The 68,194-nt window shown below is 45.7% G+C and overlaps 1 protein-coding gene and 1 long non-coding RNA gene across 2 annotated transcripts; one reads left to right on the top strand and one right to left on the bottom strand.

Annotated features, from left to right (window-relative positions):
* Window positions 1–12,560: 12,560 nt before the first annotated feature.
* Window positions 12,561–37,500, bottom strand: Otulinl (OTU deubiquitinase with linear linkage specificity like). The gene is made up of 8 exons (XM_034523210.2): window positions 37,317–37,500; window positions 19,831–19,990; window positions 19,716–19,747; window positions 19,518–19,609; window positions 18,327–18,476; window positions 15,875–16,003; window positions 14,527–14,796; window positions 12,561–13,392 (listed from the first exon to the last, which is right to left on the bottom strand). The coding sequence occupies exons 1-8, from the start codon at window positions 37,375–37,377 to the stop codon at window positions 13,219–13,221; spliced, it is 1,068 nt and encodes a 355-aa protein (XP_034379101.1). The 5' UTR covers window positions 37,378–37,500; the 3' UTR covers window positions 12,561–13,218.
* Window positions 19,986–29,352, top strand: LOC143435132 (uncharacterized). Its single transcript, XR_013105137.1, has 3 exons — window positions 19,986–20,699; window positions 22,309–22,440; window positions 27,377–29,352. It is a non-coding gene; the product is annotated as an uncharacterized LOC143435132 (long non-coding RNA).
* Window positions 37,501–68,194: the final 30,694 nt, after the last annotated feature.

The raw sequence follows: 68,194 nt of genomic DNA, 5'->3' as shown, positions 1-68,194 counted from the left end.
TCACACTGCTCAAACTCTCTCTGTCTCTCTCTCTCTGTTTCTCTCTCTCTCTCTCTCTCTCTCTCTCTCTCTCTCTCTCTCTCTCTCTCCCCCCCCCCCCCCGGCAGACAACACTATTCATCTCTTGAATGTGCATATTGGGAATGATGGTTGAGCCTATTCTATTGGAACTGCCAGAGCCAGGACTTTGGCCCACCTTAAATGTGGGCTGAGCATCCAGACTAAACTGAAAGGCGAAAAGGAGCAGAAATGTCAGGTGGGCTCCATCATCCACCTTCTCTGCTCCCTGTTCTGCGCAGATGTGAGACCACAGCTGCACTCCTGCTGATAAGTAAGAAGTGTAGCTTTAATGTTCTCAAATCCTATTTCTAATGAAGGTTCTTCAACACTTTAACCTCCTGCTAGCCCATCACCCACCAGAGGTAGTGATAAAGAAAGGATACAGGGGAGGGTCGGGGGGCAGGGGAGTGGACCTGTTTAGAAAGGTTCTTTGGAGCAACTCCCATCTGTATTGTCTGGAAATCGGCAGATCAGTTCACAGGTCAGCAGCCGCAGCTCTATCCACTCGCAAACACTTCACAGCTACACCAGCAGTCCTGTTGGGTAGAGTCAGGATATCAAACAGGAATCAGCAGTAGTAGCACAACCTAGCAGAGACAGCCTGGCCTTAGCCTTGGCTTGAATCAGCAGGAGGGACCAGCAGGAACACCAGGAGTTCTGGCTGTGCCTTTCTCAGAGAAGTGAAGATTAGCAAAGACTCATAAGTGTTGCACAGCTAGCTGTACCAGCAAGGCAAACTCTGTCTCCATCACTCCATCAAATCCTATTTGTACCCTCCAAATATCACGTGTCCTCCATGTGCCTTGTTTCAGCTATGGGTCTTGCCTCAGCACATGTACCTCTCTCATCTGACATCACTCTGCCAACCAGTCCGGGTGAGTCCTCAGAAGTGCCAAAAAAAGCACATCACCAGAAGTTTTTTGGATTTTTTTCCTATGGAGTCTCGACAAATGCAGCTCAACTCCTCAGTGTAAGACGGACCAATACATGTGTGTTGTTAGCAAAGAATCCTTCATCATGTGTCCTTTCACATGCTTGCTTTAGCAGAACGTCTGCTCTCCTGTGTCTGCTTCAGTGAAATGTTCCTTCACCAGTCTGCCTTAGCCTTTCACCTGTGTCCACTTCAGTAAAACACTCCTTCGTGCGTCTGCCCCAGCAAAACACCATCCAACACAGCTGAATCTACAAAGAAGCCTTGAGTTTCCACTTCAAAGCAGTTCTGATAAAAGTGTGGTTGGTTGGTTGCAGCCTCGTTTCTAGTTTTCTAAATTGGTCTGAGAAGACCTCATGGCTTTCCTCACTTGAGAAGTTCAATCTTGTCCTCAGGAGAGGACTACTTCTGCTCCAGGGCACAGCCTTATGAGAATCATTGTTCATCATTGTAAGGCTCTGTCCTGTGGACTGTTACAGGTCCTGTAATCCACGGTCGATGCAGAGCAAGGGTTAGGGGCAATGACTTATCTCTGTGGGTTCAGCTGAAATAAAGAAGACAGATGTAGGGCTGGAGAGATGGCTCAGCAGTTAACAGCACTGACTACTGCTCTTCCAGAGGTCCTGAGTTCAATTTCCAGCAACCACATGGAGGCTCACATCCTTCTGTAATGAGATCTGATGCTCTCTCTTCCGGTGTGTCTGAAGACAGCTACAGTGTACACACATACAAAATAAGTAACTAACTAACTAAATAAATAGGGGCATAAAGTGACGTCAAAAGTGTCAGCATCCATCCTGCTTTAGTTCCCTGTTGGTCCAGCTGTGACTCTTCTTAGCAGAAGAGGCTCCTACATGCCACTCTGTCCCCTCACCAAGATAAAGTAAATGGCGAACCACTGACTACGGGGTTCTTCAGCAGTGCCGCTTTTTGTGAACATTTCATGCTATGGTGGGACTTGATCTTTTTTTTATTAATTTTTTTATTTTTTATTAGATATTTTATTTACACTTCAGATGCCATCCCCTTTCCCCATCCTCCCCCCTTAGAAAACCCCTATCCCATGCCCCCTTTTCCTTTTTGCATTTATACATTTTTTTAAAATAATGTTAATCATAAGCGTTATAAGTTTGGAATTGTTCAATCAGAGGTGTAACCCACTGACCGACCTAGATATAACAACTATCTTTGACTGGTGGAGATACATGAATATCTGCCTCCCTGTCTCCCCTCTTTCTCTCTTTCATCACCTAGCTTCTCCTCTCCTTCTTCTCCTCCACTTCTTACTCCTTTTCTTCCTCTCAGTACTCCTCCCACCTTAGCTCCTCCTACACATCACCCTTCCTGTTAAAATGAAACTTTTCTCTCAAAAGACAATTAGAGCACAATTATGCCAATTTGTACCAGTGAGGTACAAGATAGTCCTAATACCCCGTCCATCCTTTTGTTGACTAACCAGCACCTCTGTCATCTATCCTAACTAAAACATTTAGTTCTGAACCTGGCTTTAGGATGAATGTCAGCTGACGACCATCCACTCAAATCTTTTCTCTTACGGTAAATAGCTATAAGTTTTCAACCCCGTCAGAAATCCAGAATGACTGAGTTAACTATAATTGTGGGAAGCACAAAGCATAGCTTCTAAAACTTAGCCAATTTATAGAGACGTCTGAACACCTGAAAAGCCCCTATACTACCGAACGTTGGAGCATCAAATCTTCAGCCTTCTGGCCCAGAATCATCTGACAGACCTTGGTGATGCAGGATTATTAAGGACTGATTACTCTGTCTAGGCAGATATAATCAGTCGACTATTCTGCATGTGTGTCCTTTTCTGGACAGTAATTTGTCTGTAGATGGAGAGAGGCAATTCTTGCCTAGTGGCTGTTACCACACAACTGGAGTAACTCCAAGAATGCTCAATTTCTTCTTAGAATCCACAACAGGAAGCTGTCAGGAGCAGACAGGTCTCTAATCAATATGAACATTAATATATAAATATTTGTAGTGTCAGTTCTATGGACTTCTGATGTTTTGAAAACCAACTATCCATGTAAGGTAACCTGGACTATTGTCTGTTCACTCCTCTCAGCTATTTCTAAATAAAATATGGAAAACACCCTAACAATAAACTCAAAAATATGAATTTGCTATAGTCCCTTAATTCATAGGTTAACCTGTGGGACTTCATCTTATGTCAGTGACACATCAACACTGAAGCAAAGGTCTAGACCAGTAGCTATATTTAACACTTGCCTGAAATTTTGTACTTCAAATGCTTCTTTAATACACTGTCCCGTTGTTCAGACCTGAACGTCTCTGACTCTTCTGGCAGTAGGCCTACTTACCCTTCCACTCCACAGGGTTATCCAGTTTTACAGAATGCAGTGGGCTTAAAGAAACCTTCGACTTCACTAGCTCAGGGCAATTCCCTTGAATAAATTATTTTTTTAGAGTACATATGGCCTATTTGTGAGTAATTCAAGTAATGGACACTAGGTGGCACCATAAGACCTCTGGGCTGAGTCCTAAAAACTCGATTCAACACCCTGAACTTTTTTTTTTTCTTGCCAAAGACCAGACCACAAACAAAACTTCTCTTTCAGTATAGAAAGAGCCTAGAAGAAGTTAGTTTATCTAGTTTCCTACCATGAAACAATTGGTAGAGGAACAAACAAACCTTTACAAAAAAACCCTCCAGTGCTGATCAAGAGGCTCCATGTGAAACCCAGGGCTACTGTCTTGTTTTCTCAGAGCACTTCTGTCTCCTGCCCTGTGCACACCTCACCAGATTCCTGGAATGACCAAGTGAAGTACTTGGGAGGACTCTCAAGTGTAAAACTAAAACCCAAAATTGGCTGGTAATAAAAATACCCTGACCAAGCCACTTGAGGAAGGGTTTATGTTAGCTCATGGTTTCCAGAAAGTCATGGCAGCAGGAGGCAGCTGGTTACTGGTTACATGGTATCCACAATCAAGAAGCAGACAGTAATGGGTACATTCACTATGCTACTTCCTTCCCCCATTTATACAGTTAAAGATCCCATCCCAGAGATGGTGCCACCCACAATGGGTGTGTCTTCCTACCTCAGTTAACCTAGTCAAGGTAATTCCCCACTGGCTTGTCCAGAGGCACAACCCCCCAGGCAATTCTAGGTCTCTTCAAGTTTCCAATCAAGATTAACCACTAAGCTCTGTGGTTTCCAGCCCCTCTGGGTAATTCTATCTCCCGTGTTTCCATCTGTCATTCTTCAAAAGTCTAATGGCCAAGTCTTTGGTTTCCACTGATGAGACTTTCTGTGCTCTTCACACTTGGCCCCATTTAAAGTGACACTCTCTACCGCTCTCCATTGCCTGTGAAAAAATAATTTCTATATATTTATTGAAAACACAGAACAATAAAAACTGCTTTGTCTGTGCTGGGTTTTCATTAGACTTGGCTAACATGCAGTCCCCTGAGAAGGACTGTATAGTTCAGTTCCCAGACCTAGCCTTGTTCCCATAGTAACAATATCCATTTCTTCATTCGAAATCAATTAAAGTTACTGAGATTTCTCTTTGTATCTTCCTTTTAGCAGCAGTGGATTCTGGCAGAGTATCTCACGACTGTTACTGTATCTGACATTCAGAAGCACTAGGGTCATAGCCCTCGGATGTCATAATTGTCACCTTTTTCCAAAGCTTTGGAGAGTCCGAGTGGACATGTTTCTGTGCCTGGGCAGATGAAGGCTGTTCTTAGTAAGAGGGAGAACAGTTCCATGGCTTTAAACTCATGGTGGGAACTGCAATTTGGAAAACACATTCTTAGCAAAGGACTACAAGAGTTAAAAGATACTTTCTCCACTTGATATGAGTGCTGGATAAACACACTTGGAACTTCCCAGGGAAGAACCCTGATCTTGGTTCACTCATTAGATCCGTTTACCTTTCCCACCATGCACTAAGGGGAACACAACTCTGTTTCTATTCTTCTCCCACACAATACATCCCAACTGCAGCTTCCCTTCCTCCACTCCTCCCAGCCCCCCTCCACTTCCCCAGATACATTTTACCCCTCCCAGTCTCCCTACCCCCCCCCCCCAAAAAAAAGAGCTGGCCTCCCAGAGACATCAACAGGATACAGCACAGCAAGATACAAAACGACCAGGCACAGATCCTGACATCAAGGCTGGGAGAGGGAACCCAGAAGGAAGAAAAGGGTCCCCGAGAAGCGGCAAAAGAGTCAGAGACATCTGACTCCCACTGTCAGGAATCCCGCAGAAACACCAAGCCAACAACCATCACGTATATCCAGAGGATGTACCACAGACCTGTGCAGGCTCTGCAGCTGCTGCTTCAGTCTGTGTGAGACCCCATGAATCCTGCTTAGTTGCTTCCAAGGACCAGTTCTCCTGGTATACTAGGACCATCTGGCTCCCACAATTTCTCCTCCCCCACTCCTACAGGTTCCCTGAGTTCCAAGGAGAGGGACCTGGTGGAGACCTCCAACTTAGGCCTTCTCTCTGCCTAATGTTTGGCTGTGGGTCTCTGCATCTGCTGCCATGATCTTCGGATGAAGAAGATGTCAGGGGAAGGCACTGAGCTATGAATATAGCAGAAGATCACTAGGAATCATTTCATTGTTTGGTTGTTGTTTGGCTGTTTGTTTGGTTTTGTTCTTATTGTTTGGTTTTGTTTTGCCGTCATGTTTGGTTCTACCCTAGGTTTCTGGGTGTTCCAGCTTTGGGTTCCTGGTAATCCAGGCAGCATAGGGCATGGGATCCCTCTGTGGCATGGGCCTCATATTAGACTAGGAGTTGGTTGGCTGCTCCTATTAGTTCTGCACCCCCATTGTCCCGGCACATCTTGCTGGCATGACAGACTGTAGGTTGAAGGTTTTGTGGCAGGATTGGTGTCCCACCCCCCCTCCCCCACAACCCTGGAAGCCTTGTCTGGTTTCTGAAGATGAATGGTTCAGGCTCCAAGGCCTCCATTACTATGGGTCCTCACTAGGGTCACCCCCATAGATTCCTGGGAGTTTCCATTGCACTAGGTTTCCACATGGCCCCCCAAATGCCCTCCAATTCCTGTCACCTCTCACCCTGTACTCTCTCTCTCTCTCTTCATCGTCCCTTATCTAATCCCTCATATTCCCACCCCCACCCACCCTCAGCCCACCTGCTGAATGTGTTCTACTTCCCCCTCCCTGGGAGAATCATGTGTCCTTCCCAGAGCCCTCCTTGTTACTTAGCCTCTTTGGGTCAGTGGACCGTAGCGTGATTATCCTTCACTTAAGAGCTAATATTCATTTATACGTGAGTACATACCATGCTTGTCTTTCCGAGTCTACGTTACCTCACTGAGAAGGATATTTTCTAGTTCCATCCATTTGCCTGCAAATTTCATGATGTCATTTTTTTTTAAACAGCCGAGTAAATTGTGCATAGATGTGCCACATTTTCTTTAACCATTCTTCTGTTGAGAGACACCTATGCTGTTTCCAGTTTCTGGCTATTTCAAATGAAGGTGCCATGATCATAGTTACAATTGTCCTTGTGGTGGGATAGAGTGTCCTTTAGGTACAGTCCCAAGAGTGGTATAGCTGGGTCCTGAGGAAGATTGATTCCCAGCTTTCTGAGGAACTGCCATGTTGATTTCCATGGTGCCTGTGTTCCTTTGTACTCCCAGCAGCAAGGGAGGAGTGTTCCCTTGTCCCACGTCTTCACCAGCATGACCCGTCACTTGTGGTTTTGATCTTAGACATTCTGACAGGTAGAAGACAGAATCTCAAAGTACCTTTGATTTGCATTTCCCTGCTGGGAAGAATGTTGAAAGTTCTTTAAGTGTTTGACAGACATTTGAGATTCCTTAATTGAGAATTCTGTTTAGATCTGTCACCCATTTTTAAGTTAGATGATTTGTTTTGTTGTGATGTCTAGTTTCTTGAGTTCTTTATATATTTTGGATATCAGCCCTCTGTCTGATGTGGGGTTAGTAAACACCCTCTGTCTGATGTGGGATTAGTAAAAACCCTTTCCTATTTGAGGCTGCCATTTTGTCCTTCTGATGGCATCCTTTGCCTTACAGAAGTCTTTCAGTGTCATGAGGTCCTATTTATTGATCTTAGTGCCTGTGCTAATGGTGAGCCGTTCAGGAAGTTGTCACCTATGCCTAGTTCAAGGCTACTTCCTCCTTTCTCTTCTATCAGGTTCAGTGTAATTTGGTTTTATGTTGAGGTCTTTGACCCAATTGGACATGAGCTTTGTGCATGGTGATAAATATGGATCTATTTGCATTTTTTTACATGAAGCCATCCAGTTATACCAGGACAACCCTTACAGAAGGCAGTATCTTCTTGCTCATTAAAAAGGTATGTGTGCATAAGTAGCAGATGTGCAGCTTGGTCTTCATGTGGGTTCCAAACAACTGAAGTGGGGGGTTATCCCAAAAACTGTTTTCTGTCCATGGGATATTTTCTTCTAATTGGGCTGCGTTGTGTGGCCTCAGTGGGAGAACATGAGCCTAGTCCCACAGAGACTTGATGTGCCAGGTTGGGGGATACCCATGGGGGGCCCCACCTGCTCAGAGGATAAGGAGAGGGGGATGGGAGGAAGGATTGTGAGAGAGGGTGGCCAGGAATTGGATAGTGAGTGACATATAAAGTGAATAAGTAAAAAATTATAAATAAATAAATAAATAAATAAATAAATAAATAAATAAAAGAAAAGGTGGGTATATGGAAAAATGAATACATTTTCTTGGCAAAGAATAGATTGTGAAAATACAAACTTAAATTTTGGAATATAAAACAGCCTCGAGCTTCTATCTTGGTTGGTTCCTCACTTTCATTTTAAATAAGACTTTTTGTATAGAGAGGCAAGCAGGCTCAGTCAAAAATAAAAAAAGGCTTTGTCAAAAGGCAAAGCACAGACGCGTTCCTCTTCTGTACGGTACAGTTCATCTTAGCCTCAAATATACATATTTACCATCAATTAAGAATTTTCTTTCATTTGGTATTCACTAATTATGTTATGAAATGAGTTCACTGCTTTGGAACAACCTATTCAAAGCAATGTTACTGGTAGTGTTATGTGTATACATGCTTATGTGTGTTTATACATTTTCATGTGTGTACATGTACAAGTGGAGGCCGGAGGTCTATGTCAGGTATCTTTCTAAAGAGTACTCCCTCTTGTCTCTCCAGAAAGGATCTCACTGATTCAGCTAACCTGGATGCCCAACACGACCCAGGGATTTCCTTTCCTCTGCACCCAGTGCTAAGATTACCCATGTGCACAGCCGTGTGAGGCTCTGTTTTAATGTAAGTGCTAAGGGTTGTCGTCAGGCCTTCAGAGTGAGCACTGTACTGATGGCACCACCTTCTGAGCCCTAAAACGACTCCTGCATTCTGTTAATGAGCTCTTGAACAGTTACTGAGGGAGTGGGCATTTGGAAAACTTCAAGAAGGATGCTAAAAATGATCTTTCACACCATGAAAAAGTAGAAAGACAACCTATCAAATGATAGGAAAATCTACATCTGACAAGGAAGGTGTATCCAGCCTATGTTAATAACTTTTCCAATTTAACAATGAAAAAAACAAGTATTTTAAAAATGAGTAAAGGGGTTGAATGGACATTTCATTACAAAAATAGGAAATGCCCAATAAATACAAGAAACGGTGCTCAAAACCATAGTCATTAGAGAAATGCAACTAAATCAAAACCAAGATGAGACATAGCTTTACCCTTGCTAGGTCGGAGGCACAGATTGTTTCACGGCCTCCTTTAATCAGGGTTCAACCTCCCCTCTAGCCCACCACCCACCAGAGGTAATAGGAAAGTTATTAAGATATGAGGGAAGTGGACCTGTTTAGAAATAATTCTTTGGGGCGATTCCAATCTTCATTATTCTCCATCCAGTCCACCAGCAGACACCACACACACAGCAGCAAGGGCAGCTCAATCCAGAAGAAACCGTCAAGCTCGCCAATTGTCCCAAGTCAGAAGAAGCAGCAAGAAGCTGCAGGAACCTCACGAGAAGTTCTTTGGCAAGTTTCTCTCTATGAAGTCACCACAGACGGAGCTCAGCAATGCAATGTAAGGTGAACCAGTACACGCACACGTCATCAGCGAAGACTAGCGAGGTGGAGCGATGTGAACCAATGCTTGAGCTGCCACTATCTGTGGGGTCATATTTATATTCCTTCTAAACATCATGTGTCCTTTCACATGTTAGCTATAGCAAAACACCCATTCACCTGTGTCTGCTTCAGCAAAACACCCTTTCACCTGTCTGCTCTAGCAGAACATCATTATAACCTGAGTCTCCAAAGAAACTAGAAATTTCTTCTTTATATCCCCCTTTCTGTTTAAAAATTGTCCTTTCCTCTAATATTAACGATCTACACACAATATTAGGTTGTCTAACTTAAGGAAGTTGGTCACAGATACTGATGTGTGTTCTCGTTTCTTTTCTGTTGCTGTGGGGAAAAAAACCCAAAATACCTAAATCAAAAGCAGCACAGGGGAGGACAGGGTTTATCTGGGTAATAATTTCCAGGTGATAATCTATCATTGCAGAAAGTCCAGAGGTAGGAGCTTGAGAGAGCTAGTCACATCACATCCAGGCAATAGTGGAAAAGAAACAAACATACCTGCCACCTGCTGTATCTGATCACTGGCTTTGTTCTCACTTGCACATGTATTTCAGGGCCTGACCAAAGAAAAATGCAGCCCACACTGGACTGGGGCTTCAGACACCAACTGGCAGTCAAGAAAATTCCCCCACCCCCACCCCCACCCCACAGACATGTCTGCAGGCCAACTGTTCTGAATGATTCACCAACTGTCTCTTTTCAGGTGGTTATAGATTGTGCCACACTGAGAGTTGAAACTAACCAGCACAGTGAGGACGTGGTGGACAAATTGAAGCCCACATCCTCTGATGGAAAACTAAAAGGGTGTGGCTATTTTGGGAAGGTACGTGGAAGCTCCTCTAGCTGTTAAAAGCATCATTTAACCCAACAATTCTACTTCCGGACACAGGCTTTGAAATGTTGAAAGTAATATACAGGGGAAGTTACACAAGGATATTCATGAAAGCACTTAAAATAACAACTAAACAGTGGAAACAACCCAACTGCCCACCAGCTGCTGAACAGAAGAGCAAAATGCGCTATGCTCACACAACAGCATTGTCAGTAGTGAAGCCCTGGTTCATATCAATCCAAATAAAATCCCTGAAATATGATTTGTGAAAGAACCCAATCATGACAAGCCACACTGAATGATTCGACCTACATGAAACACCCCAAAATAGACAAATCTACATAGATAGAAGATAGTTCTATGTTTGTCAGAGGATAAGGAATTACCACTCATAGATATAAGATTATTTTTCTACTTGTAAAATATGACCTAAAATTAGATAGAAATGACAGTCAAAAGCTTTATCAGTTCACTAAAGACTACTGAGCTATACATTTCACAAAAATTAATTTATTGGTAATGCAAGCTACCACTAAAGCTGTTATTCTTAAGTCCCAATTCTTAAGAAAGAAGCAATATCTAGAAAATCCTAATTTTTATTTGTAGCTCTGTCGCTGGAAACAGAAATCTAGAAGAAAAACATGGGTCACAGTTTGAGGGCATCCTTGAACATCTGTGGCGTCGCCTTTTCAGCACCACGGACAGATCCCAACACCTGCTGTCCTCTCAGAACAAGCATGTGAATGGCTAACCAAAACCTGTTAAAGTTTTCCAAAAGTGATAATTCTATTATAGTCTGTTCTTCTTAGAACTTCCGTATGTCATGGAAGTCCTGACTGACTTACTATGTACATTTCGTGAGCTCCTTCCTAAGAAACACAATATCTGCTACACTAGCTCAATCATGTTATTTAACAGCTATGTGCCAGGTGATCACTTAAACAACTGTCTTGTTGTATCTATTAAGATCATTTTTTTCTTCCAAAGCTTTGTGAACATGATAAAATGCGACAACTTGTGAAACAACGTATCACTTACCATTGGTGAGGTGATTTGTTGCTGAACTCTTGAACAAGTCAATAGAAAATTTATTTCTTTCTGGGAATATTCTATGAGATTAGAAATCTAAACACGTATCCTATATTCAAGGCTTAAGATAAATTCAGCTGAAACACTTCATAGCCAGAATGAGATTCTTGAGCATGCTTCAGATTTCTGCAAATTCCCACGAAATGGACCAGTTTATAAAGGACATGAAAAGGATTACCAGCTGGGCAATCCAGTCTTTTATCTTCTGAGGTTTGGTTCTATAGTGAACTTGAGAACCAAATGGCAGATTCAACTCCTTTACATATAATTCTATATGACCATTCCTGTCAGCAAATGTAAGAGATACGCTGATTCTACTGCCATATAACATTGCATATAATTCTGTAAGATTTGCCATTTCAAAATGAGAAATTGTATATAAGAGGAATCGAGAGATACCCCAGCTCTTAAGAGTGTTCTCTGAGCTTGATGCTCTCATATAGGACTTGAGTTGGTTTCACATCACTGACAGCTCTTAACCCTCCTGGGTATCCATGTCCTCTGCTGGTTGCCATGACACCTTGTATGCATATATACACACGCCCAACAACACACGCACACACACACACACACACACACACACTTACAAAGTACATCTTAAAAAGGAAGAAAGTATATACAAAAGTTCTAGAAATAGTTAAAGAGAAAACAAATGTGTGGAGTTATGTAATGTCCCTGATCTTCAGTCTCATCTAGGCAATTGAGCAGAAGAGTGGGCAAGATGCACGTATTATTGACCGTTTCATTACTGCCAGCTAGCCAGTGTCTACTCTTCCTGCTCATAAGCCAAGCAACCTGACCAACTCATTTCTCACATTGGGTGGCAGCTCCTTCATGGTGGCATGCAGTAATAGCCAAAAGCAAGATCCCAGTGAAGCCATGTTCCTTCTGGGTTTCTGGACAAGGTCTGTCTCTGCTCTTTCCTAGCTCCTGGAGATCCCGGCACCATTGGCTCTGCCTTTTCCTCACCTGCCAGGCTAGTGATGCCTCCATAGTTCAAGGACTCCTCTGATGCAGGGACTCTTCTGTTTCCTCTTCTACCTTTATGGGCTTTCCATCGCACCAGGGCCACCCGGAGACCAAGCGGATGGACCTGGTCCTGCAGTGGTAACTCCCAACCATAAAATTATTCCCTTGCTACTTTATAACTCTCTTAATTTTGCTAATCTTAGGAGTTGTAATAAACATCTGATATGCAGGATATCTGGTAAGGGGCTTCCAAGGGGGTCTAGACCCACAGGTTGAGAACCACTGCTCTAGGCCAATGGGTTTGAATTTAAGCCTGTATTTGTCATGTTTTGTTTGGAGGGGGATGAGGAAGTGAGGAGGTTAAAATTCTCTTTAACCAAAGTCTTCTGGGATTCTGGGGTGATGATGCAAACACATCTGTATCTGGAATTTTACTTAGCCAATCACAAGATTCTGTTCATTAAATGGATGCGTAAATACAGATTAAATAAACCATAACTTAATATTTTTATGACAGCTCAAAAATTATACAGTTGCCCAAATCCATACAATTTATCTTTTTTTATTTAAATAAATTGATTTAAGCCTGCCAGATTCAAAAATGCCAAAAAAAAAAAAAAGTAGAGATGTAAAGAAACTGTACAATATTACAAACCAGGGTTTGTTTGCAGTGTATGTGCATATATAAATACATACATTTGTGTGTCTACATAAACACACATGTACATAAACATACACAGCATTTTAACATTAATCAGGCTGTTCTGGAAAAATTAGTAAACAACAAAGACTCCCAGGAGGGTAATGCTTGTGAAACTTGGCCTTTGTTTCTTTATGACTGTTTCAAATCCACAGAGAGATTCTTACCAAAGAACATGAAGATCAGAAATAAAAAAAAAAAAATCCTGCTGCTCAGGTTAGCTGTTTCCCTTCCAATTTTTGTCCATATTAAGTTTCTCTTAAAGACCCAACCCAGCGGATCCCTCAATGGACAAAGTCAACCCACCAAACCACAGACGTGTGCTTGTGGAGGACATCCCTGAAACAAGGACATCACTGAGACAGAACTCGAACCACCTGGCTCTCTCCACCCATCCGGAGCCCTCCTTGGCTGAAGCACTACCGTGGGTTTTCAGAAGCGCTTTTCTGCAAGTGTGCCCACTGTCATTGAGAAGAGCTGATGTTCAGTCCACGGCAGACTTAAAAGACAGGAATGTGGTATTGGTGGTCATTCTCGGTCAGCAGAGAGATCTCTGGCCACTCCCTGAGAGGCTCCTCAGGGTAGCAGACTGCAAAGTCTCTGGAGTTAAACTTGCACAGTCGGAACACTTTTATCTTTACTTGAAGAGAATACCCGAGTATAAACATGTCAATCTGGGGAAGAGATGAAAGCAACGTCACAGACGTATATTTATACATTCCCACCGTGATGGCCCTTGCTGCACTTTATAAGATGACCCACTCTGTGACAGGCTCACCCAGACAACAAGTGAGCACGACTTAGGGACAAGTACCCACGGTGTGGAAGGAGGGTGGGACCATGACTGCCGAGAAGTCAAGAGAAAACTGCAGAAACAAAGGGATGCTCAAGCCAGGGGCGGTGGCTCACAGCTGCAATCTCAGCTGAAGCAGGAGGACCTCCACGGGTTGGAGGCTAGCCTGGGCTACAGAGTGAGTTCCAGACCAGCCTGGGCTACAGAGTGAGTTCCAGACCAGCCTAGGCTACAGAGTGTGACCTTATGTCAGAGGGGGGAAAAAAAAAGGAAAGGAGGGAAAAAGGTGGGGAGGGGGAGGGAAAGGGAAGTGAAGACAGAAAAAAAAGAGAAAGGAAAAGAAAAAAGAGATGAAAAGATAGGGGGAGAACAGAGAGAAGGGGAGGGGAGGAGGGGAGGGGAGGAGGGGAGAAGGGAAGCAAAGGAGGGAGGAGGGAAAGGGTAGAGGGAAGGGGACAGAAGGAGAAGGAACGGAAGAAGGAAAGAAGGGAGAGGAGGAGAGGGGAGGGGAAGGGAGAGAAAGAGGGGAAGAGAGGAGAAGGGAGGGGAGGAAAGAGAAAGAGAGGGGAAGAGGGGGAGGGAAGGGGAGGAGAGAGTGCTCCCGATTAAGAACTGCATTTCTTTCTAACCGATTTGATCTCTTAGTAAAGATGTCATCTGATTTACCACTTCTTTAGGACAGAAAAGAGAAGTAAACAGAAGACTTCTGTCATTCTCTGATCTTAAAGTTGCTACTTTTTTTCCGTGACTGGTAAGCAAATGCCTTCCCTCAATGATCTGGCTTTCTGAGTGGCCTATGAAGCAGCACTCTCTGGTCCAAGGGTCCCTGGACTCACAAGGATGTAGCACCCAGAAAGGAGGCTTGTTATTTCTCTTTCACACATGTGGGGCCCGCAATTTTAGATAGCTGCCTCTGTGCAGGTGTTTTCATCAATGGTAAACATGTACCCTAAAGGCCATGGGTTCAAGTACTCCCGAGTCACCATTAGATAACCCACCATGAGTCCTTACTCACCTGATCCAGACCACACGTGTCGCCTATGGAATTCAGGTGATTCATCATGAAGCTCAAAGGATCCGATGATGACTCCCGGGAAAACAAGAGTCTGAAAAGGCTGGGGATAACCTTGTTGGTCTTCATTTGCTCATACACTTCCGTGACCTGGTAGAGCATGAGGAACTTCAAGGCTTCGTACAGTTTACACTCCAGGATGGCGTCGGAGAAGAGGCTGTTACACATGCTCCCTCTCTTGTGGTAGTCTCTCATCCCACTAAACTCAGTCCACTACAAACAAGGGGAGAAGTGTGAACTGGGAAGTGTGAACTGGGAAGTGTGAACTGGGAAGTGTGAACTGGGAAGTGTGAATTGAGAATGGCACACAGCAACATATAAACCACTTGTAAAGAACTAATCAAATAAGCCAAAGAGGAAGGCAGGATTTTACACAGTTACATTTTCATGCCTACATTTTGGGACTATTCGATTCTTTTAACCGTAAGTATACAGAAGTGGGCTGAATGTTCACCTGCCTCGCCAAACTTGTATGTGCAATGTCTTAGTCCAGGGAGACAGCATTAGGAGGTGGGGCCTGTAGATGGTCATTGGCTTCTGTAGCTAAAGTTCTTATGAGTGAGACTGGTGGGCCTATAGGATGAAGCCCGAGCTACCAGCCTAATGCACAAATGCCTTACTTTTAGATAAGAAATAAAATAAAGTCACTGTTCTCAAAACACAGCACTACTGCATAAACTATCAAACATGTCAGTTCTCTAAAACTGCTTGGGGCCATTGGGTCATCTATGCCAGTGAAGAACCGTGCAGGAGAGAGTGTGGCTGGCAGTCTGCAGAGCATTTCCGTGGGTTAACTCACATTCTCGTGGTAACCATCCAAGGTATATGCTACCCACAGTTCTTCAGCAAGAGAGCCGTGGCTCAGAAAGGCATTTCCCCCAGATAAGCCAGACAGAAAGAGACAAGCAAAGCATGCGTTCTATCACTCCAAGTCTGATCATTATTAAAAGTCAGGCAGAGCTGTTAGTCTACTTATTACACCGGCGCCATCCCTGCATGCGCAGGGGGCATTGCTTTCAGGAGGGCATTTCTGAGGCCTGGACATTGTACTGTATTGGAAACAAAAGTTCTCTCACGTGTCAGATTTCCAACACAGCCACTGAAGCTTCTACCCCACAACAGGCAAAGAGTTAGCACACTGACTCTGGCTTGCTACTTGGAGGTGAAAGAGCAAGCTACCACCAGCAGGGGGCACTCTGCACTCAGTTTCCTTTCCCTAACACACCGGATATGCCCCACCAGCTGAGGTTGAGAGGGATGCTTGTTGTTTGGTGTTTCCCTAAACACTCACCTGCAGTTTCAGTAACTCCACACATTTCCGTAACTTTCCAAACACATTGGAACCTGTGTACTTCTCAGGCCCGAAACTGTACTGCTGGATCCAGTTACAGCCTTGAGAAAAGAGTAGTTTTTCAGGAAGCTTGAAAAAGGAAGTAGATGCCGACAAATGATTAGTGTCTCAGCGCTTAGCACGCACGTACGATTTGGGATGCACGGCACCCGGTCTTATCGCGTGGAGCAACCCTCGGAGAGACAACAGTGTCAGTTAAGTAAAAAGCACGTGGCCATCTTTGCCTTAGATTTGTGGATGGATTGTGTGTGAGTGTGAGTGTGTGTGTGTGTAAGATTATAGTATAGAAAAGATCAAAACCTAGGATTATGTCCAAAGAAGCAATCTTTTTGTATAAAATGCTGTATGCTCTTGACGTCTTGCTTTAGAAACTGTATGTTACCATGTGGTGTTAGAAAAACAGGGCACACCAAGCAGCTGCTGCCTTACGACGCAGTGGTGCCGTTGCCTTCCAGACCCGGCTGTCCCTCGCAGGCTGAGAAAGGACTTAGCCAGCACTTCCTACTCCTTTGCCCTTTAACGTCATTTCCACTATAAACGAACAACTTTACCACTCACAGAGCTCCAGATTAAATTCTGGACGGTGCAAAGATTAGACTTCGGTGTCCATAAGAACCTAATCTACTGTGGGTACCTTACTGCACGAACTCAGCAGCTGTGACATTCTTTATTCCAGCTATAAAAGTAGGGTTAGCATACTGCGTATATTTCACAAGTATCTGCTATCAAACAGAATGACGGGGAACAAGTTTAAACAAAAGACATCAAGGAGACAGACCGTGAGGCTGGATGTATGTATGTATACTTCCTGTTCGCTGCTCTGCCATCTCAAATCGGGCATGCTGCAGTCAAAACAATCATTTAAGTTGTTACTCAAGAATATATGACGGGCTGGAAAGCTGTCTCAGCTGTTAAGGGTACGTGCTGCTGTTCCTGAGGATCTAGGCTCAGTTCCCTGGACCCACACAGTGGCTCTCAACTGTCTGTAACTCCAGTTCCAGGGGACACACTGCTCGTTCCTTGCCTCCCGGAGCACGTCATATACATGGTGCCTGGACATCCACGCCAGCAAAACACCCGTATATATAAGATGAGAAAAGACAACACGCTGCCATAAACGACTAAGAAAATGATAAAAAGAAGCCGTAGACCAGGAGAAAACATCTGCAAACTACATATCCAATAAAGTACCCACACTCAAGACATATGCAGGGTTTCCAGAACAGTAACTGGGGAACAATCCAACAAAGATGGACAAAAGATTTAAACAGGTAATTTTCCAAGATGGTGACGCGGATGGCAAACGGGTGCACAAAAGGCACTCAGCATCTATCTCTTCATTAAAACCAAGGGAGGGCAGGCAAGATGGCTCAGTGAGTAATGGCGCTTGCTGTGCAAATCTGATGACCCAAGTTCAATCCCGGGAGCCCATGTAGAGGTGGAAGGAAAGAACCAGCTCCACAGAGCGGTCCCCTGGCTTCCACACCCACACAAATAAATGATAAGAAACAAAATATACCATTGTTTTCAGCCATTTAGAATGGCTGAAAACAAACAAACCCAACAATCCTAACTGCTGGTGACCATGTGGGGCAACTATAACCCTTACACTATATTGGTTGGAAGGCAAAAGGGCCAAGCAGGTCTGGAGATCAATGTGGCAGTTTCTCTGAAAGTTGAGCACATATCTCTCACACAACCAGGAAATCTAACTCGTGGGCATTTGCCTAGAAGAAACAGACAATATCCCTATAAAATCCTGTATAAGACGATCCTTAACAGCCCGATACATTGTTGCCAAGCACGGGAAACAATCTAGATGCCCTGGGACTGAGAGTAAACTGTGCTCTGCTGGTGTAAAGGACTATCATGTCAGAGCAAAGAGATGACTTCTGACCTGGTCCAGCAGCATGGGGAAGCACGAACGCACCCTGCTATGGGAAGGAAACCATATTCAACAGGCTGGGGAGAGAAGCCCACTCATCTGACAATGGAGGCAGCAAAGCGTGAGCACAGAAACCGGATCAGGAGTTGTGGGACCAGAGGTCTTAGGAGGACTGACCACAGAGGCACATGGGAGAACCTTTGGTGTGGCAATTGTACGCTCTTCTCTGCATCTGTTAATAAACATTTATGTTATAGTAAGAAGGCTCATGTTGTCAAACCACCTTACTTATGAAGGAAGGACTGACACTTCCCGAGGAAATCTGAGAACATTGAAAATGAGCAAAACTGGGAATGCCGGCATGCTGAGACGGCTTATCTGCGGTGACATGGGAGAGGGAACCAGCTAAATGACCTCTCAAAGCTCCTCAACATGGGAACCCCCTGAACACAGGCTACCCAGACAGGACTACCCTGCTCCGACCACGTTCCCAGGGTGGAGCTGTACCTTAACGATGTCTTTTTCCTTCATCCATGACGGGAAAGAGAGGCCTTGGCTGAAGATCTGGAACAACACAGACCTGAGGGCGTCGTAGTTATCTCTCTTCACTGGTCGAACACATTTAACATGGTGCCTCCAGAAGAGTTCCTCATAGGCCTGTCAGCGAGAAGGATGCTTTGAACGAACTCCACAGCGTCACACGCTAGGGACAGTGAGCTCAGTGAGCCCTGGCTTTCAGTGTTCACACTGAAATTGAGGTTTCAGGTTTCACACTGGAGACATGGATCTCCAGCGGGGTGTGGTTTCCAAAACACTCAAGTGGAGCAATGGAATTACCGTATGTAATTTTATTTTTTTAAAAGCTTTTTGTTTTCAAATCTTTTTCAAGACTTATTTTTAAATGACGTGTGTGTGTGTGTGTGTGTGTGTGTGTGTGTGTGTAAGAGGAAGGTTTTCATATGCACTGTTTGTGATATTTCCCAAGATCAGTCCAATAGAACATTCTAAAACCCCTCAAATATTAATGCCAGGGTGCCCTCCAGTGAATGGTCTCCACAGCACATATGGAAGCTAAACAGAGAGCTAAACACTGTGTGGTACGCATGTTTTCTCAAGTTACAGGCCTGACTGACTTCTATCCTCAGAAGAACAGAGACCAGGATGAGGTCTGTCCTAGAGTGCTCACCCCTCAGCTTGATTCAACAGCCTAGAGTCACCTGGGAAGGGAAACCTCACTTGAGGGACTGACCACATTAGACTGTCTTGTGGCATTGTCTCTGAGATGGTATTTGTTAAGGATTGATATGGAAGGGCCTAAGCCCACTGTGGGCGGCACCATCCCTAGGCAGGAAAGCTTGGGCTAGATCCTGAGAGCAAAGCCAGTAAGTAGTTTTCCTCCATCAGTGGTTTCTGCTTCAGACCCTGCTCTGACTTCCCTCAGTGACAGGCTGTGATCTGGAAGTGTAAGCCAATTTGTGCCTCTCCTCCCCAGAGGTGCTTTGGGTCGGGCTGTTTTATCACGACAGAAAAGCAAACTAGATCAAGCCCTAAAGCCAACATCCAACAGTTAGGCTTCTGGTTTAGCTGCCGCTTTAACTTACACCCGGTTTGGTGTGGGTTGACCTTTGGGTTTGGGAAAGCAGAACTGAATGCAGCCTGCTCTGACCACCCCTGTCTGCCTTCCTTAAGCACACATACCTTCCTCATCAGCCTGGCACGCGGGCTTTCTCCCTTCCACTCTCTTGCACAATAACTGAGTAAATCTACTTCTGCCTCCACACTGAGGTTTCCTGCGTAAAATAAAATTTTAAAAGGCAGTCAGTTTTCCCATCCTCCCTCCCTTCTAGACCCTTCCCTGCCCTTAAAAATAAGAAAACATATGCTTTACGTATTTACTTTTGAACTTTCTCTGTAGATAGCCAATCTGCCTGAAAGACAAAGGAAACAATTATATGAAAACTTTCTGTATGGCAAGGGTGTCTTTAAAAAGGCAGATGACAGGGTTACCCACCATTTCAGCTGATGCCCTAAATATAAATACAGGCTTCTGAAGTAGCTGAGGGTAGCTGAGAGAAGAGAGAGCGCCATCATTGCAGAGACCCTTGCTATTCTCCAGGCAGCACTAATGACTTGGCTTGAAACTAGTATCCAAGAATGAACTTGATCACTTCCTACAAAACAAACAGACACACATATCATAGTTATATGTCTGCCTTAAGGGACGTGGGACAGAGCGGATAACTTTGCCGCTGAGTATCTATCGTGGATTTATACACTTTTTTGTGTGTATGCATGTATGTATATGTGCATGTTTGTATGTTCACAGATGCATGTTTAAATGGGATGCGAAGTTGTGTGTGTGTGTGTGTGTAAGTCAGAGGACAGTCCTCATTCCTCAGGTAGCAGAGATGTAGTCTCTAACTGGTCTTAAACTTGCTCTGTAAGTTAGACTGGCTGTCAACAAGCCCTAGAAGTCCACATGTCCTCTTTAAAGCTGGGATTATAAACACACCATTACACCCATGCTTAGGAGGCAAGCGCTAGCAACTGAGATATCCCACCCACCAGGCCTACATATATGTTTTTTTAAACTTATTCAAACATAAATCCAAAATTAAAGAATCATATAATTTCTACCACCATCAGTGCCACATACACCTTTTCCTACAAGATTCATGATTTGGAATGTATATCAGAAGTACGGGCTTCAGAATCCTGATTTCTCATCCTGTTTCCAGGATGGAGCCTGTTAGAATGGCACCTGACTATCCTGATCTGCGCTTTCTCGACTGTGAACTGAAGGGGACCCAGCAGGGAAGGGGCTAGTGGAGTTTGGATCACCAGCACAAGACACACACTCGTTTCTTGGATCCATGCCAGGTGGGCTCTGGTGACCCTTGACCTATTGCTGCTTTGAAACACAATAGGTCGCAGCACCGATTACATCACAGGCAAGGAAGTCAATCAGCAGAAGCATGGGTACCACTTTCCACACCTGCTGCTTCAGATGCCCACCATGATACCTGGTCCACCCTGGCAAAAGCCCAAGGGACCGGGCAGGATCCATGGACGGGCTTGCAGTATTCTGCCGTACAGGAGATTCCCGGTCACAGCCTGCGCATGTGACATGCTGAAGTACAAATGAGGAAGAGGACTTCTGAACGGTGGCCAAACCTCCTGGGGGTTGTTTTGAAATAATTTCTTCCACAGCAGATCACCGAGTAAAATTCCAGTGACCAACTGCAATAAAATTCTCACCGGCATGGAACCTATGATTTCAGCATGTTTGGTCATCTGGATAGTTCATGTGTATTTATATTTCCAATAAAGAAAAAAAAATTATTAACAGATAAGGGGAAAAATACTACTAGCAAAATTTTAAAAAACAATTCCCATAACTTAAAAAGAACATTTTAGAACTGCTTATCTATCTAGAGCACTTATTTGGCTACTTAAATCGTTATACAATTTCCCAGAAGTTTAGCCAAACTGTTTGTTTAAAAACACAAAGCTGGGCCTGGAGACAGAGACGATGGCTCAGTAGTTAAACATGCACTGCTTCCAGAGGACTCCGGTTCCAAGCACCCCTGAAACTCCTGTCCCAGAGGGTCTGCCACCCTCTTCTGGTCTCTACTGAAATGTGTGCATACAAGGCACACACTTAAAAATACACATAAATAAAAACAATGGGGGTGGAGAGATGACCCAGGAGTTAAGAACACTCGCTACTGTTGGAAAGGACCTGTGCTCGGGTCTCAATGCACACACTGGGTGGCTCACAACCACCTGAACGTTAGCTCCAAAGAATCTGACACCTTCTTCTGGCCTCTGTGGACACCTGTACACACATGGCATTTCACACACACACACACACACACACACACACACACCTAAATAAAACGATAAAAATAAATCTTAAAAATTTAAAAATTCTAAGAATGTTATTTTAAAAGAAAACTATCTGTGTTTAATATCTATGATTTTAGGTTTTTGCTAGTTTAGATGTTGTTTTTCTCGACTGATAATTCTGACGCACACAGTCATTTTTAAAAATCTTAAAATCACAGACTAGGATTGCCTACGAATACATAACTTTTATGAGAGCTGTAAAGATAATTTTTAGAAAAATGGAACATTGCCCATTTGTATGTACATACAGACTGACTCCCCCCACTTTTTTCCCCAATATTAGAGTTGAAGCCAGTGAATGTCCTGAGGACACTTCCTAGCTTTGCTGACACTCTTTGCAACAAATGCCCAGTTCTTCAGCAAAGCTGATCCCGGGTGCATTGCCTTCTGAACATCTGGATGGTTCTGCACTCTTCCTTTACAACAATGCATTGGCAAGCATTCAGCATTCATTACCAATGTCCCTTCAGGAGTCCTGGCAGCTTGTCTGTCAAAAAAAAAAAAAAAAAAAGAAAGAAAAAGAAAAAGAAAGAAGAAAAAAGAAACAAAATGCTCAATCAAAGGATTTACACACCGACAGGTGCTGGCTTCCAAAACATGTCAGCGAGCACTCCTCAAGCTGCTCCGGGAGGACTCAACTCTGGGGAGGACTGCTAGCTTCAGGGTGCATGACTCAACTAATCCAGAGAATGAGCTTCTTCAGTGTGCACAGGTCAGTCACATTTCTCCTCAGTGACAGAGGAGTCTCATTTCTCCTCCTTTTCACAGCATCTGATGTAATTCACAAGCTGGTGCTTCTGTGTTTGTGTCAGGGGCCAACACAAAGCCACTGTGGTGGGGACCAGAAAAAGTGGAGTCCAGGTACGGCCCTGACACCCCTCATTTTAGATGCAGTCTGGTGTGCATGCCTCATTTATCTAAGGTACCAGCAGTTCCTTGGAGCATTTCTCCTCAGAATGACGCCTTTCCTGACAGCCTGCTGAAGATAACAGTTCTCTCTGTACCCTTTTCTCATACCCTTTCTGTCTGTTCCCCATCCCCTCTCTTCCTTCCTAGTCTGTTCCTCTGCCCTGCACTTTCTCTCCCTTACCCTGTCCCCCCAGCCTTTTGCCCTTATCCTCAAAATGAACCCACCCAGAAAGCAGGTGTGGGAGCACCTTAGCCGGAAACAACCCGGACCACAGGCCCACCCCTGAGTCTGGTCTCCCTTGACTCAGCCCACCCACTGTTCAAATTAGCAAGCTTGCTGTGACAGTTCTACACACGCACATATGATACTCTGACAGTAAATACCTTCTCCCGTCCTTCCTCTCTCCTCCTGCCCCCTCCCCCTCCCCTAGCAGCTCACTCTTTCAGATCATCTTTTTCTTTTTAAAAACTTTTTACATATGAGAGACAACACACAATACTTTTCTGCTTCTGGCTAACTTCACATAGCACAATGCTGGTTTCATCATTTTTCCCTGCAGTTCTGTTTTTTACGGCTGACATGTGTATATATATGCAAATACACGCGCGCGCGCACACATACACACACACACACACACACACACACACACACAAACACACAAAAGTCAGCTGCCAGCTGAGAGACAATTAGCTGACTCCACACCTCACATGCCCATATCTTTCGGTTAAGTACCTTGAGCTAAGAAGGATAAAGGATCCTAACAAGAGAGTTCTGGTGTGGGTATGAGGGTGTCTTCAGAGGTAGGTTAGATGGAACTCTGAAAGACAACATGTGACCGTGCATGAGGCAGACATGGCTGCATCTACAAGACAACATGTGACCGTGCATGAGGCAGACATGGCTGCATAGCCGTGTGAGGATCTGCACAAGCTGCTCTCTGATAACGTCAGCGGGAGCAGGGCTCCTAAGTCAGAAGAGTAGGAAAGCCTGGTAGAAGAATAAACAGTGTCTACGTTGCAACAAAGTAGCTAGGAGTATCCTGCGTGGATTACATCATTCTTGCCTATGAACCTCCTGGTATCACAGAGGAGCCCCGAGCCCTCACAGGAGAGCCTGCATCTGCCTTCATCTCTAAAGCTAGCAGAGATGTCAATAGCTCATGGGCCCTGGTACACAACAAGTGCTTAATGTATGCTTGTGTGTGTGTGTGTGTTGGGGGTTTTCATGGTGGGGCTTTAAATGTCAGAGAAGTGCTGGCCACCGTGTTTTTCTCACTAAGCATACGGCAAACACTAGCTGCTGTTTTCATTGTGGTTACTATAATCACCTTTGCTTTGTAGATTAGAGACTTGTTAGAGAGGAAAGATTAAGCAGCCGCCTAATGGGGGTTGCCCAATAAATGGTAAAGCCAATATTCAAAGGCGACGGCCATGCAGTTCTGGAAGCCGCCTGCCTGAGTGCTTGGCCCTCCTATCTGTGAATAAGGAAGTTCGGTGGGTTTTCAGATCAGTGCCGGCAGTAACTAGAATTACCACTAAAAGAAAAAAAAAAAAAAATTAAAAACCTTCTCTCAGCTGGAGAGAGCAATGGCTGGGCAGACATGAAAACTTGAGCTTGAATTCCCAGAACCCACGTAAAAGCTGGGCAGGGTCATAGGTGCCTGTAACCGGCACTGGCAGCGCCCGGCAGATACCAGCAGCTTACTTACCAGCCAGCCTAGCCAAAAAAGTGAGCTTCGGAAAATAAATGATCAACAGAGGTAGAACCTGACATCCTGTTTTGACCTATACATGTGTGTGCAAAAGCTTGCACACACAGACATGCACACTCACACCCATCTACACACATGCACACGCACACACTACTTTTTCTAGTTCTAGGCCCAATAAATAGATTAGACTCAAAAAAGACAAAACAAGAAAACACCATAACAAGACCCTGCAAGTAAATCTGAGGATCATTTTGATGAACCATTACTTAGTCAAATATTGTTTCTTCAAACACAACTGAAAGAGGGTAATATTTTGGACAGTGCTGGGTTTTTTTTTCAGCAGGTGCTGGGCAGTGGTGATACATGCCTTTAATCCTAGCACTGGGGAGTCAGAGGCAGGTGGATTTCTGAGTTCAAGGCCACCCTGGTCTATAGATCGAATTCTAGAACAGGCAGGGCTACACAGAGAAAGCCTATCTTAATATGTCCACGCCAAAAAAAAAACAAAAAAACAAAAACAAAAAAAAAAACCCCTCTAAAAAACAAAAAAACCAAACTAAACCAAACAACAACAAAAAGTAAAAGAAGATGTTGTTGTTGTTGTTGTTGTTGTTCCAGAGGGTCTCTTCTCACCAGAGACAATCCTGCAATCACCAACTTCCATTCCTTGACCCAGAATGGGGTCCTGCTGGGTCACATTGAGACTCAGGAAAGCAGGAGAAAGAGAGAGACAATTCTCTGCCTCCACAGACACAGTCTTCCCACATACCGTGAGGACAAAGGGAGGGTGGGCAGGTCGAGCTCGGTAGAGAAAGTTCTGGAGTGTGGGAAGCCAGAGGAGGCTGGAAAGAAAGAAGGTGCCAAGAACTGGAGATTTGGTCCTCTTTCATGCCTGTCAAGACACAGAAAAAGCAAAATTCCCTTCTCCTACTTGTGCCCTGAACTCTTGGGCTGCATAATGCATTTTTTCCTTTTTCCTTTTTTTTTTTTTTTTTTTTTTTTAATATGCAACTATGTCTCCGACCTGGTCCTTGATTACCAGGATTAAAGTGTACCCCAAACAAACTGAAGAAAGAAGCACTAGGCCCCTCGAGTACTTACAGCAGTTGTGATGTCTTGTCATCTGTGGTCACATGACAAGCGAGACCACCAGCGGCAACAACATTTGGGTGGGGTGTGTGTGTGTGTATAAAATTCTTAGATTTTTTTTTCCATTCTCTATAACATATCAAAGCTGAAGTAATTCAAACATTCAAACAGGAAACCCAAAAGGGGACAGAAAACACTGTCTCCTGAAAGCAAAACTAAAAGACACGGACAAGCTAGAAGCCAAGTGAAGATGCAGACAGCAGATGCAGCAGCCCAGCAGTCTGGGGCAGGTGGTAACCTGACTGTCATGATCTCCCACGGGAGGTCATCAGTGACCCTGGCCCATCACATTTCTAGAGCTGTTCCAGAAAATTCTTTGCTTCTACAACCACACTCTTCAGTCTCAACTACTTCCTCTCCCGGGGTGTTTTCCAGTGCTAGGGACGGAAGCCATGCTCCATGCATGCTAGCCAGACACCCTCCACCAATGAGCTATGTCTTCAGTCCTCTCCCCATCTTGCCAAACTTTTTAACAGGCCAGTATCAGTACCATGGCTTGCTCTTAACTGCACACCAACGCCTCATCGACATGCAGCCCCATGACCTCCTGAGCAGCGGTGGCACACCAGGGACTGTCTAGCAGGAAGAAGACATACAGTCTGAGCTAGAAGGCAATGTAATTTTATCGTTTGATGTAGCAGAGGAGTCACTGAAGTAGATCAGGGTCAAAAATCTTCCCGTTAAAAAAGTGTGGTGTGTTGTAACGCCACACTTAAATCCAGAAGCAGTGTTCTCAACAGGGCTGTGTTGTGGTTGGGACAGAGCGGTCCTCGTCACTCATCGACATGGTAAGGTCGTCCTCGAGAGTTTCTACTTCACATTACAGGTGTTAATTCTGCTCAATTAAGGACGGCCAGCCCTTCCCCTTAGAGAAGCAATAAATCGAACAACTGCAGGACCATTTCATTATCTCCAAGGAGAAGAACCACTAAGTGGAAGGTTTTTATCTAGAAAGTCACGAGCAGTAAAACATGAAACCTACTCAAGCTGGTACGCAGTCTCTTCTCACCTTGGACTCCCCTTGAACTGAAAGTACCCATAATACACCTGGGTACTGCTTCCTGCCTGAGACAGGGAGGATCATGTATATGCTTTAAGAACACCCCCAAGTCAGAACTGTCTCGTTTTTACCTGGCAAATCTTAAAAGCGACCTGACATCTTAAAGATAGGCTTAATTTTTCTAATTGTGGCAGGGTTCCGGCCGCCCACCAGTGACAAGACCACAAAAGACGTAGGTACAGACAGGCTAACTTCAAAAAGCAAGCAGTCACTGCTTTTCTGTGAAACTGCAGAAGTCTAGGACCGCTTTATCCAGCTGAGCAGCGGGGTCTTTGGAAAGACAACTGATTATATAGAGAATGAGGGGGAAATCGCACAGCCTGGATGGCCCTAAACCAGTGGTTCTCAGGCCATGGATTGAGATCCCTTTAGGAGTCAAATGACCTTTTCGATAGGATCCCACATCAGATATACTGCCTATCGGATATTTACATTACCGGCCATAACAATAGCAAAATTACAGTTACTAGGTAACAACAAAAATAAGCTTATGGTTAGGGGTCACCACAACATGAGGAACTGTACTAAAGGGTGGCAGCATTGTGAAGGTTCAGAACCACTGCCCTAAACCATGAGGTTCTGAACCAATGGTTAACACGGGATGATGAAGCACGGGTATATTAAAATTAAATGAAGCAGCAGTGTCCCACCATGAACCGCTCACTCGGCTAAGTCTCTGCTACAGTCTCCCCAGCACCCGCATGTAACCAGGGCTAGGCTACCTGCCAGCTGCGAACACGCCTCCCGTTTGTAGGCGTCTACTTCCCCCTTCTAATCATCTCCCTATTGATCAGTCTGCCCTTGTTCTATCATTACAGGTTAGGCTGCTCCTGCAGATAAACCACTGTCCCAACAACTAGGCTGCACTGGCAGAGGCTCCCAGGTGGACCTCAGACAGATGGAGCCCACTGAGGCAACCTCTGGAAGATCGGGCTGGAGAAGGCTTCCCTGGGCTGTGAGTGTGACCTAAGGTCGTGCGTGCGGGAAGGAGGAGCTAGGCAAGGCAGGGAAACCACACCCCACAGAGGCCGTGTCTCTGCCTGGCTTCCACCACCTTCTCTCTGGCTTCACTCTTTCCTGATGCTAAGGGATCTAGGGGAGTCTTCTGGGTTGCTCAGCTCGGGCCCTCTTCTACAGAACTGAACAACCTATAGAGAGTCTAGGCCTACTCTCTAAGAGGGACGCCTGGCGTTTAGGAAGTGATTTCAGCTAAGAAATAGTGAGAAGATCCATCCAGGCACGCAACCCAGATACATGGATTCTACCCGCCCCTGAGCTGAATCAATGCTCTCCTCAACTTTCCAACGTCGGTGTCTAACTTCCCAGTCAGTACACGGGATGGGCCCTCTGTATCATGTGTGCAAGTTCTCTGACCTTAGAGCTAAGCAGGTCCCGCTGATTATCCCTGTTAGGTATCACGTGACTCACTTGCCTGTGCAGGTCCACTCTCAGGCTTTACTATTAGACTGCTATGTTCTAATTGCACTCATTTGTGAGAATGGCTACTGAAGTTACTCTCTCATGGTGGCAATCCCCCCCCCATCAGAATCCCTGGGGACTGTTGCTAATGGCAACTAATCCTTCTGATTGGCTGTTCTTCCCCTAGTCTCCTTTTTATTCTGGAGCTAGTGTAGGCTGACATTTTAAAAAAAATTGATAGACATATCATCTATTTTGAAACGCCTTTCATGGCTTGTCTTATTGGTAGGGAGTATCTGGGAGAAATCCAGGCCCATAGTCGGGGAGTGGAACAGGAAAAGAAGGGCGTATCCTCTATGGAAAAGAAGGGGCGTGTCCTCTATAGAACATTCCTATGCAAAGAAACAGGTTTAATAACCAAGAATACATGTGCCAGTCAATGTAACAGCTAAGTATCTCCCTGGAACACCCAACCTCACCCTAGGACTTGACTGAGAAGTCAAGACCTGTCCCACGTGGGGGTCGATGTGATCCTACAAGCAGAAGACCCACTGGCAGAAGACCTGGCAGTCATCTCTTCCACCTTTACCTTTCCTTCACCTGGACTCATCCACTTTATAGACACCCAGGTTCCTGCTCTCCAGAAAGAAGCCGAAGGTGTCAAAGGCCATTCTGTCTACAAGGCAGCACATCAGCACCACCTCAGGACTTTTTAGAAACAGACTCTTGAGTCCCTCTGAAGTCAAATCTGTGTCGTAGCAGGATGACTGGGGACTTGCGTGCACAATGATGTCTCAGGCCACTGTTAGGGAACAGTGTCAGGCTGGCTTCCCCTGGGGCTGATTTACTGACCTGTGCCCATCCTTCCCTTGACATTCCCAGGCAATTTTAATGTACTGGCAGTGTTGGGAAACAGAGCACAACTGTTGGGGGCCGACTTTTAGCAGAAATCGGCTATCAGCTCTGCAGCCATCTTGAGCCATATACCCTGACATGAGACTTGGATTACAATAGCCTACAACAGCTGAGCACACTCCGATAATCTTGGTTTAGATACCTTGGGTGTGTGAGATTAAAGGTGTGTGAGATTAAAGGTGTGTGACTTAAGAGTGACCTAGAGATCAGATTTAGAGACAAGACCTAAGGGCATGATTATAGGTGTGAACAAAAGGCATGGCTTAGAAGTGAGACATATAAAAGGCAGAGACAGACAGAGATCAGAGAATCAGACAGAGGAGACAGAGAAGCAGGCGCTTGGGAGAGAACTTGGAAGAAGTAACTTGGAGCTTGGAGGCACTAGGAACTAGGAACTCAAGACTTGAGAATCAGACACTCAGAGGAAGAGAGACTGAAGAATAAACGGGATTGAAACACACTCTGTCTGGTCTCCATTCTTCGAGTCTGCCCTCACTCTCTCTCTCTTGCTGAACCCCGACCCGTGGACCGGAGCTGCAGCTTGGGCCAGGATACAGTGGCCGCCAAACGCGGGGCAGCCCGGGCCTCAACATTTTGCTCAGGCCTCGACATTTTTGGCACCCGAACGTGGGGCTAGTGCGGCTCCCAACACACAAGGGCTTCCTTCGTCCCTGGCTACTTTGGTCCCCTCAAACATACCAGACACTGGTTAAATGCCAAAGTCACTATGAGGAGAAATAAACCCAGACTAAGAGGAATGCCACTGCCCAAGAGCACCAACTACAGCTGAATGTTCTTCTGTCTTGTGCTCCTTCCCTTTGGCCAAGCGAGGGTCTCGCTTCGCTTACAAGTAGCCTGTCCCTTTTGGCAGGAGCTAGTCCTAACTGAAAAGGAACCTCCCCAAGATAGCACGGAGGGAAGATGTACCATTGTTTTGAGTCCTCCAGGCAGGAGACAACTCACCCCAATATTCTTGAAACTCTCCCAGAATAAGTCCTGAGACTAATATCTGAGACATACCTAAGTTCCAAGCATGTCAGGATGGCTGGTCCCCAAGGGCCCCTTCAGTCCACCCTAGCTCTCTTCTGCACAACCCCCGCCCCCACCCCCAGTACATCCCGACTCCTACTTTGCTCATGTTCTTCCCTCAGTCTGGAACATTCCTCCATGGCCTAGGTCACACTTTCTTCCAGCTCTCAACTGAAATGTCATTTGTCTGGCCCATTCCCAACCCCAGGCGCAGTAAGCCCACTCTGTTCTGCAGGGCACATGATGTCCTTTCCCGGTTCTTGTCAGTTTGTGTTTGTGTTTGATGGCCTGCCTCCCTCCACTGGGAACACCTTAAGGACTAGGAGTGTGTCTGTTCTCTTCACACCAAAGGCCCGGAAGAGATGGTTAATACATGCTGGCTGAAAGAACCCATGCATCTATCTGTTAGCTTCGGATCTGGGACTTTCATCTCCATGGCACAGACTGCCAGCTTGCCCTCAGTCTGTTCTCCCTCCCTTCAGAGAGAGAACACGGAAACTCAACTGGGACCATGGCTTCTCTCTCAGAGAAAAGGCTCATTGCGTCCTCTCCAGATGCCGGTGCAGCTGAACTCAGTGGACTCTGTGAGGGGTAGAATGTTCAGCTTTCGGACAGAGTCATCCAGCCAGACATAGTGGAGAGCACTTGTAATCTCAGCACTTGAGGGGTGCAGGCAGGAGGGTCGGGAGTTCAAGGCCATCTTCGGCCACATAAAGAGATAGACATTAGCCTGAATTAAACAAAGTCCCATCTCAAGATACACAGAGAGAGATGAGAGAGGGAGAGGGGGAGGGGGGAGGGGGAGGGGGGAGGGGGGAGGGGGAGGGGGAGGGGGAGGGGGAGGGGGAGGGGGAGGGGGAGAGAGAGAGAGAGAGAGAGAGAGAGAGAGAGAGAGAGAGAGAGACAGACAGACAGACAGACAGACAGACAGAGCGTGCACGCAGGAAGGGCTCCTTAAGAGTGGCCGGTTCCTCTCTCATAAGTGGACTGAGGCTCCACAAAGCGACCACAGGCATGGAAACCATGTTCAGTGTAGACACACAGCAGAAAGAACAGAGGAAAACCAGAAACAAACCGAAAAGAAAAGTCCCGGGACTCCAGACACCATGGAGCCCAGCTCAGCCCTGGGAGCTTCCTCTGTGCTCCAACATAGATAACAAACATACTCCTTCATCTGATACTATCCTGTCACTCCAGGATAGCAGAACTTGGCCTGGTGGCCCCTTCTAGTTCTGAGTGTGCATGGCAGGAGCGTGAGGCACCGGTGTGTCTCTCTTCCCTTAATTATATGCCTCGCTTAAATCCAGAGCAGAAGTGAGAGCGTGAAGTGGTCACCTGGCAGGAAGGTTTTGACACAGTGGGATGAAGAGGGAACTTGGAGTCTGGCCTGAGGGAGTGCCCTGGGCCTCAGCTTCCTCCCTATGAAGAGGTGTCTGGAGGCCAGTCTGTCACCTACCACCTCCCCTCTCCAAAGGTCTTTTCCTTTCAGTAGGTTTCTGTGTTGCGCAACAGAAATAAACATAATGGCACACAAGGCATGGGGTTTTAAATTGCTGTGAACCGACTGACCTTCGGCTGAGCTCAAAACATCATTCAAAGATAGCCCCTCAATATGGATGCCCTGGGCATGGACACAAGACCCATCCAATCAGGACAAATGTCAGCACAGCCTTGACCCTTGGGGGGTGGGCAGGCTTGGTTCTGCAGATCTGACCATCCGTTGTCCTGAATGCATTAGTTCTGGTAAAGAGCCTCGTGCACGTAGAGAGGAAAAGAGGGAAAGAAGAACTAAGCGAGGGGATGGGGTGGGGGCAGAGAAGAGGAATTGCCCTCAGTGAAGTCTGTCTGGGAGGGGACACTGGGGTGTGAAAACACAAAGAGCAAGAGAAGGGAGGCAACCGTCCGCTATCGCAGATGTCAGCCAAGTGCCCACACGTGACGATGAACAAATATGTAAAACACAAAGGAGATGAATGGTCCATGGATAAATGATGCAGACTCTTTCCGTTGAAGTGACAATTACCTTCACACATAGCAGAAGGGATTCCAGTGCCTGAGCCCCACACAGACTCAGATACAAGACAAAGGGACTACAGTATCTGCATTGTTAAGTCCACTCATTTTATTTCCATTTCAAGGAGAGGAGCCCATCCAACCCTCATCTACATTTGCAAGCAAAAGGGCACTGGCCGGAGCTGACAGTGGCACCAGCACCGGCACCCAGTTAACACCACTGCCTGCACTGTCTGCACTTCACTGTACTTCATTTGGAGCTGATGGCTGACTGCAGTCAGCACTGGCTCCACTCTCTTCCACTTCCTCCTCCCTCACTGCACTCCGGCTCACTGCAGAAGTGAACCCATCCCAGTGGCTGCTCCAGGGGCACCGGTTTTGTTTTTTTGTTTGTTTGTTTGTTTTTTTTTTTCCTGTAACTTCACATAGCCCGAAGGCAAGCCAAGGTCTTCCTGTCACAGACCATAAAACATATTCTCTCAATGCAGCAAGACATTCCTCTACTGTCCTACTGGATTCTCTCAGCGCCAGGCAGGAAAGGACTTAGTTCACTTCTGTTAAACTTGGGAGACTAGGTACTAAGAGAGACAGCAAGCCTGGTGAGTTTCCACCGCCAGCCCTATGGTCACCCACTGTCCCATGCTATTCAGAAACTGGCTTGTATACAGTAAGATTGTCCAATCTCCACAGGGGGCATCGAGCTCATCTCATATGTCCCATAGTGATGGGACAGGGGAGGTTAGTACCTTTCTTCCCCACTCTGACTGAGAGAGCATGCCCAGCAGGCCCCAGGGATCCTCCCACTGTGCCTCCTCAGCCTCTAGAGTACAAACAGCACAGCACAGCTTCTGGCTTTTTAATGTAGGTGCTGGGAACTCAAAGTCAGGTCCTCCTGTTTGCATGGCAGCACTCATCTCCTGAGATCTCTCCCAGCTCCCTCAGCCCTTGACTTTCAGTGATACTCCTCTTCTGTCCAAGCTTGGGTGGGGGGAGGGGTGCTTTCCAGAGAAAATGTGGTGGTCACACGGTTAAGACAACAACAGAAAATCTACTCTGAAATTCATCATTTAGAAACATGTCAGCCATAATATTTTATGTCCTGCACTTCCTGGGATTTTTATTTCCTAGGAATCCTGGCAACAGTAACGACAGATGGTGTTCCTCCATCTCTTACAGATAAACGTAAACTTTTTACCATCTTTTTAATTTAAACACAATGCCACCTGTCTGCTGTTCCACCGATTAAACCAGAAAGTTGTTTGTTGGTTTTTTTTTTTAAATAGACTATATCTAGGTAGGACAAAGGGGTACTAGAAGAACAACACACACAAAGACTCTCCTGCTGATGTGTTAGAAAGAAACATCACTCGTTCATGAAATCAACTGCAATCAAATAAATGGACACAAGAACTCACCATGTAGACCAGGCTAGCCTTGAACTCATAGAGATCCAACTGCCTCTGACTCCTGATGCTGGGATTAAAGGTGTGTGCCTCCACAGCAGGCATAACTTCAATATTTGAAAACAGAGTATCTAAGTAACCATCCATTCCTTAGATGGCTCAAAGGGACAGAGGAGAGCCTCCAGGTAGACACATTTGTCCGATATCTCCTGAATGCTGGTGCTTTCAGGAGCTACATAGAAAGAACCGTAGAGCCACGAGAAGCTTGCATGAAAAAAAATTAGTTCTATAGTCTCTCCTTTCTTGTACACCCAGCCTGAAAGTCATCTCAGTCAACACAATTGTATAACTATGGCAGCCCAGGCTCTCCCCTGAGAATGGATCCAGTGAGCTGAAGAGACCCTTGCTAGGAACTGCAGGGCCTGCTTACATAGATGCCAGGACTGTTTCAGATGATGACCAGGCACATGGATGGCTAAGAATCTACACTAAGTAAAGACCTGGGCTGGTGTTTGCCTCCTGGAGCTACTAGGAACTGGAAACCCTCCACACATCTACAATGGCTCTATGCGCCACAGAACGAGAGCTGGGAGAATCACACAGAACTCTTGCCTCTGTTGCCAGCGTCTCCCCAGGTAGCACCTAGAGAACACAGTAAGTACCCAGCACTACTGGGAAGAGACAAGCACATTCTGGACAAGCCAATCAGGGTGCTCAACTCCCGTGAGAGCCAGAGAAGTTTGCACTGCTGAACCAAAGTCTATCGGGTAACCCAAAAAGACATTTTTCCATTAACAACTAAACCGGTAAAGAATCCCTACCTAGATAAAAACATAAGCTTAAAAAATAAATAAATGTCATGGGCTAGTCATCCCCTAGAAGTAAGAGAAGTCTAAAAATGGAACAAACAAACAGCATAACATATTAACTATAGATCCCTGGTTCTAAAACGTGTGTGCGTGTGTGTGTGTGTGTGTGTGTGTGTGTGTGTGTGTGTAATGCAGTCATGTTCCCTCCTTAAGTTCTTTTTTTTTTTTTTTTTGGTTTTTCGAGACAGGGTTTCTCTGTGTAGTCCTGGTTGTGTCCTGGAACTCGCTCTGTAGACCAGGCTGGCCTCGAACTCAGAAATCCGCCTGCCTCTGCCTCCCAAGTGCTGGGATTAACCTCCTTAAGTTCTTAAACCATCTTTTTTCAAAGAAGAAAATTATTTCCCTTTCCATTAGAACCAGGGCTTGGGCCACCCCCAGCTACTTACTCCTCAGGACAGTAATTAACGGCCTGAGCACCCTCCTTACCCAGCATCTCCCTGAGGCTAGAGGCTTTGCAGGCACTAGTTCCAGTATAAACACCCACCCACCCCCCATAGTCCCATGGACATCAGGTCCGTGCACACCATGGGCATCACTCCTTTCTTGGTTGACAACTGTCCCAGTCCGCCTCTCTCCATAAGCACAGACATGCTCACCTTCCGAATTCACCTACCTGCCTAGAGACTACTGTGCTCACTCATGAGGACAGGGTGCCTAGGGTGGGAGTGACACATCTGCTCCACACACAAGGTCAGTGACTGGTGAAGGGTTTGGGCATAAGGGAACCTGGGACATTTGGAATGCAGCTTTTAATTGGCAGAATAGTCTAAGGTTGGGATCTCGGCTGGACACGTTCTCATTTAAAGTAGTTTTGTATCCTAGGGATAAGCACTAAGCAGCTTCATAACAGAATACAAGGGTGAGAGTGATAACAACAGCACTAGCGTTACAGGTACTACGGCCGTGAACAACCAGAACAACTTTATATATAATAAGTGCTCTAAGCCACAAAGGAGACTCATTGTTTGCTAAATTTTGGTTTAGCTTCAGAACACATTCCCTAGACAAAAACCTTATCCCCAACGGCAACATAGTAACAGAGAGCAAAGCTGCTTCAGAAGTGGCTGGAACGCCAGGCCTGGCTCATGCTATTCCACCATTACACACTGAGCATTCTGTCTCAAACACCTAGGGCCCATCAAGGAGCGGAGCAGCTCCTCAGAACACAGCTGAGGATGTGCACGTTGCCATCAAACTTAGGGACAGTGGCAGATGACAGCACAGCCATGCCTCAAGCCCTCGAACAGTTAAGGGCCACGGAGTAAGAGAGTTGGAGGTGCCACGTAAGGAAAACACGTACCATCCTCAAACACAAAGGACTGCCAAAGACGCCAAACAGCCAGTTGATTTTACAGCACCATCATATCCCCCTTGTAGGTAGGTGATAGTGCCTTCTCTGAAGTTTGGAGCACTGGATGAAATGACCTTCAAGAAGCCTGCCTCATCCTTATCCAATATTCTGACAGGGTCTTTCTAGTACTACTGTCTACAGATGTGTGCCCTGTGATTTTTCAATACAGAAACACGTTTAAAAATAGTTTAAAAGACTACCCCCAAACCCTTCTCCACCCTCATCAGTTCTGTGGGGTTTCTTCTGTTGCCTTTTTGGTTTCTGTCAAGGCTTACTTATTATCTTCAAAGCAAATCTATGCCTCTGTTTTAGCAAATAGTTAAGAGGCAGACCAAAAGGCTGTCTCCATTGCAGCTTGAGCATGTGACTTTAAGACCACTGGGTCTTATTTTTTTTTTTTTTTTTTTTAATGTCTGTTTTGGCAAACGGAACCAGCAAAGATGTTCTTCTATGTTCCTAAGTCCTCAGCAGTTATATTTGGAAGAGAAACGTTTTCTACAATCTGATTCTTGGATCTCACTTTGTCCTGCAAACCTACAGCAGACCCCACAGTTGAAACAAGCCAAAGGGCTCTCTCTCTCTCCCTGGACTCAGAGTACTGACACGCCTTGGAGTTTGTGCAGAGAAAGGTTGGTGGTTGTGTTAAACCAAAGTAGGCATTCTGAAGTCTCCCAAACCAGCTCTTTCCAGCCGTGTCATTACCTCTGTTTCCAACTTTCTTTTCTCTGCCAAACTAAGGGAAGAAAGGAACAAAATAAAAACGTTCGACTGGGTACACCCACAGGAAATATTTGGCTAATTCTATAATAACCTGAGGTGCATAAACGTTAAACAAATGAGTTCATTCTCTAAACGTCTGAGACTAGGGTAATTTAGTCAGACTGCTAGGCTGGGAGAGGCCTTCGGTATTAACTTGTCCAGCACTCATTTCACGAATGGCTGAGTGTCTTGAATAGCTGCTAACTCCAACCCAGACACCCTAGGGTGGACTGACGTCCAGACCTCGTGTCCTGACTCCTAGAACAGTGTTGCTTCCACTACACAACACAGTGCTGTGTCAGAAGCTCCTACTAGGACGGAGAACAGCAATTAAGACACATTCCGGGTGTCCAGCAGCCCCATTTGTTCACCCAAATCGAGAACACACACAGCTTCTAGATTCACTACGAGGCTCACATTCCTTGTGTGGTAGACAGAGAAACACAGGATCCAGCATGTGGCCCAACAAAACTTAGAGAAACTGAATCACAGACACAGTTGAGGGCCAGAAAAGAAAAAAAAAAAAAAACACTTTTCATCTCCAAGGTCTTTGGGGAGGGCGGACCACTGCTACCCAGTGGCGCAGGGGCCAGAAATGCAAGAGGGATCTACTGTCACCCCGTCCCCTTGATGAGTTTTTTTTTTTTTTTTTTTTTTTTTTTTTTTTTTTTTTTTTTTTTTTTTTTTTTTTTTGTCAAGAGTGTGTTCTCTGCGGTTTACAACTCTGGTTGCTGAAAAGGTGTGGGCCACATCCTCTGCAAGGGGCGAACCCCAGTAGCTTAGTTTACAACCAAGTTGGTTCTCCCCAGAGGACACCAACCAGCAGGTCCACGCGCCCGGGTGTTCCTGGACAGACTCGCCTCTCTCCGATTGCCGGAGGCTCGGATGCAACCCACACACAGCCACGCGCGACGTGTAGCCGTCCCCGAACCACAAGCACCCCTCGCCCTCCCTCGCCGCCACGACACCCTCCGGAGATTGTGCCCATCCCGGCGCCCACCTGAGGTGGTCCGAGCGCGCTCCCGCTCCCGCTCCCGCGGCGCGCTCCTCGGCGCCTCCATGCGGGCTGCGCGCCTCCACCCGCGCGCACCCTTCGCTACAGCCCGGCGCCCCGCTCGCTTCCCTGCAGCCGCAGTCGGAGCTCAGCTACCGTGACAGCCGTCCGTGCTCCCGCCCCGAGCGCAGACTGACGCGCGGCACCGCCACTCAGAAGCTGGGGCGGGGTCTAGGGGCGGAGCCTCAGCGCGAGTTTGGCTTGGAAGGCGCGGGCGTTGGGGAATGGAGAGCTCGGAAGCCCAGCGGAGCGCTGCATAGGAGGCGGCTCTGCCCCGGGGGCTGCTTCTCCATGCTCACCCGGGGGCGTTCTACCTGCTCGGATCCGGAGTCGCCTCCGGAACTCTGCACCAGAGCCAGCGAACTTGTAGAAGAGGCTGATGGGCCGAGGGACGATGACCGTCACCGGCCCGGGACAGCTTGGTGCCTCGATTCCAGATTCACCACCGGACAGAGAGCGAGAGACTGGGATCCAGGAGCAGCTGCGCCTGGGGACTTGTTCCACTACGTGGGGCAGGGCTTCCTCGTCTTTGTCCGTGGGTCAGCACAACCAGCAGTGCGTGCTTGGAACTGTTTAGAGACAGAACATGACCATTCTTGACAAAGTGGCTCTATAAAGTAATTTCTTAATTGTTAAAAAAAAAAATACAAACAGCTAACAAGAAAAGTAAATGACCTAACAAGAAAAAGGCTCCTGATTTCCTAATTTGATGGATCCCTCCTTTTTTTTTCAAGAGGAAGAGGAGGAGGAGGAGGAGGAGGAGGAGGAGGAGGAGGAGGAGGAGGAGGAGGAGAAAAGAACTATTTAAAATCTCGATGAGTACTTCCTTTTTCTCCGGTGCAGACAGATTGCAGATAAAAAAAAAATAAAAAATAAAAATTTAAAAAAAAAAAAAAAACCTAACATGTGGAATATCCTGGCAGCCTCCGGAAAAAAAATAAGCGCCATAACTGAAGAAAGATGTGGAAACAGCCTGGAATTTCAATTGAGTTCAATAGCCTTGGGCAATGTGAACAAGGCATTGAAACATTGCTAGCCTCTCTGGATCTCAGAACAAAGGATCAAAGGATTGTAGATCTATCCCGCATTTGCTCGTGAGATTGGTAGTGTAACCCGGGTCTACTGAGGCCCATCTGGTGCTAGTGCAGAATTCAAACTAAGGTCTGACCTCAGTCGCTCAAATGTTCCCAAGCTTGGCTGTGTTTAAAAATCTCTTATCCAACTAAGATATTTAACATTGAGGGGGCCGGTTTTCTACAGGCGTAAACCATCCCTTGCGTGTTTAGGGGACAGCACTCCCACAAAATTAACGACTGAAGACTTGGGCCTGTTTAACATAAACAAGGTTATGAGCAAATTGCCAGAACAAATTGCCTGTTCTTGAAACTGAAAGAACCGAGTCGAATTTCTTGTGGTATGATAAAATTTACTGGAGTCCCTCAACTACAAAACAAATTAGCCACCCAGTCTCCCGCCCCACCTCACACAAAATAATATTTATGAACACTGCTGTTTAGACTGGCCTAAAATCCCCTCAGTTAATCCACATTTAAGATTTCATGGTTATCTCTTAAAGTTCTGTACTGTTCCCCAAGCTGAGTGGGAAGCCTCTTAGGGCAATATTTGAAGACCTGAACCTTGAGCCAGACCACCATGATTGCCCGGACACTAGCCATGTGGTTTTCATAAATTAACACGTTTTGTGCCTTACTCTCCTCACCTGTAAAATGGGACCATAAGACTTTTTTTTTTTCTCTTTTTCATGGGAATTGAATGTGTACAACCCTCTTGGGATGATAGCTTTGCATATAAGCATCATCACATTAACATTAGTTAAAACTTACACATAGAGATGCCTGATTAGCTTTCTGGTCTACCATTGTGTGATTTACCACATCTTAACAACAATGAGGTTGGATGCTTTGTTTGTTTTTAAGAAGAGATGGTGCACCCTTTGTAGGACGAACACTGGCCAAGAATCCTTAGTGCTGAGCTCAGAACTTGAGGATTTAGGAATGTGCATGCTGAGGCTAAAGGCTAAGCTCAACCAAAGCTTCACATCAACTGCCTCCCCCTCAGATCTTCTCACAAATCCAGTCACCAAAATATCCACCTGAGAACGTCCACAAGCAGAGATGTGCCAAGAACCGTTACCCTGGAGCGGTCAGAGTAAATAGCTAGGGCAAAGGTTATGCAGGTTGGGGGAGGGGGAAGAGGAGAAGGATGGAGAGAGGAAAGGAGGGAGGGAGGGAAGGAGGGAGGGAGGGAGGGAGGGAAGGAGGGAGGGAGTGGAGGGGAGGGAATGAACAAGGGAATCTGGACAGTAGTTCCTAACAACTAGCTCTATGAAGAGTTTGTTTTCATGACCATTTGAACTCCAAAAATGGAATCTGAGAGTCCAGGACCATTGAAGATGTGGCCTAATGTACTTTGCCTTGCTGTCAAACCATGCATTTTATTCAGGGTTACTTATTCATATACAAGCCAGCCCCAGGCTAGAACAGTGTGATTTTTTTTTTTTTTTCATGAGAGCAGTAAAACCTGTTGTACTTTGTTCCTGTAATCATTACAAACCATTTCTACTCAAAGTTTCCTTGGTAGACTTGTTAACCAGTAAGTGAGACAGGTACCTTTAAGGACCAACTCCTATATGAACACCCCTTCCGAGGGTCTGTCCTTTCTTTTATTTTTAGATTAAACTTTATAAGGTAAGCTGTATATACACAACGGCATGCCCGTTCATTCTAGCCTGTCAATCATGTGTTCTTTGCCCTTCAATCAAGCGTGCCCCTGAATGTGTCTATTAGGATTTCTTCTTAAATTATGATCTTAAACGGAGCGTGCTCACATAGGTATCCCTAACTGAGCACGCTTGGGAATGCGCCCACTGCCAAGGGCTTTCGTTTCTGAATATGGAAAGGCTCCTGAAATAAAAACCCCCACACTCACTACCTTTGTTGGAGAAAGGCATTGCTTTGGAAATAGCTTCCCCGTGCCCCTGGCTTGCTCCAGGACTAGGTAGTCATTCTCCGCTCTCCTTGGCTGTTTCATCCTTGACGTCACTAACACGTGAACTCATTGCATTTGGTTACAGACCGGCTTCTACTTAAACATCTTCCTTGGATAGGAAATTTGCAAAGGGAGATGCAGGGTCCATTGTTACGATTTGCATTACTGAGAACCCAACGTACAATGGACTTCTTCAGTATTCAGGGAATGAATTCCTGAGTGAATGAGTGAGCAAAAGCAATATCAGGCTCCCAGCCAAGAACCAGTGAAAAGTTCCAGCTCACCCTCACTTCCCACTGTCTCAGCCCTAATCACTGTCTTCGTGGCAAGACATGCAGACATAGAATGTATTATTTTAATGGGCCGCCAAGATGGCTCAGCAGGCAAAGACATCTGCTACCGTGCCTAAGAGCTGAGCTCAGTTCCTTGGACCCAAGTGGTAGGAGAGACCCTACTGCTGCAAGCTGTCCTCTGTCTTCCACACAGGGGTCTATGACACACCTGTGCACACATATGCATGTGCGTGAGAACACACCAAATAATCAAATAAATGGAATTAGAAACCTTTGAGAAGTATCCATTTGACTGCCAGTAGGTACGTGGTGCACTGGCATTCAAAACAATCACAGTGCCCAAGTATGGTGCAAGCACTAGGAGAGGTAGGCAGATTTCTATGAGTTCAAGGACAGCCTGGTCTACAAAGCAAATTCCAGGCCAACCAAGGCTACAGGGTGAGACCCTGTCTCAGAAAATGACATTCACACTGAGATGTCCCCGTCACCAACCATCTACTTCTAGAATTTTTCTTTCATCTTCTCACAAGGAAAGCTGACACCCACTCAACACTGACTTCCCGTTGTCCCCTCCTTCCAGTCCTGGTAATCACCGTTGTATTTCCTGTCTTGATGAGTTTGACATTGTAGATCCTTCATGTAAGTGGAAACTTACAGTATCTGTCCTTTTGTGAGTGGATTCGCCTTTCTTTCTTTCGCTCTTTCTTTCTTTCTTTCTTTCTTTCTTTCTTCTTCTTCTTCTTCTTCTTCTTCTTCTTCTTCTCCCTTCTTCTTCTTCTTCTCCCTTCTTCTTCTTCTTCTCCCTTCTTTTTCTTCTTCTTCCTCTTCCTCTTTCTCTTCTTTCTTCTTCTTCTTCTTCTTCTTCTTCTTCTTCTTCTTCTTCTTCTTCTTCTTCTTCTTCTTCTTCTTCTTCTTCTAATTTTGTAATTATATTTATTTGCAGACTTAGGACCCAGGACGTTACCTCCCCAGTGGTGGCGGATCTCGTCATATCTGCCATTATAATTGGTCCTAATAGCTTCCACCAGTTTAGAGCACCCTTGTCTTCTGAGTTAACCTGTGTGAAGGCAACAGTGTTGAATGTCTTCCTGTGGACCAGGCGCCCCAGCCTGGCCTTTCCCTTAATGCAGTAAGGCATCCCCATCTTTCGGCACAGGGCAGGCAGGAAAACCACCAGCTCAATGGGGTCTACATCATGGGCAATCACCACCAGCTGAGCCTTCTTGTTCCCCACCAAGGTGGTGACTGTATTGACTCCTCTTAAGAGGACAGGTGGTCTCTTAGTTGGGACGTCCCCTTTCTTCTCAGCACAGGCTAGTAACCTTTGCTTCTTCTGTTGCTTTGTCTCTGGCCTGTACTTGTGGGCAAGCTTAAGCAGCTGAGTAGCTGTTTGTCTGTCCAGGGCCTGGGTGAACTGGTTAATGGCAGGAGGTACTTTGAGCTGCTTATACAGGATGGCTCTTTGCTGCTGCAGCCTGATGTATCAAGGCCATTTGACGAAGCGCGTTAGATCTCTTTTGGGCCAGATGTCCTACCCAATTCCGAAGTTCTTGGGCCTTTTCTCAAACAAAGGATTGACCACCTTTTTGGCCTCCTGTTTCTTGACGAAGGTAGGGCTCAGGGCCACCTTCTTCCCCTTGGCCGTCTTTCCTCTGGGCACCTTGCTCGGCTGGAGGAGCTGGATTCGTCTTTCTAGAATATCTCCTAACTTCATCGGCTGTGTGTCTAAGAGCCTCCTCCTTTGGGATGGATAAGATTTCATCCTATGCAATTCTTATTCATTCATTATCCATTGATATCATTCTATGCAAATGCTGCAACTTATTATCCATCAATAGACACTCTTTGGCAATTGTAGAAAATACACTGTGAGCAGTGGTGGACACGCACCTCTCTGAATCTGTGTTTTCACTGTCCCAGAATGGTGTTATCAGAAAATATGACATTTCTATGCAGAAATTCTTGAGAAATCACCATATGGTACTCCGCAGTGGAACTGGGACTGTGTGCTGGCCTGGAGATTCAGAGGAACCAAGGACCCAGAAGCTCTACTGAGAGAAGCTGCTGTGAGCCGGAAGCACAAGTGGTCTCCCTCCTGTGGTCTCTTCCTAGTCCCTGGGAGGAGCCTGTCAAGGGAGGAGCCTGTCATGGGAGGAGCCTGTCAGGGGAGGAGCCTGTCATGGGAGGAGCCTGTCATGGGAGGAGCCTGTCATGGGAGGAGCCTGTCATGGGAGGAGCCTGTCATGGGAGGAGCCTATCAGGGGAGGAGCCTGTCGGGGGAGGAGCCTTTTAGGGGAGGAGCCTGTGGAGCTTAGGCTCCAACAGTGGATGAAGGGTCTCATTGCTATTTATCTTTTCCTACACTCATCATCATCACTGTTGTCCTAATCATTGTCATCGTCATCTTCATTATAGTCGTCATTATCACCTCAGTATTGAACTATCCCCAGGGCCTTGAGCTTAACAGGCAAATGCTGTGTCTCTGAGCATTGGTTTCCTTAATGTCAGTCAACCTATCAAATGCTAGATGATACTTCCTTATGTTTGGGACTGTGGTTTCTCTAAGGATGTGTTGAACATGGCTCTGTCTCTATGTATTTATCTATCTATCTATTCCTCCAGAGACTGTCAGGGCAGGTCTTTGGACCATTCACCGACTTATGAAATGTCGATATTTCTGCATTTGAGAAGCTGAGACATTCTTTTGGCTTTTCTCCTTGCATTCTGTGTTGTGTCTCATCTCGTTATCTCTTATTTACATAAAGTTCCGGAATCACTGAAAAGTCTCCTGGACCAAAGTCAGTTCGGGTCGCCGTGTTTGTACTAGAGAGCAGTGTGTGAGTCAAGAGGTAAAGCTGGAACCCGGCTCTTGTATGGGCGGCCTGTGCAGGTGTCTCCCCTTTAATCCCACAACCTCCATTTAGATACACACAGTCACTATCCCAGAAAGAAACAGACAGAAAGCAGAAGCACAAACACTTTACTGTATCGTACCGTAGGTCATCCCGATAGCACGAACAGTCTAGGACTTGAACCTTGCTTCCAAGGCCACATGGAAAACATTCTCAAAAAATGTAAATTCCTTCCCAGGAACTCAACAAGCACCAAAAGCCACACACACACACACACACACACACACACACACACACACACACACACGATCGTTTTTTCCAAGATGATCAGTAATTAGAACAGTGGAACACCTAGGAAGCCACCCAATCACAGGATTGGTGATGTGCAGGATCACAGCTTAAAGATGGACAGATGCTGGGAGTCGGGTGAAGCCAAGATCCAGCAGGAAGAAGCAGAAACATGGAAGCCAAGGCCTGGCCTACGGAGGCTGGGAAAGCAGGGGCTCCCTGGAACATCAGCAAGGCAAGGCTGCCCAGCGGATGCTTAGCTGCCGTGATGGGGACCTTTCACCTGTGCTAGCGGGGATCTGGGGGCACCGTTCAAATTGTGTTTTTTAATTTAAAATGAAGAGTAATTATTAACGACACGACAATTGTAAAATGTGTTCCGAATGCTGAAAATCACGAGCAGTCACGTAAGTGACAACACTGCTGTTGTCACCTTTGCATTTACACCTTAGCACCCATAAGCCTTGGCTCTTAGAACAGCTGCTGCTAGGAGGGAAAGCTAAAGAGCTGGCTGGGGTGTTGGGGTGTCTGCTGGGATCCCCAAGAGGAAATGGGAGATGTGGGGGTGGCGGGTGGAACACTTTGTGACTTTATGGTGCTCCAGAACAGAACATAGGGTTTCAAAAAAAAAAAAAACTAGCTATTTTTTATGAAATTGGATTTCTTTGTTCTTCCTCAAATTCCTGACAACTGCGCTGACTTGGTGTCTCTGAACTTTGATTCTGGTGTGGGCGGCCCCTGGCTCTGGATCTTCTTAGTTGACTCCTCCAGTCCCACCAGTCTCAGATATCCCTAAGAGAAGCATTTGGAACCACCGAAGATGAGTACTCCCTCTGGCCTCCCCACCCCACCCCATCCCCTACCTGTTACCTGGTTGCACTTAGCACTTTACTACGTACTTGTCCAAGTCCTGCTCCAGAGAGCAGGAACAGAGGCTGTTGCCTTGGGCCCCTCTGTAAGCGCTTCTCGTGAGGCTGTCTACACACTGTCTTCTTCACCACACTCGAAGGGCTGCAGTTGTGTTCCTTCCCGCCCTCTGCCAACAGGCTCAATTCTCAGATGTTCTTGTCAACAGTGTCACCTCCCAATGGATAACGCTTCCTCTTTCATGCCTGGCAGGGACAGCAGGCGTCTGCCCACAAGAAACATGCCAAGGAAAAGAGAGCATTGCTAAATGCTCCGACAAATGAAGCAATTTGGAGAGAGACAAGATCTAAGGTCTTGAAGAAACTGTGTTGGGCTCAAGCACTAATGAAACAAAAAGCATATTTTTTTTTTTTTTTTAATATTTAGCCAAAGAGGAACAAGAGAGCACAGCTGTTGTGGTTGTCTGCTCCACCCCACCCCAGTCTTCAAGTACATCTCGGAGTCAGAAAGAGACCAGATTATACTTCTTCTCTGGCCTGCTTGCTTACTTGGGGAGAGCCCTCGGGCTGACAAACTCCATTCATTGTCCTGCTTTGCTGACAGGACAAATTCTGATTCGGGGTTGACGATTAAGAGAGAGAGGGTGCAATGAAGTGGTAGAAGACTGCAGCCTGGAATCTTGTAGCTTGCTTCCCTACAACACGCTACTTGAATGATAATGGAAAATCTTCATCCTTCATGGGCCTTAGTTTTTTTTGACAGATTAGATAGATAGATAGATAGATAGATAGATAGATAGATATAGATAGATAGGTAGATAGATGATAGATAGATAGATTGATAGATGATAGATAGATGATAGATAGATAGATAGATAGATGGGAAGCATAAATATGGTAGATGATATATGATAGATTAGATGGATAGATAGATATGTAGATATAGATGATAAATAGATTAGATAGATTATAGATGAGACAGAGAGAGAGAGAGAGAGAGAGAGAGAGAGAGAGAGAGAGAGAGAGAGAACGTATGACAGGATAAAATTTCTTGGGCCCTATTTGATCCAACAACTATAATTCTGAAATGAAAACTTCCTCAGACACCTGGTTTAAATGCTTACATATTTAAAAGATAAAGCACCAGGCGGAATAGGAAAGTCTGTATCAAAATGAACGACAGAGCGCCACAGGCTGAACACAGGCCCAGTTCCTAAATTGACACGTCATCTGCAGTGCGATTGTATTAAGGGGTGGGGCCTTCAGGAGGTGACTCCATCGTGAGGGATCTGCACTCATGAATGAGCTGTGACCTCATAAAGAGATAGAAAGGAATGTTCTACCCCTTGGCCCAGTCTGTCATGTGAGCACGTGGCAGAAGGGGACCACCTGTGAATCGAAGGGTAAGACTTTACCAGACATCAAATTGGCTGGCCGTTTGACCGTTGACTTGCCTCCAGATGGGTGGACAACACATTTATACTGTTTGTAAATGCACTGGCTACTTGCTTCATTATAGCCTCTATAGACTAAGACACACTGGAAAGACTCATTTTCTTTCCTTTGAGGAAGAGGCTTCTCTTTCTAGGGTTGTTCTGTGTTGGTTAGACATGGAATGGGGACTCTGCAGTGGGGACTTCTGCAGCCTTTAGGCACTTAGAGGAAACTGTCTCCCTGACAATGAAATGAGCGTGGAAAATCAGATCCAAGCCTTAGCCACACCAGAAGCAGTAGTCCTGCTGTGTCTGCACATACAGAAAGTCCCAAACGATTCTCCTTCCTTGTTTCTTTAGTATAAACCTGTTTCTAACACATTTTCTCTAAGTTACAACTAAAATGACATTAACTAGTGAGAGTGCACTAGTCTGGTGGTTTCCATCTCTGTGACAAGTAACTAAGGCCTGTTCACCATTACACTGTAATGAAAAGAGCTGTATTTGGTTTGTGAGGTTTGGAGGCAGAGAGTTCATAGTGTATGCAGGCTGTGATGGGAGCCTTGTAGCCAACTGTCTCTGTCTCTGTCTCTGTCTCTGTCTCTGTCTCTGTCTCTGTCTCTGTCTCTCTCTCTCTCTCTCTCTGTGTGTGTGTGTGTGTGTGTGTGTGTGTGTGATTATTGTTGAAGATGGAGCCCAGGGTATCACACAGGAGCTCTCTCCCACAGTTCCTCACAGCCCAGGATCTCTCTCTCCACTAATGAGTAATTCCAGGGAGCCCTTAAGGATTCACTCCTCAAGCCCTACCCCACCTCAAGCCCATTTCACAGAAAAAAAAGTATGCACAGAGAAACCTTGAAAGAATAACCCCCCATATCATCTAGCATGTGTGAGTAAGAAGATTAAAGTTTATTTTTCTTTGCACATGTTTGAGTATTTTTTCCAAACTCTCTACAGTTATTAGAACTAATTTTTAATGATTATTTTTAGCACACCATCTTTTTAGGAACTTGCTGTACCATAGAGGGTCCTCCTTTAATTGTTGACGTATCAGTAGTATTTAGGATTTGAAGCGCAATTGATGTGACTTGTGAGGTAGTCACTCATGCTCTCAGTTCTAGACCGTGACACTGCACTTTTTTTTGTAAAGGACCAGATAGTCGGCATCTGAGGTTTTGCAGGTCACATTCTCTCTGTGTCAATCACTGATCTCTGCTGCTTCAGCACCCACATGAGTGGAGATGCTTTCTAAATTAACATGGGTGTGTTCCAATGATACTTGATTCAGGGATGCTGAACTTCAAATGTAAAACTATCTTACCCCACACCACTGGAACGGGACATTTGTAGAATGTCTTAGTCACCGTGTATTTTACCTCTTCAAACACTGCAGTCGTTAAATGAGTACTCGCAGAAACAGGTAGTGGATGAATGAGCGAGCCAATGACAGGTCTCCTAGGAACTCCCTTGGGAAGTAGCAGATCCTTGTGTGGTCAAGTTGTAACACACCAAAAGAGTCCTTGGGTGTACTTACTCTGCGCTGCCTTCAGCCATTGCTTAGTGCTGTGTCATGTAATCGGAAGCCTACACAGCCCAGCTGTGCCTCTGCCCAGAAACCTCTCTGATGGTTTCTACTTGTTCAACAAGTGTCTTTCTTGGCTGGTGGGGAAAGGTGCTCTGTTTCTCACACCTTGACCATTTAAAATGAAGCCTCAGGGATTACCTAGAGCCAGAAACCCTGAGCTACACTAAGATGAAGAAGAGAAAAGAAATACCACAAACGGCCATTCGATCTTTCCTTTGCCTGTTGGATATTTTACATATAATTATTAATTTTCACTGATAAGGAGAAAGATCACAGAGCTCACTGTGAACTGTCTAAAGCAATCATTACTAAAATCTGGTAGGTAATGACTAACAGGAATGGATTGCCTGAGTATATTTGTTATCTTTTTCTATCTCAAGGAGCAACTTTAAAAGTAGAGATTCAAGTAGACCAAAAATTACAATGATTTTTTTTTGACAGAGTGGTATTGTTTGAATCTGAAGCAATCTCTCCAGGCTTGTGTTTGAACACTGTATCATGTGAGTTCCAGACGCTGTTCTGGAAGCCTGAAAACCCAAGTCCCAAAGGGACCGTGGCTTGACAGGTGGAGTCGGGTCCCAGGGGTGGGCCTTTGAAAGTTCTAACTCCTTCCTGATTCAGGTCTAGTCTCTATTTCTTGGTTGGCTGCAGGGTATAACCAATTACTTCACAGTCTTGGTGACACCAGCTGAGTCTTACTGCCACGCCTTCCTGTCATGATCGAAATCCTCCAAAACTATGAGTCAAAACAAATCCTTACCCCCTTAACACTTTTGCCTGTGAGGAACTTTGTTCTTGTTTTTGTTTGTTTGAGCAATAGGAAAAGTAACTCACAGAGGAGGGACACTGAGCAGAAAGAACACACCTCCTTTAAAAGCTCATACTGTGGAAAAAACCAAGAAGCGTAACAACAACAACAACAAAAATGATCTTGATAAAACTTGCTGGCTATTAATTGTATTTCTTGAACATCTCCAAGTACCACCTTATTCAATCTTCACGAAGCAGGGAGGACCGCAAGCCCATTATACAGATGAAACTGAGGCACATGGATGATATGGAGTGTTTTGAAATCAGTCATCCAGAGAACATGAGAGCATATGTTCCAGAGGATACTGATAATCCAAAGAAGCATTCAAGGATACATAATGAATCCATAGCAAAAGCTTAACCAGTGGAACTATTGTTCTGGACCACTGACTTTTGAGTTACACATTTATCTTCTTTTATTATTTGGTGAACGATGTCCAAGATAGATCACCCTTTATAATCAGAGAATTTCAAAGACATTGATTTTTATTGTTTTAAATTATGTGTTAAGTATGTACTATGTAGGTGGATATCCTACATATATATATATATATGTATGTGTATGTGTATGTGTGTGTGTGTGTGTGTGTGTGTGTGTGTGTGCACTCTCGGGGGTCAGAGGCATTGGCTCCCTGGAGCTAGAGTTATGGATGGTTGTGAGCCACCCAACATGGGTTCTGGGAACCAAAGTCAGGTACGCAGGAAGAACAAGCTGCAAGTACGAGCCATCCCTAGATCTTAACCCCAAGATTTCGTTGCTATGAGGGAAACTCAGACTCTTGGTCACCCTGTCAAATCGGATCTAGATCTTTGCCAATGAAATGAATGTAGTGTTGTGATACTAATTAATTCTCCTAAGGTCCAGCAACTACTTACTAGAAAGAACCCTGATCCTCTGGCTCCCAAGGTTCTGTCACTCCATCTTTTGTTGGTTCAGCCCCGGCAACAGACATATACAGTTAGTCTGTTGGGCCCCTCTTAGAGAAAACTGATGCCTCCCTGGATTTATGTCTTCCCGAGGAAGATGCCAAGCACAGGGACCATCGTTTTGGTCAATAAAAGACGATGGCCCACACCAACTGGTACCTACCATGGCACTGGAACATGGACGTCTACAGTGACAACATGGCTCTTGCTAGAGTTGACAGTTAGCAAGACTCGTTTAGCAGAGCCAGGGGATGGAAAAAGAGATTGAGGAACTTGATAACACCGCATTCAGATTCCTGCTGTGAACATGCTGTAAAAGCAATTACCCCCGGACTGAGACAGGAAGCCTGATGCTTCTGGAAGGAAGGATCCCAGGGAGAAGCGTAGAGTTGGCTACTTGCCATGAAGTAACGTCTGAGCGTGTGGAAAGTAACACTGAACACTTGCTAGAATGGCCATTGTATCTGGAAAAAAAGCTAACTGTCGGTACAGAGAAAACCCAGACAGGCAACAAAACGAGACAGTGACCCCCCCCCCCCCAGGAAGAACAAACAGTTGTCTGAGGAGGGACCCCTTAGCCCAGCTGTGAGTGATATGCACGATACTCAGAGAAGGTTAAAACTATTGTGACAAGATGTGTGAATGAAGATAAGAGTACAGGAGGGGAAAGGCAGCAGGGACAGAGGAAGTCAAAGATAATGTCTGAAATGATAAAGACTAGAAAAGTCACAGTAGTTAGATAGTGCGTGTCAGTAGTCCCTGAGGCAGGAGGATCAGTTGAGCCCAAGAATTCTAGACTGTATGTTAATCGAGTGTCCACATTAAGTTCAGTATAAAATGGTGATCTCATGAGAAGCATGGGGTCACCAGGTCACTTAAAAGGAGGACTGGCCCTACCAGGTCAGAAGGAGAACAGATTAAAAATATGAGTAGAAAAACCCTAAGAATTCAGCTAAAATGGCTGAAATCATAGAGAAGAAAGTTCAAGAGTTATCTTGTTAAAAATTTTAAAACAAAATGCTTTCAGTCATAGATATTATTTTATATTAAATGTTAAACAATATTTATAAACATAAGCACTCTATACCTTTAAACTTTTTTTTTTTTGAGACAGGTTTTCTCTGTGTAGTCCTGGCTGTCCTGAAACTCACTCTGTAGACCAGGCTGGCCTCGAACTCAGAAATCTACCTGCCTCTGCCTCCCAAGTGCTGGGATTAAAGGCATGTACCACCACTGCCCAGTTTAAACTTTTAAAGAACATTTAACTATGTATATCAGATAATAGTCTCAGAGAAGCCATTGGTGTTAGTTAAGTCTACAGCCTCAGACTTAAAATTGAATGATTGTCTTAATCTATTAAAACGAGCCAACAAATGAATACAAGAACCAAAATGCATATGCCTCCCTCAGAGACAAGCATCTTCAAATACAATGAAGTGCAATGCTTCTGAGGGAAGGGGCCCAGTTATTGAAAGCAATCTACACAGCAAAATGGCCCAGAAATTCTGAGACACATCACAGTGTCTTTATCATAGTGTTGGGCCTGGAATTTACCCCTGATGGACAGGCATCCTGCAAGCTGTCAGGAGCCAGGTTCTAGCCACACGCTTTGTGTTCAAGTGCAAGGGTGAGATCTTAGAACATCAAAGGTTAAACACATTAGAGCCAGTAGCTGTGAGCATAAGACCATGAATCGATTCAGGAGAAAAATGAGGTTCCATTTAGGAAACCTCGTCTTGTTTCTTTCTTGGTCATCTCTAGCCTTTGCTCTGTGGTTCCAGCACCCCACAGTCTTGCTAGCAGTGGAAGGACATTTGTCAATCCCCAAAAGCCAACTGTAGACTGTTGAGTGACATAAATCCCAGAGCAGCTCATTGCCCTGTCTTCCCAGGCTAAGCTCCAGAAGATGCATGGGTGAAGATTCAAGACTATCCAAGGCTAGACCACCATATCTATCAGCACTTCTGCCCAGGAGACACTACAAAAACAGCACTCTAGTGTAAAAGTAGCTTTTATTCATTTGATGCAAGAGGCTAACTGCCTCTGTCTGCTAACCTAGGCCTGGCCCTAGAAGCTTCTGGCCTCTGTACAATCTAATCTAGGCCTAGAATGTTTTCAGCCTCTGAGACTTGCTGCTGAGTAAGCTCTTCCTTCCTAGTTCTTCCTTCTGAGCTCTGATTGGCTGATTCAACTCAGCTGTTCTGGCTCAAACTCCCCTCCAAGCTGACTGATTTAATCTGGCTTTTCTCGGCTTCTCCTTAATTTCTCTGCTTGACCTCATACTATCTTTGGCAATCACTTCTAATCTTCTGACTCTTTCTCATTCTCTGGCTTATTCTGTCTTCACCTGTGTCTAGGTTGTTCCCTCTCTGCAACCTGTCTCTGTACAACTGTCCCAGTAAAACTGCCTCCTTCTCCCCCACCCCCTCTGTGCTGCTCTCTCTTAAGTAGCGTCTCTTTTCTCCCTGTTCTTATGAGAGTTGGGCATATACTATTCTGTCAAATCTTTCTCTGATTCTTTACTTTGTCTGCCAGACAATTACTTTCAAACAAAGGCGCTTCCTTCTACAAACCAAGATTAACTTTATTGTTTGGGATTAAGAATGTGTTCTAAGAGTGTGTATGTATTCCAGCCAGAGGGGTTAAAGGTGTGTGCTAAGGCTGAGCCACACCGCAACTAGAAATAGGTTTTCCCAATCAACAACACAATCTTGGGGTTCACACTGTGCTCAAATATCCTCGAACACTGTAGAGTGCTGCTTACACAGTAACATGTGAGTCAGGACCTGAGTCACAAGTGACAAAATCTCACTTGAAATCATCATAGCTTCAAAGGAGAATTCATTGTTTTGATCAACTGGGAAGTCTCAGGGTTAACCTAGCGCCAAACATAACTGCTCCCAGTAAGTCACACAATGTTATGTCTTCTATCTCAGTCCCTGTTTCATTTGGTTAATATCTGTCTGTTTGATTGCCAGCTCCTCCTCAATCATGTGAGCCTCGTCATACACAATCTCAGAATAAGTTCTTTCAGCATATTAAGCAACACACATACAAATGTGTGCATTTGCATATGAACACACACACTCATATGTACCATACACACACCATTCACAGCCAATTACTGCATACGTTATTGTATGAAGCCAGTCTAGATCTCGTCTCTAGGGCCAGCATAATCATAAGTCCTGAGTTTAACAGCCCTAGGTAAGAGATCAAGAATTCTACAAGTAGACGGGCCTATCTGTTGCCAAAAGAAAAGGGAAGAGTTATGGGTAGGCAAAACTTCAGAGATCCTTGTATCCCTGACAAATGCAGCTTAAGCAGAGCATGCAGTTAGTAGGCTGAGACTGTTGTGATTAAACACTTCTTACCAGGGGACTGAAGCAGTCCACACAGCCTCTGTCCTGAGCCTGTTGAGGTCACCTCCACCTGATCCTCCTCATCCTGTCTCAGTTGCTAGTTCTCTCTTCATTCTCATAAAATCATGCTCCCACCAACCAACAGAGTTCTCATGTACTGACTGATACCACAGCTGGAGATGTGAGCCTCTCTGTCTGCATTTGACTAGTGTGCACACTGTAAGTCAGGTGCACACACAGTAGGTCAGCACCAGCGGAATGTCAGTGGCTCTTGCTCTCTCTCTCTCTCTTCCTAGGAGCACCCAAAACCCTATGACGGGACTGGATATCTGGCTCAGTAGTTACAAAGACTCGATGTTTTTGCAGAAGACCTCATTCAGTTCCCAGCACTCCCATGGCAGCTTCTAAAATTCCAGTTCCATGGGACCTGGTACCCTCTCTGGTTTCTGCTGGCACCAGGCATGTGCATGGTGTACACAGAGGCAAACACTCATACATTACCAAATACAGGTTTTATAACAAGGAACCCTATGAAGACAAGACTTCTGGGCAGTCAGCGTTTCTTCAAAGGTTTTAGTGAAATCTCTCATTGCCCTCTCCCGTCCCTCTTCCCTCTTTTGGCAAAATCTTTCTAGGAAATCTCCCCCTTACTTTCATGTCCTTTTCTGATGTATGTGCAACCCATTGATATTAAGGCTGATAGAGTTCACGATTTCCAGTCTGCTTTCTTTGTTTTAATTACATGGCAGATGTGCAGGGGTGGCCACAACTCCCATCCCCATGCTCTTCTGTGGTCCTGCTTATCTTCGGTGACTTCTCTGTGGTTTGTCCCCAAGGATTCACAGGCTGAGTGCATGGTCCTCAGTGTGTCAGTGCTGAGATGCTAGAAGTCTGAAGAAAAGGTCAAGCAGGTAGTGATTGAATCATTCAGCCATCATTCTCAGAAAAGATTGCCATAGATTATGCAGAGCCATGGTTGTCTGAGGGTGTGTCACAAGAGGAGCTTCCTGTCTCACCAAGTGATTGCTCTTACATGTGCTCCTGATGCTGTGACAACCGTCTGTCATACGACCTTCACTGGAGGCTTGATAGATGAGGCCACCTTACCTTCGACCTTTAGAGTCCAAACTGAGATAAATAAATCTCTTGTCTTTATAAGTCATTTAGCCACAGGCATTTTGTAACAGCAATGGAAAATAGGCTAATATACCTTCTCATAAAAAAATGTACACTCTATTTTTAATTCTTGAATCTGGCAGACCTGAGGTGATGGTAAAAATACACATGTTATCGTGAAAGTGATTCTGGGATTTTTAATAAAAGCTTCCATCATGTGCTCTGAAGTCCTGTGAGAAGGCCAATTAGCGGACGGCGCTGCCATGTTGGGAGGAGGATTCGATGCTGTTTTGAGAGACTCCGACTAAGGTTTGGAGACTTAGCTACTGGATCCACCCAGCCCATGCCATGTACCAGGCAGGACTGTCCCTGTAAAATTCATATGTTGATGCTGAATTCCAACAGCTATAGTATGAAGACGTGAGTGAGGCCTTTAGGAGCTGACTAGTCATGGAGAACAGAGCTCTCACTAACGAGGTTAGTTTCCTTATCAAAGAGGCCGACAGAGGTTTTGTTGTTTATTTGTTTGTTTGTTTGTTTGTTTGTTTCTTCCACCATTGATGACACAACAGCAAATTGTTATCTTTGAAATGGAATGAGCTCTTTACCAGAGCCGGAGGTTCTGATGCCTTGGTCTTGAACACGCCAAGTATTCAGAGCTATAAGCACTAAGTTTCTTTTGCTTGCAATTCCCAGCCTATGGACTAGAGATGAGATGACTGAATGGTTGTGGATGTTTGTCTGAGTTGTATTCTCTTTATCTGCACAGGTGGCTCACAACCATCTGCAGTGCCAGCTCCAGGGAATCTAACACCTTCTTCTGGCCTCTTCAAGCATACTAGATCTCTCTCTCTCTCTCTCTCTCTCTCTCTCTCTCTCTCTCTCTCTCTCCTCTCTCTCTCCTCTCTCTCCTCTCTCCTCTCCTCTCTCTCTCTCCTCTCTCTCTCCTCTCTCTCCACTCTCTCTCTCTCTCTCTCTCTCTCTCTCTCTCTCTCTCTCTCTCTCAATTTACTTAACCTAAGATGTTTTGTTATAGTAGGACAAAGAGGTAAAACACACTATGAAGTAACACGTCAGCCTCCAGCTACATCCAAACTTGGTCTTCCCACCAGAAGCTTTACACTTCACATGTGGAAAACAGAATGATTCCTGCTCTGCCTTGTCCAAATTCCTGGCCCATGACAGCCCCGTTGCCAATACTGAATTGGCAACAGGCAGATAACTATAAATAGCGTGTGAACAAACCCTCTAAGAGGAGAGGAGGCATCCCAGCCCAACACAGATGTCCAGGATCTTGTTACAGCCAGAAGCACTGTTGCAGAACCCTGCACGCAACAGTTCATGGATGCGCAGAGGACTGGCATGTAAGGGCTTTAGAATTAGTCTCGTCTACACACAGATGGGAGACCACACTGGCAGCAAGTAAGTCAAGTAGAGACAGACCCTCACTTTAGGGAGCCAGGGTACAGACTAGTGAAGCAAATAACATGTCAGCCCAGGTTGGCTGGAGTAGTGTAAACGCAAGAACAACCGGGAAGTTTATGAACGACCAACACAGACATGATCCAAGTCCTTGTGTTAAGATCCTTCAGGTCATGAGTTCTGCATGGGATCAACCTGGGCCAAAGCAATGCATAAATCATCAGGGGTTTGGGGCCCAAGACAAGAAATTTAATTTATGTGCTCCAAGTTGACTGGAGACAGATGCCAATTCACGGAAAGACTGAACAGGGAGATCTTAGCGTATCAGGGTGACAGACCAGGAAGGTCTGTCATTAGGGGCTGGGCCTCCAGGGTCAGACTCTGGTGTCCACCCTGAAATTAGCACTAACTTCTCTGCAGCCCTGGACAGGTCACTCAGTCTCCTTGAGCCCTGGAGCTCTCACCCTGTAGCGCCTCCCTGTCTGTGTGCTAACAGGATCAAATGACATCATACCGTGCATGTGGAGACATGTGGTGGCCTGAGACCCAGCAAGCATCCAGGAAGATGGTTCTGATGACAGATGTGACAGGATATGGTGGTGTTTCCCTATTATCTTTGTTCTCTTTACAACAGCAAGGATAGTGTGGCCAGCAGAGGCAGGGGCAGTCTTGATATCCTGAGCAACTGTGCTCACAGGATAGAGCCAGATGACTTTGACCAAGCCACTTAGAGCATCAGTTTTGTTTCTGCTTCTAACTGAATGGATGCTCATAACATTGGGCGTTATCACATATAAAACCAGGAGCCTGTGGCTAGCCCATGGTGATAATCTCAATGAATCTTAATGTTTGATGTTATAAATAAGTCCTGTGTTTTACATCTTAGAGCCTTCCTTGCTTTCAGTATTGCCAGAACTATAGGTGTTGGCTTGAATTAAAAGGTGAAGATGAGGTGGTCAGCTGGTGCTGCTGTCTTCTGGCTTAAGGCCCTGACACTTCACTAACATCTCCTAGGCTGGAGAGATGGTTCAGTGGGGAACGTGCTTGCTGTGCAAATGTGGGGACCTGAGTTCAGATCCCCAGAACCCAGGTTTATCTGAACATAGTAGTGCTGATCCCTCATTCCAGTGAATCTACAAGGAGACAAGATGGTCGCTGGAAAGTTGCAGTGCCAGTGTACACAGTGGCAATAAAGAGATGATGCTGTCTCACACAGTAGAGGACTGACCCTAAGGCTGTCCTCTGACAACGTTATGGCAATTGTCAGAGCACATGGTCTCCCTCCCCCTCCCTTTCTCCTCTTCTTCCTCTCTCCTTCCTATTCCCCCCCTCTCTGTCTCTCTCTCTCTCTCTCTCTCTCTTTCTGTCTCTCCCCCCACACACCAGATTTTTAGCAAATGTGTGTGTGTGTGTGTGTGTGTGTGTGTGTGTGTGTGTGTGTGTATTTCCACCTATGTAACCACAATGTACACTTACTGTTTTCATATTTGGCTCCCATGTGATCTCTGGAGTTGAAGTTACAGTTTCCTGTACAATGAACTCAGAAAAATGCACATAAAGTGATCTTGATATTTCAGTTAATGTCACATGATGTGACGCAAGCATGGGCTCCCTTTCAAGTCCATGTCATTGAAGGACAGACACCCTAACTCTTATCCCTTCCCTACCTTTCATCTCATTTCTGAAGAAGAATGGAAGATATGACAATATGAGACCCTTCTTTCCTGGGGCCTTTAAATAGCCAGAATGTCTAACTCACTCATACCTGTGATCAATCTCAGCTGTTGACCCAGAGGCTGAGGACCTGCCTCCTTCCACGACAAAGGTATTTTCAAACCTGGATGAGAGAGTTTTTCAACAAAGCATCACACAATTTTCTCTCTCAAGTAAGAAGTGTGAAACTTACTTGCAATCAAGTCTGTCCTCACCTAGTTCAGATCACACTCTGCAGAATTTGCACTTTGTCTGTGTGCTCTCTGCAAGTGGGACACTGTATCTGTGTGCTCTCTGTATGTGGGGCACTGTGTCTGTGTGTTCTCTACATGTGGGACACTCTGTGCTCTCTGTATCTGGGACACTGTGTCTGTGTGCTCTCTGCATGTGTGACACTGTGTGTACTCTCTGCATGTGTGACACTGTGTGTGCTCTCTGCATGTGGGAAACTGTGTCTGTGTGCTCTCTGCATGTGGGACACTGTGTCTGTATGCTCTCTGTATGTGGGGCACTGTGTCTGTGTGTTCTCTACATGTGGGACACTCTGTGCTCTCTGTAAGTGGGACACTGTATTCTCTGTATGTGGGGCACTGTGTCTTGTGCTCTCTGCATGTGTGACACTGTGTGTGCTCTCTGCATGTGGGACACTGTGTCTGTGTGTTCTCTGCATGTGGGCACTGTGTCTGTGTGCTCTCTGCATGTGGGACACTGTCTGTGTGCTCTCTACATGTGGGACACTGTGTCTGTGCTCTCTGTATGTGGGACACTGTGTTTGTGTGGTCTCTGTATGTGCAACATTGTGTCTGTGTGCTCTCTGCATGTGGGACACTGTGTCTGTGTGCTCTCTAATGTGGGACACTGTGTCTGTGTGCTCTCTGTATGTGGGACACTATTTCACTGGAATCATCTGTCTGCAAGCAGAAGAGCTTGGGCAAACAGCTGTATTCCAGTAAGGTGGGAAAGAACCCTGATTACTCTAACTAAAAAACATAAATCAAGGATGAAGGAGCACAGGCTAGCTCATTATGTGATAAGCTAGCTTATCATGGGATAAGAAGCTAGTAGGTCGGTACAGAGGAGAATGTCACCGTGAAAGGCCAACAGGAAACCAGAGAGGAACTGCCCTAACCACATCGTTCATTTGGCTCCAACTGGTTTGCTTTGAAGCAGAGACTTACAGAACATTGCAGCAGGACTGGAAGAGAAGACTGAATCAAAGTGTGGAATAAATACTAGGATGGCCTCTTTTGGAACATTCTTAGAACTGGCTGTGCCATTTTGTTTTGGTTTTTCTTTTCTTCCCCGAGCAGATGCTGGTGATCATAGGACCTCAGCTTGGGGCTCGGTACTACTTCGAGGCTTTTGTTGAAAAATGCCAGTGCTTGCCAGTCACTCCTCACTGCACCTCCTTCAGAGTCCCCTACAGCCACCAAGCTGGCACAGAGAGGACCCCCCCCCCCCCCCGTGGGCCTCAGCAGCAGAGGAAGCACATTGAGACACAGCCTTCCTGTTTGAGACTCTTCCTCTCAAAGCCTGTCAGCCACAGGGTTCCCAGAGATTCTCACATGACTAGGCTCAGCTTGAAAACTGCAGTTTGAGGATCTTGGAGGGGGAGCTACTTGTGGGTGGCTTATCAGAGGCAAATGGGAACTTCTGTAATTTGCTGTTTGCGGTGTGAGGGGAGCTGGAGAAGCACACTACTTCTCTGTGTTTCGAGCCTCTGGGAGTGTCACCGGGACCTTCCACTCACTCGGTCAGGCAGAGAGGGAAAGAGAAGGAATTCAAGACCAACCCCTCACTGCCGCCTTGAGTTCTCATCCTCTTCCTCCTCCTTGTCTTCCTCTTCCGCCTCCTTTCTTCTCTCTCATCTTCCCTCCTCCTCTCCTCCTCTTCCTCCTCCTCCTCTTGCTCCTCTTCTCTTCCTCTTCCTCCTCTTGCTTCTCCTCTCCTCTTTGCCTCTTTGCTTAGCTTCTCCAACAACAATGTCGGTTTGCATGGCTCTACTTCAGGCCATCTGGCTGCTTTTATAGAAAACAGCAGACTGGATGGCTTAGAAACTCCATTTCCCACTGTTCTGGAAGCTGGGAAACCCGAGATCAAGGGGCCAGCAGACTCTGGCATATGAATGCTGTTTCCACACACTCTTACACACTGAGCCACGTCCCAGGGCCAACAGTTACCCCAGATCAGCACAGCTCCCATTGAGGCATTGCTAGCCAAGCAATGTACCTCGGCTTCATGGGCGGCCCGACAGCAATGACAGCTTCTACTTCAAAGCATTCTTGTGAAACACAGTGAGGTGACTCCAAAAGTATGGATCGGTTTCCCAGAAGTGACTAAAGGGATTGGGCATCAGTCAGACTAATAGCAAACTGGTGGTTACCATTGGCAACATTCTCATCATTAATTATAAATGTAGTGACCTACAAGGGTTCACACTCACAGTCGTTTAATTCTACTGGTCATTCTTCATATTATTATGCAAATAATGTGATGGCTAGTTTTAATTGTGAACTTGGCAGAATCTGCAATTGTTTGGGAGATGGCCTTGTCTCTGGGCATGCCTGTGAGGTTATCTTGACTACACTTGTTGAGTGTGAACACTAGTTGAGCCACCCACCCATTGTGAGTGGCTCATTCCCTGGACAGAGAGGTACAGGAACTTAGTTGAGCAGGAGCCCGAGTTCATCCTGACTATGAACACAATGTAATCAGCCACTTCAAGATCCTGCCTTGACTTTCCTTCAGTGTAGGACCGTACCCTTGAATGATGAGCCAAAAGAAAACCTTTCTCCCTTAAGTTGCTTTTGTCAGAGTATTTTAATCATAGGAACCAGACAATTAAAACCTACACTTCATGAGCGGTAAGTGTCATGTTCACAAGCTCTTTCCAGTCTTGTGTGCTGAACTATGTGAACACCGGTACAGCTACAACATAACTGAGAAGCCTAGAGTTTAGAGACTTCCATTTTAAAAAGGTCTTAAAGGTGCATTTATAGTATCTTTTGTGTCTTCGTGCTTTGTATAATAGCACCTGTGTGCATGGTGCCTGCCCTCAGCGGTCAGAAGAAGGTTGAGAGTCACCAAGTGGGTGCAAGGAATCAAATCTAGGTCATCTGTAAGAGCAACGACTGCTCTTAAACACGAAGCCATCTCTCCAGCCCCAGGCGCATTCATTTTTATGTGAGTACTGCAGCCACACCTGCCCAACATTTGTCAAAGAGGGAGACGTAGGTTCACCCATCCTTAAGAGCAATTTAATTGCAAAATTATCATATAAAGTAATGGGGTTCATTATGACATTTTCACACATACTCCACTCTTGTTGCTCATCTTCTCCTGCCCCTCTGGCTCCCTCCTGTGGGTCCCCTTCCTTCCCAAAGAGCACCCCTTCTGCTTTATTTAATCTGTGTCCTATTACCTTCTATTTCCTCTGTTTCCTCCTCCAAGATCTTTTTTCTCTTTCTTTCTTTCTTTCTTTCTTTCTTTCTTTCTTTCTTTCTTTCTTTCTTTTTTTTTTTTTTGTTTTTTTTTTTTGTTGTTGTTTTTTTGAGACAGGGTTTCTCTATATAACCCTGGCTGTCCTGGAACTCACTCTGTAGACCAGGTTGGCCTCAAACTCAGAAATCCACCTGCCTCTGCGTCTCTGCGTCTCTGCGTCTCTGCGTCTCTGCGTCTCTGCGTCTCTGCGTCTCTGCCTCTCTGCCTCTCTGCCTCTCTGCCTCTCTGCCTCTCTGCCTCTCTGCCTCTCTGCCTATCTGCCTATCTGCCTCTCTGCCTCTGCCTCCCAAATGCTGGAATTAAAGGCATGTGCCACCACTGCCCAGCCATGTTTTTATTTTCTATTTTTTTAAGATCTTTTTTTTTGTGGCCCCCTTTCTAGTTTCATGATGCCCCCCCCATGTATATATATACACATATATAAAAAAGTTTAATGTGCATATACACACACTAGAATTTTATTGAGCCACAAAACAAAATTAAATTATAACATTGTCAGGAAAGATGGATGGAATTGGAAATTACTATGTTAAGTGAAGTAAAACCTCACCTGGGGACGATAAATACTATGTGTTCTCTCCTACACAGAGATGGGGGGCTTTATAGTCCTGTTCACAAAGCAAACCTTCTCCAGGACATGAGAAATATTGCAAGGATGTTTACCGTGCAGACAGCTTTAAAAAGATTATTCAGAATAAAAGCTACTGCGAGGTGCCAGGGAGATGACTCAGAGAATAAAGGTGCCCGATGACCCAAGTGAAATCACCATGACCCACATGGTAGGAGAGAAACAACTTCCACAAGATGTCCTTGGTCTCCACAAGAGCGTTCTCTCTCTCTCTCTCTCTCTCTCTCTCTCTCTCTCTCTCTCTCTCTCTCTCTCTCACACACACACACACACACACACACACATTATTAATAAATAATTAACAGAATAACTTTAAAGTTGTCGTAAGTCACATAATGCACTAGAGTGTAGCCCCAACAAGGTATCTATCGCTTTGGCTGCCTGATCTCCAAGGCACTCTCTTAAGTCCTGGTGCCGTGAAAGTTGTCTCAGCATCCACTCTAAGCAAATATTTCCCTATGCAATTGGCGGGGCTCTGTCCCCAAGGCACACCTTTCGGTTCTGTCTCACACTCAGGTGGTTCAAGTCAGTGGCCCAAGGAAAGAACTTAGGCTTTTCCTTGCTGCCCACCCAAAGACACCCAGTCTCTTCACCTAGAGGTTCATTTCTTGCTTTCTCATCCTTCCAACCTGCCGAAGAGCTTAAAGTGACTTCTCCTGCTCCCTTACAGTACTGCCTGCTGGATGTCACCCCTGCACTCTGCCTGCCTGCCTCCATTCTTGCTTCTTCATGACCTGGGGTGCAGGCCTGGCCTCTGGACTCCTTGTCCAGGTTCAGTAAATTTAAAAACAAATCTTTTAACTTGACACTATGGTGATAGTGTGGTAGACTTTTGCCTTCCACCTAAAGAACCAGGCATACTAGTGAGAAGAAGACTGGGATCCAACGCCAGAATGATGCTGAAGCAGGCACATTCTGGACTCAGGTCAGATAAGAGCCACAAGGTGCCTGGCAGTTTAACTTCCCATGTGAGAGGTGCCTCGTGGGTGATTGGACAATGGCCCACTAGTTTGTCAGCAATGCAAAAGAAACATCACAGGAACGGTGCACTCCAGGCATCTGTGTTCAGTCACTCCTTCACATTCCAGGAGGGCAGAGTTGCCAACTGCTCTGTCACTGGAATCCTAGCTTAGCTGGTGTCTCTCAGAACAAGATACAAGACATTGTGCACAGTGGTCTATGGAGTAACTGAGACCTAGAGTCTTCATCAGGCACTCAAGGCAAGCCTGAACCTGCCTCTTCCAGTGTCCGTCTGGAAAGGATGGCCCATTTCTCAGCCCCCTTATTCACAAAGTCCACAAAAGGCCGAGAAAGCTTTCCTCAACCTTCACCTGCACATGCAGCCGAGCTCCAGAGATTTCTCAGATCACTTTGACCCCTTCCTAGGACTCTCCCCTGCATTGGAGTGCGGTTGCTGGCCTTGTTGAGTGTCTATGCTCCACTTGAAGGAGGACAATGCTTAGCTGCGTGTTCTCAAGGTTTGTCTTTAGATTTCCCCAGTACCAGTGTTTTCTCTGGAAAGGTAGCTGGGGTTCTTCTGGCTGTAGCTTCTAGGACATCATGGATCAAGCCTTTTCTGGGGGCCTCAGGCAGCTAGGAAGATAAAGAGTAAAACTGGTCCTTCTTCCAATATTTCTGTACTGTAGGGACGACTTTCTCAACTGACAGCAGGGACCCTGCTCTGAGCTGCTTTTGAGTTGCTCGTCCATTTGCCGCTCACCTTTGGAATTTTCATTGTACTCAAAATATTGTACAGAATATCTCTGGCACCAGGAAGTGACCAACCTCCTTGCCATAAAAATGAACAGTAAGCATGACAAAGTGTGTTTCAGGGGCCACTGATGCAGCCCACAACACAGTGCTTACCACGCATGCGCTAGCCCACAGCTCCAACTGCCAACACTTGGAGCAAATGATTCTCCTTTTTTTTTTTTTCCTGAAAGTCATAGTCTTTCGAAACATGGAGAACTGAACCGTTGCTGTCATGCTCTGTCTGGAAGGAGGGAAGCAGCTTTAAGAGATGTCTTGAAAGTAGAGGGTGGGGAAGAGAGTTGCTCGTCCCAGAGGCTCCAAATACAACGCTGTTTCCATGACTCCTCAGGTCCCTGCTCAGGTTGAGTACCTAAAGATGCTTCAGACCAGAGGTAATTTCAGATTCTGTTTTATTTTGATTTGTGCAATTTTGATTGCACACATACAACGAGCTATCTGAAGATGAAACTCAACATATATATATATATATGGTTTGAGACAGGGTTTCTCTATGTATCCTGGAACTTGCGTATTAGACCAGGCTGGCTTCAAACTCAGAGAAACGCCTGCCTCTAATTCCTCAGTGCTTGGATGAAAGGCGTGCACCGCCACTGACCGAATGTATTTACATTTTATACTCATCATCTGAAAGCAATTTTATGCCCAAATCTTAAATATATGTATATACAAACTGTTCTGTAGACCACTGGTTACTGTTCTCTTCCATATACAACAGCAGCATAGGGAAGGGTTTATTTTGGCTCACGGTCAGGGCATAGTCAACCATGGCAGGAAAAGCATGGTGGCTGAGGGAGAAAAGGGGGAGAAAAGAGGAGGAAGATGAAGAGGAGGAAGAGGAGGAATTGGAGGAGGAAGATGGGGAAGAAGATGAGGAAGTGAAGGAAGGAAGAAGAGAGGAAGATAGAAGAGGGAGGATCATCCATTTATGATGAACAGGAGGAAAACTCATCAGTAGGCATTTCAAAACCAGTTTCCTTATTTATTATATCACAGGACTAGGAACCATCCTAGTCGGGAGGAGAATTGGCAAGGGTGGCTGGGGCCCTGAACCATTATGCTTCTGCATCGCTCTCTTGTGGCAACAGGACAGCTGTGTGTGAGGCTCAGACAGAGATCAAATACAAGCAGACAGTCATTCTAAGCACCCCCTCAACCTCTGCCAGAATCCTGATAACTGCAGAGTCCTCATTCTCTGAGAGGACTAGCCACATGTGTCATATGACCCTCTGTCACCTGACTTCTCTCAACAAAGAGTGGGATTTCGACGTGTACCACATATGCTCAAGCGAGGAGAAACAGCCCGTGGATCCAGCTCTTTCTCTTTTAGCCCCTGTCACCATTCTGACTCAGCAGGCTCTGGACTCCTGCCCCATTAGAAATCCAACCAGCACAGATGCTCTCCAGACTTTGCAGAATATTCTCCACCTCAGCCTTCTGGCAAGTGACAGGAAAGGGGGCAGTGATCATTTAAAGTTGTCTGCTGGGTTTCTTCTTTGAGAGGCTAGGTGAGGCACTTCTAGGTGCTTCCACACCTTCCCAAGTGCACTGGCTTAATGTCTAGCACAGAGAACAACTCCCAGGGATTGTGAAGGCTTGTCCCATCAGACAGACATTGATCTCATGATCTGAAGATGTCTGCAAATGGGGACACCTAGCTAACAAAAGGACAGCCAGACATTCTTGCACAGATTAGCAGTTTGCAACTTACAGGAGAGATGTGCACTTGGTTTTCTGTGCCATTGTAGCCTACAGAATACAGGCATGAAGCCAAGAAAATTGACATCCGAGGCTGTGTCCTTTGTCCTTGTTGTTGAGCAAGTCCTTGAGGATGTTACTCAGAATATGATATGAGACAGGGCAATGGGGGATTCATTTCTGTACAAATGTCAGAAAGAGAGTGGTCCAGCAAACCCACATGATGTGGAATCCACAGAAGAGGGTCCTGATGGGACATACAGTCACCTTTGTCACATCTGTTGTTGTCAGTTCTCTAGTTTATTCTACCCACTGGGAAAAACCCACTGGGAAAAAACCCCCAGCAAATCATCATTCCTAGGTGAGTGGGTGGATGAGTGATATAACTCACAGTGCCATGAATGGAAAACGGAGCCATTGGCTCATGAAAAAAAGGAGCCATTGGCTCATGTGATTAACACCTCTGGCCAGGCATGGCTTTAGACGTGACTTGATTTAATGTTTAAACTACCACAAGTAATCTCCATTTCTCTAGCCCTTTCCCTCCTGCCTTCCTTTCCATAAGTCTGTCTCTGTCTCCCATCCCATTCGCCCCCTGCTATGATAGAAGGAGGGGACCTGAGGCTAAAGATGCTTTACCTGGTGTCCACACTCATGGACAACGTATTATTAAACAGAACAAAACAGCAACAACTGGGAAAAAAAAAAACCCTGCTTCTGTCCTCTTAGACTGACAGTAGGAATGTGGCCAAGGCTGTGTGTTACAGGTTATAACCATGGATGTTTCAGCTGAATGAAAAAAAGATAGGTTGGTTTCTTCAGATTTCCCTCCCTTAATGCTTTCTTCAGAGCAGGCAACATCAGGAGACTGAGGCTGAGGTGTTAGGAAGGAGCAGACACAATGGATGTCTGTAGTCAAGAGTGAGGCACCATCATGTAGAAAGAAGAAAAAAATAAATCATTTTATGGACAAGAACTGCCCACGGAGACAGAGAGGGGCTCCTGGAACTCCAGATATGATGAAGCCTCATGGACAAGGTCATCTGCAGGTCTGGGACTCTGGGGTTCCACATAGCTTCTGATTCCTATCTCTGCAGGTTGTTAAGGCTCCTATGGTTTGAGTTCCCATTGCCTGGCTCCTCATCTGAGAGCCAGTGACTCACTGCACCCAGGGTGGCTTTTGCTGGGACTAGGAGGAACCATAGGCTAGTGGCTTGAGAAGTGGGGCATGTGCTCCTGCCATCTCTAACTAAATGGCTCCTGACCTCCGTTGATGTGTACCACCTGCAGGGTATGTGTGGACATGCGTTGGGTTTGCCTTCAGTGTTAACGAGATACGAGGAGAAAGGAACACGATTTCAGCTAATGATGGCAGGTGCATCTTCCACTGAACACTCGCATCAGAACCAGGAAATAGTTCCAAGGAGGTTTTCATGAAAACTTCTTCCAAAGAAGAGCAGGGTGTCAAAAAACACCATTCTTAATGAAGAGCTTCTTTTTTGTTTGTTTGTTTGTTTTGTTTTTTTGAGGCAGGGTTTCTCTGTATAGCCCTGGCTGTCCTGAAGCTCATCTGTAGAGCAGGCTGGCCTCGAATTCAGAAATCCGCCTGCCTCTGCCTCCCAAGTGCTAGGATTAAAGGTGTGTGCCACCACTGCCCGGCAATGAAGAGCTTCTATCAGTACCAGGGCTTAACTGCTGACCCAACCCTACCTTTTCTTTTCCCAACATGTCCTTCAGACAGTGCTGGCTAGGCATGGTTGACTCGCAGACCCAGGAACCAGGAGTGCAGCCCAGTGCTGTTCTGTGTGCCGGACACTCATGTCTCTGACACAGATGAAGAGGAGAAAAGGTTGTCTAGGTTTACCCCGTACGGAAGGAATTCCCAATATGTTAAAATACGGGGAAGCTGGGACAGGGGAAGTGGCTGATTTGGAAATGTGTTTGCTGTGCAAATATCAGAACCTTAGTCAGATCCCCAGTACCCATGTAAAAGTACATTGGGTACATTGACATATGTCTGCATTCCTAGTGCCAGGATTGAAGACACAGGCAGATCTCTGGAGCTCACTGGCTCACCAGCCTGACTGAAATCAGTGAGCTCCAGGTTCAGCAAGGGACCTTTCCCCCAAAATACGGTGGAAGATCTAGAGGAAAACACTTGGCATTGACCTCTGGCATCCACAGTCAAGCACACACATGCACACACTCACATGAATATGCACACACACACACACACACACACACACACACACACGCAAGGGTAACAAAACAGAAATGTCTCAGGCAAACAGGAATGCAATGGTTACCTTGCTATGAAGCCCAAAGAGATGTCATGTGACCATTTGCTCTTACCTATCCTGTCCCTTGGAACCACCTGCTGACATTAACAAGAAGACTGACATCTCCCCTGCCCTGCCCCCGTTCCTCTGGTGGTGCTGTGAACAGACCCCTGAGCTTCATGTATACTTGGCATGTCCTCTACCACAGAACGACTGCTTCAGCCTTGATTCTCCACTGACATCCCAGTCTCCCTGCTCCCCGGGCAGCTTAACTCTTCACTTCCTCCAAACATCCCTCACCAAATGAAACCACTCTACTGGCAGAAGTTCTCACTAAAAGACAACACAAAGCTCAAATTCTTGTTCCATCCTACTTAAAGATAGAGATTGACCCTGAAAATACAAATGGATGAGTCACGGAATTAAATGTTAAATGTCCTGATGTTTGATTATGCACCGGGATTTTCATGGCCGTTTTATCATCAAATCAATCAAGAACAGACACAGCTGTGTTTGGTGACATGGAAGCCAGCATCTTCTCTTTTCATGCCAAGGTCCTGGCTGCTCTACATTCAAGAGACAGATTTCTCAAGAGGCTTATTCCTGGCCAAAGGCCTCAGTTTGCTTCCAAATCGCTGTTGTAATCTGTGGACTACAAATGCTTTGCTCCTGGAGAACATTGTTTGATGTGTGTGCACAAAAGTTCTGCTGTGTTTATCATGGAAAACTAACAAAGCGTGGCATGTTTATCTCCTTTGAAGAGATCTGGCTTCCAGGGACAGTATAAAGCAAAAGGGGGCTATGGGACCTTGTGGTTCTGACTCACTGCTGCTTCCAAGAAACTCTGATTTTATTCCTAATCTGTTTCCAAAATCCCCACCAGCAATCACATGATGTGTATTCTGGGAATGCTTAATGTCCCCAATTAATTGTCCACTCTTGACTTTGACAACTGTAAAACCTGGCACTGTGAAGTTAAAATATTTTATATTTGTGTCTATGTTTTTGGTGACAATGACCTGGCCCTTGGAGCTTATGACCTAGACTAAGGGATGATAGAGGGATATAGACATGAATGACTCTGCCTTCCACCTAGTCTGTGCCTTTCTCAGACTTTAGTCAGTATACACACAGCCTGGGGATCTTGTTCAAGTATAGAGTCTGACCCAGTGGGTCTGGGATGCAGCCTGGCCCTCTGAATTTTGGTCCATTTATTTCCGGTTGAAATGTGTTTTATTGAGGTCAGGGAGATAGCTCAGGCAGCAGAATATT

The sequence above is a fragment of the Arvicanthis niloticus genome, chromosome 19 (assembly GCF_011762505.2).
Source record: "Arvicanthis niloticus isolate mArvNil1 chromosome 19, mArvNil1.pat.X, whole genome shotgun sequence".
NCBI lineage: Eukaryota > Metazoa > Chordata > Mammalia > Rodentia > Muridae > Arvicanthis > Arvicanthis niloticus.
Note: the sequence above shows the minus strand (reverse complement) of the source record. Positions and strands in the feature narration are given on the sequence as shown.

What these genes read in the sequence shown, in the direction of transcription:
- Otulinl (XM_034523210.2), bottom strand. Translation starts at nt 37,377, where the DNA reads ATGGAGGCGCCGAGGAGCGCGCCGCGGGAGCGGGAGCGGGAGCGCGCT. An exon ending in TGGAGTTACTGAAACTGCAG is followed by an intron (nt 14,797 to 15,874) that starts GTGAGTGTTTAG and finishes CCTTGTTTGTAG; the next exon opens with TGGACTGAGTTTAGTGGGAT. An exon ending in ACACGTGTGGTCTGGATCAG is followed by an intron (nt 13,393 to 14,526) that starts GTGAGTAAGGAC and finishes TCTCTTCCCCAG; the next exon opens with ATTGACATGTTTATACTCGG.